Source organism: Silurus meridionalis, chromosome 23 (genome assembly GCF_014805685.1).
Source record: "Silurus meridionalis isolate SWU-2019-XX chromosome 23, ASM1480568v1, whole genome shotgun sequence".
Lineage (NCBI taxonomy): Eukaryota > Metazoa > Chordata > Actinopteri > Siluriformes > Siluridae > Silurus > Silurus meridionalis.
In genome coordinates this window covers 19113930-19166499 of record NC_060906.1, presented here as the reverse complement: position 1 = coordinate 19166499, position 52570 = coordinate 19113930, and the positions used below count along the sequence as shown (strand labels likewise).

The window sequence follows — 52570 nt, the reverse complement described above, 5'->3', positions numbered from 1 at the left end:
TCTCAGAGTATAACGGAGATGGTAAACAACTGTAAGGTGTACAGCACATACCAAAAACAGCAAACCAAAAAGCCATTACAACTACAGTGTTCCTGAAAGCCCCTGGCAGAAGATAGGTGTTGACATTCACTTTTGACCAGCAGGAGTACTTACTTTTAGTGGATTATTATTCCAAGTTCATTGAAGAAGAGTGGCTGAGGTCAGATACAAGAAGTACTAAAGTCATTACCCATTTGAAGTCCCAATTTGCCAGACACGAAATTCCTGAAATTATTAATTTCCGCAGTTCAGCTCTAATGAATTTCAAGCTTTCACAAAAAAAAAAAAAAAAAATATGGGAGTTTAGTCACAAAACTTCAAGCCTACACCACGCACAATCAAATAGCTCATGCTCAAAAAAGCTAAATCTGAAAGATCCATATCTCTGTTCACTGAATTTGAGAAGCACCCCCATAGAGGACGTAGGAACATCACCAGCTCAACTGCTAAAGGGTCGACGAGTGAGAACTAGACTTCCGATTACATCTCAGTTGTTAAAACCTCAAACAGTGACCATTGCAGTACAGCAATTGCTAGGGAAGAGACAAAGGAAACAGAAAGAATACATTAACCAAGGATCCAAAACACTTCCAAAACCCAACATTGGTGATAACTCAACATGATATACTGTATCATGGCTGACCCCGTGCTCTGACCTCAACTTACTAACATCACATTGTACTGTAATGTACACGTGACAAGTAAAACGCACCTTCGTCTTTATTTTGAGGCCGGACTTGGACTGTAATTAAAATGAACAGCCTGCTGTTTGCATTAACAGTTCCACATTTAAGCACCTATCACTGAACAGCACACCTCAAAAATGATTGAGTGTAATGAATAGATATTCAGTGCCACCCAGATGAGGATGAGCTCTCTTTTGAGTCTGGTTCCTCTCAATGTTCCTTCCATCACAGGGAGATTTTTTCCTTACCACAGTCGCCATTTACTTACTCATTATGAATAAATTTAAGGAACAAACTTATAGGCACTTTAACTTATACATTCCAACTTTATAACCTATTTAAATCTGTTATGCTGCTTTGGGACAATGTCAACTGTTAAATTTGCTATATAAATAAAACTAGATTTATGATTTAATTCGAATTTATTATCAGAATAACTGGAAATTGAATGAAGGCATAAAGCATTAACAATGCAATCAAACAAATATAATCTTCCCTTTTGTGTTAAACAAACTGTGCTGCACAACACAGGTTTACTGAAACAGTGGAAGACAAATGTGTGATTACAATAAAACAAATAAATTTTTTATTATGATAAAATAAAATAGAATAGTTTTATTCAAACGAATTACATGTTTACTTATTGTATTGGTGAAGTTACTCCCATAGCATAGCATCTACAGGAAACACGACGTCACGCGAAGGGGGGTACACTTTTGCCAGAGGGGTCGGAATTAGGCACAACACCGGAACTGACGAGAGAGGTGGCTGAGAATGGCTGAAAAACTTACGTTTTTTTCTTTTCTCGCATCACCTATAGGCGTCACTAATTCCCCTCTTCTCAGGTGTAATATATAAAAAATATGAATTACACAAACAATATTTATATAAAAGAAATAACTATTTCACCGTTTGAAAAGTATTTTGGCACCATTCAAAATAAAACTTTTTTCCTTCTGTTACACAGGCACTTGTCCATATTACCATTAGGAAATGGTAACTCAGCACTTAATTCTCTGGGTTATTGATTGGAAGGTCCACCAAGGTCCTTAACCTTTTTCTTCAGGGGCGCTGTATCATGGCTGAACAAACGATTAGCAGTGTTTGATTTAATTACCAGACCTAACAAAAGGCAAAAATGAACACAAATAAGTGAATTGTGAAAAGTATTGCACAGCTTTAGTATTTCAGACCATTCTATTGTAATAAAAACATTTTAAATAGTACATTTATATTTACATTTGTGAATTAGCCTTGGTCCGTTTTACCATTTACTATATTTAAATAGACACAGGAAAGCAATGTAGGAATATATTTATTGACTTTCTGGTTCAAAGGGTTTTGGAGACCCTGTAAGTTTTAAGGTCACACAGGTGATCCTGACATGCATCCTCTTGTACATTGGTGTATATGTAATTGTTAAAAAATAAAATAAAATAAAAATAATAATAATAAAGGTTGTATCAATAGCTGTGATGGTTAACAAGCATGTTTTTTTCTGTACCAGATGAAGAATAAAGCCCTGGTTGCGGTGAAGATCACAGCTGAGCAGCTGCTCTGAGAAGCAAAGGAACAAAAATTTAAGCTACCTGGATCAAGTTTGCAAAAGTCTAAGATCCTGGGAGACTTAGAAAGAGCATGGGGCCTTATTCAAGATCGCCATCAGTCAGCTTTACTTTGAAATACTAACTTGACTAATTTTTGACTCCCTGATCAGAAACCTTGCATGAAGCTCCTGTGCAAGGCCGGTTGATGAGGGAGTGATGTTGCTTACACCTGCAGATAATGGCCATTATGGTGCTTAAAGGAGCACTTAGGAGTTTTAAGATCCCTCGGTTTCAGTGTGTTATGAAGTGCAACCATCTAGTTGTGAAGGTTTTGAGGAAGCTCTTTGCCTTTACCCATCATTAGATGTTTGCATACTTGCCATTTAGAGGCAGCTAAGCCTTTTCCTAATATAACAACTTGTCCTAATCCATCTGATTTTAAATTGCACTGTACTGTGAGGTACAAAGAGGTACAGTAGAACTGAAGTCAGCTGCAACATTGCTTTGGTGTATTGCTTCTCCTGTGTAATTACACTTTATTAAATATAAGTTTTATGGATTGCAAAATGACCATTAAATCAAATCAAATTTTATTTGTCACATACACATACATACATACAGAGTACGACATGCAGTGAAATGCTTTGTATGACTGTCCAGAATTTAAGCATAAAAGGGAATAGAATTTAAGGATAAAAAATAAATTAGATAAATAAAAAGTATAAACTATATAAGATATATGAAAATATATGTATATACATGAATGAGTATGGCAGATATTGGAAGTACAAATTAAAGTGATTTAAAAAATAAAGTGATAAAAGTGTGATATAAAGTGACACTGTGCTGTGCAAGTCCAGAGATAAGGTGTCATATTAGTGCAAAAGATGTGCAGAAATGAGTGACGATGGAGAGAGAGGTCCAATACTAGATCCTGGGTGTTTCCTGGTTTAAACTCCGAATGGCCTGCGGGAAGAAGCTCCTCGTCATTCTCTCTGTGTTTGCTTGCTTATTGTCATTGTATAGTACAGGACATTATATATATATATATACATACAGTTGTGTTCAAAATTATTCAACCTCCACTGAAATTGATTGTTTTGGTCGGTTTGACATTGATTATGATCATTCAGTCATCCTGCTTACAATTAAATCAAAGAGGCACGTGTAGGTCAGACAAATATAACATAACATTTATAATGAAATAACCACAAATGTCTTTTCTGAGCTCACATCATTATCAGTTTTATTCAACCCCCAAGTGACATTCAATCTTAGTACTTAGTACAACATCCTTTTACAGTTATAACAGCTTTTAAACGTGAAGCATAGCTTGACACAAGTGTCTTGCAGCGATCTACGGGTATCTTCGCCCATTCATCATGGGCAAAAGCCTCCAGTTCAGTCACATTCTTAGGCTTGCACTGCAACTGCTTTCTTTAAGTCCCACCAGAGGTTCTCAATCGGATTTAAGTCTGGTGACTGCGATGACCACTTCAAAATGTTCCAGCCTTTAATCTGCAACCATGCTCTAGTGGACTTGGAGGTATGCTTGGGATCATTGTCCTGTTGAAAGGTCCAACGCCTTCCAAGCCTCAGGTTTGTGACGGACTGCATCACATTGTCATCCAATATCTCCTGGTACTGAAGAGAATTCATGGTACCTTGCACACGCTGAAGCTTCCCAGTACCTGCAGAAGCAAAACAGCCCCAAAGCATGATTGACCCCCCGCCATGCTTCACAGTAGGCAAGGTGTTCTTTTCTTCATAGGCCTTGTTCTTCCTCCTCCAAACATAGCGTTGATCCATGGGCCCAAACAGTTCTAATTTTGTTTCATCAGTCCACAGAACACTATCCCAAAACTTCTGTGGTTTGTCCACATGACTTTTGGCATACTGCAGTCGACTCTTCTTATTCTTTGGGGACAGCAAGGGGGTGCGCCTGGGAGTTCTGGCATGGAGGCCTTCATTACGCAGGGTGCGCCGTATTGTCTGAGCAGAAACTTCAGTACCCACATCTGACAAATCTTTTCTCAGTTCCTCAGCAGTCACACGGGGACTTTTCTCCACTCTATGCTTCAGGTAGCGCACAACAGTCGAAGTCAGCATCTTCTTTCTGCCACGACCAGGTAGCGTTTCAACAGTGCCCTTTGCCTTGAATTTGCGAATGATGCTTCCTATGGTGTCTCTTGGTATGTTTAACATCTTTGCAATCTTCTTATAGCCATTGCCCTTCCTGTGAAGAGTAATCACCTGTTCTCTTGTCTTCCTGGACCATTCTCTTGACCTCACCATGTTTGTAACCACACCAGTAAATGTCTAGAAGGAGCTGAGTATCACAGTCATTTTAAAGCTGCCTAATTGGTGCTTATTAGGCTTTATTGCTGCTCCCTGATATCCACAGGTGTTTTCAATACCTGATTGAAAACACTTCATTGAACCTCTGTTCTTCAGAGTGGTAGTCTTTAAGGGGTTGAATAATTATGTCAATGAAGAATTCACAAAAGAAACATTTACTACTGTATTACAAAACTAATTGATGTCATTTTAGTTGCATATGGTTCTTTAAGAAGTCCTTGTAGGATTTCATTCTGAATACAATTACAAATGTACACTAAATTCCCTAAAACCATTTACAGCATTGGGGGTTGAATAATAATATACAGGTACAGACCAAAAGTTTGGACACACCTTCTCATTTAAAGAGTTTTCTTTATTTTCATGACTATGAAAATTGTAGAGTCACACTGAAGGCATCAAGGGCTATTTGACCAAGAAGGAGAGTGATGGGGTGCTGCGCCAGATGACCTGGCCTCCACAGTCACTGGACCTGAACCTAACAGAGATGGTTTAGGGGTGAGCTGGACCGCAGAGTAAAGGCAAAAGGGCCAACAAGTGCCAAGCATCTCTCGGGGAACTCCTTCAAGACTGTTGGAAGACCATTTCAGGTGACTACCTCTTGAAGCTCATCAAGAGAATGCCAAGAGTGTGCAAAGCAGTAATCAAAGCAAAAGGTGGCTACTTTGAAGAACCTAGAATATGACATTTTTCAGTTGTTTCACACTTTTTTGTTATGTATATAATTCCATATATAATTCCACATGTTAATTCATAGTATTGATGCCTTCAGTGTGAATCTACAATTTTCATAGTCATGAAAAAAAAAGAAAACTCTTTGAATGAGGTGTGTCCAAACACACACACACACACACACACACACACACACACACACACACACATTATATACACATATACATTTATAAAAGATCCTTCTGTGTAGATTTGTTAAATTCATACAAATGTATGGTCAAATTTTCATGAGAATTGCTGCATTTGAAGTGTGTTTAATAAAGAAAATTTTTTTTGACGTATTAAATACCCCGTTTTTAAGTAAGAAATTATTTTCCAGTTAGAGCACAAATGCTGAAATGGTGAGTTCCATGGAATCCTACATATGTAGACGGCGACATCTGCTGGCTGTGCTTCACATTACACTAGAATTAGCCTAGATTAAACTTCACTGGAACTAGGAGACACAAACTGTTCCAACATGACAGTGCCCCCATGCACAAAGCCAGCTCCATTTCTTTCTGCAGCTCTCTGTTATGCTAATGATACCCAGCTATATATCTCATCAAAACCAGACGATACAGCTCAATTAGCTCGGATAACTGTGTTAAAGAAATATGAGATTGGATGACCCATAACTTTCTACTACTAAATTCTGATAAGATGGAGATTTTGCTCATCGGCCCAAAAACCAGTATACAGAACACTCCAGCATCTTAACCTGCATTTAGACGGATGTTCTTTAACCACTAGTTCAACGGTAAAAGACCTGGAAGTTATTTTACACAACTGCTTGTCTTTTGATAATCATATCAACCAAGTTACAAAAACAGCCTTCTTTCACTTCTTTAAACAAGTTAAGAAACATGTTATCTATATCTGATGCAGAGAAGCTCGTCCATGCGTTCATGACCTTCAGAATAGACTATTGTAATGCATTACTAGGTGGATGTCCTGCATCATTAATAAACAAGCTTCAGTTAGTTCAGAATGCGGCAGCAAGAGTTCTTACAAGGTCAAGAAAATATGATCATATAACCCCAATCTTATCATCCCTGCACTGGCTTCCTGTTAAGTTTTGGATCGACTACAAACTAACACTTCTCACTTATAAAGCACTAAATGGTTTGGCTCCCTTGTATCTCTCCAGTCTTTTAACACGCTACAATCCGTCACGCTCCCTGAGATCTTAAAACTCTGGGCTTCTAGTAGTTTCTAGAATAGCAAAGTCCACTAAAGGTGGTAGAACATTCTCTCATTTAGCTCCTAAACTTGGAATAGTCTTCCTGACAGTGTTCGGGGTTCAGACACACTCACCCAGTTTAAGTGTAGATTAAAAACATATCTTTTTAGCAAAGCCTACACATAACACACATCACATATCATAAACTTGTGCTCCAGAACATCAGATCACATGCACATTATCAACTTGTGCTGTTAATATCATGAACAGCAGCTACGCTAATTTCTCTCCACTGCTTCTCTTTCTCTCCCCATCCCGAGGCATCCTGAGGTTTGGCCAGCTCCAGCCACGTCCCACCTCATGAAGATTATGGAGAAGTAGATGTCGAACTTGCAAACATCCCCAACCATCTAGAGATGTACCAGTGCCAATTGGATCCCACTACATGTGTGGAGTTTTGACATTGGACCTCCTGGAGTGTTTAAAGGCTCTGGCATGGAGAAGCTGATGCTGGATCTGTGATGATCACAATTGTTGAGCTCAGTAGCTCCTAGTTTTATAACCATAATGACTGTATAAGACTGTAAAAAGAACATTACTTATAATCTAACACTCCAGTACTCATGTTAGTTCTCACTCTCCAGTGTTCTGTATTGTTGAAAGATTTATGATCAAACTCTTGATGTCACCCAAATGAGGATGGGTTCCCCTTTTGAGTCTGGTTCCTCTCAAGGTTTCTTCCTCATTACATCTAAGGGAGTTTCTCCTTGCCAGAGTCCCCATAGCTGCTCATTAGGGATAAATGCACACCATTCACCTTGACTGTTGATTTCTGTAAAGCTGCTTTGAGACAATGTCTGTTGTGAAAAGCGCTATAGAAATAAACTTGACTTGACTTGACTTGACTTGACTTGACTTGACTTGACTTGACTTGACTCTCTGCAGTGCTTTTTTCATCTTTCTCTCCATTCTGTAATAGCGATGAATATTTTCTCCTGGAAAGAAATAAAAAGACCAGTGGATCCATTAGGTCATTCTCATCTGATCTTTCTCACATAACTTCTGTTTTTTTTGCACCTTTTGTGTAAACTCTAGAGACTGTTGTACATGAATATCCCAGGACCTTAGGTATTTCTCAGATACCCAAACAAGACCATTATTTATGTACACATTACCTAACCTGGTGTGAATATTAGTTAACACTTATGGGCTGTATCTACTGGAGTTTCTACACTGTGCTTCTGAATTGGTGTGAATGTGATCCTAGTTAGGTGACCTATAAGTGTATTGTTATTTTGTCTTATGTGCGATATAGTAGAGCTTTAACCTTGATGAAAGGTAATGCTAGTTAAAGATGTAACCATGATTTATTAAAGCAGGCTTATGAGATTGTGTGCAGTATACCATCAGTACCTATGTGATGTGCCTACTCTAAAGTCTGACAGCAGAAATGCTCAAGTATTTTAATAAGGTTAAAATGAAAGCACACTCAAAATAAATCTCAAAATAAAAATAAATATATATAAAATACAACTATATATATATGTGTGTATTTCAAGAGCTGTATTTCATTTATATTTATTTTTATTTTGCTGATCTATGATCATCAAACCACAGATGTAGCAAAATGTGTTGAAAAGTGTTCGCTCAGTGTTTAAGGCTCTGGGTTACTGATTAGAAGGTGAGATATGCAAGGAAAGAATTTTACAGTATTGTAAAGTACATGTGACAAGCAGAAAGCACCTTTCCTTTCTTCAAAATGCTCTGGAGTGTTTTATTCTTATCTGCATCACCCCCTGCTTTCCATCTTCGTCATTCTCGATGCTGCTTGGCTCATCATTTGGCACACCCCAAGCTGCAATTGACATCCTGCTAGAGAAGAGTGGGACCTTTAGCATGTGTCCACTCTCTCGTAGAGGAGCACGTAGGCATTAGTCGACCTCTTCTTTAATAAGTCCATCTTTTCGCTCAGTGAGACGAAGCTATCATTACAGGTCATCCACTGATGGGGATTTTGAGTGGAACAATCAGCCACATAATGTCCTGGGAAAGAGATATGCACAGCAATGGGAACTGCAGATCACAATAAAAAAGTGTTTTCCAAAGTTATAAATTAAAATATAGTCTATTTGTTCATTTTCAGTGTGTTTATCTCACCAGATAAAGGTGATACCCCACAATGGCTCAGGCAGCTGATCAGCCGATAGGATGAGCTACACTAAAAACAGCACACATACCAAAATGCATTTAAAAAAATAAATACAAAACCATAGTGTACACAGTACAGGCAGTTTTAAACCTCCTGCCTAAACTCCTTATTTTACACTCCTTTTCCTATCATTCTCACTTTATCATTTATAGTGTCTACCTGACTATTTCTCCTCTGTTTATTTTTTTCTGTCATGCTGGCCTTAGCATTGTTGTTCTCTATATGAGGGAAGAAGAAAAAAGATTAGCCTGTCTTGATCTTAATCCGGATATGCTTTGTACTTGCTATTAACATGTCTTTCTTGGACTCTTGGATTTTAAGAAACAGACTGTTCACTAGCTTGCAACATACCTATTCTGGGCATGTTTTGCTGAGGAAAACAATTTATTTGCAGCTCAGGATTGATGTACACTTGAGTAGTTATCTTGATGATTTTGTAATGGTTCTCCACTTCAAATCTGTTTAGTTGCAGAAACAGAAACCTGGAAAGAAAATACATTAAAAGTGATGTTCGACCTGATGTCAGCGGACTGATGCCCGACAGACAGATGGAGAAATAAAAAAAAATCCCTCAATCAAAGTTAAATTCTTTTCTTTGTCAGCAAGCATGATTACCGTGACTGCACCAAGAAAGAAAATGCACCAAATGTGACATAAATGTCAAAAAAAAAAAACACACACAATAATATTACTTCTAGTGTTGAACCCAGAAGTGTATGCGTGTCTGTATTTAGCATCCATACCTGGGCAGCCTGAGGATCCTCCACAAGGAGCTGGCAGATTTTCCTCCACATTCCGTACACTTTCTGTTCAACATTGTCACATTCTGCAATATACCCAGTATTAATACACAAGGAGGTCAGATACAATGACATCATAAATATAAAGCAAAAAAGAAAAGTATTCTGAGAAATGTTCACATTAAATATGTGGTTGAGGCACTGAGCCACATTGTCATGTGTCAGGGGGACAGAGATATGGTTAAACATCTCCACTTTGTTCTGCCGGGATCCACAGCTGCAAAACATACAACATGCATCAGACATCTAAGATTCATCTGCATCATGAATAAACTAAAATCTCTTTTTGTTATGCATCATACCTAGAGCATGTTATGACATTCCTCATCTTGAACTTGAAATTGGACTTCACTGGGCATTTAGGTCCCACAAACTTCTGGCAACCCAGTTTTTTCACGGATTGCTCTAGTTGGGTAAGACAGTAACAGAGGAATTCATGGGCATCCTACACATACACACACACACACACACACACACACACACACACACACACACACACACACACACACACACACACACACACACAGAGCAGAAATCATGAAATCATACCAAGACACTGTTTCCTTTTAGCATGTTTTAATGTGTGTGTCTGTATTTTGTAAGCTTACGTTCTGTTGGCCGATGGCGAATTCTTGGTTGACCTTTGCAGCTGATGCAATCAGGGTCATGAGGAGAGAATTTGTGTCAATGTCATGTTGAACTTCAGAGCTGCATCTCATCTTTGACAACTCCAAAAAACATCTGCAAAGGAGCAAGAAAAATGTAAGATATTTGTAGTTCTATTCCCTATTATCAAAGTTAATTCTTATACTGTACCTACTATATATTCAATATACATTTTCTTAATTAATTATTGCAATTACAATCCATTGCCTCTGGTACTTGACCAAGTTTGAAAACACTATTATATTCTTTCCTACTGCTTTTTTCATAATTTTTATCAGAAACTTAGACATTATAATTGGTACGTTTACATCTTTAAAAAAATGCAGTATAAACATATTGTACTATTTAAATAAAAAGAACATATAGTTCTGTAAAGTCTCAGTACCTTAGAAATGTGTCCCCTAAGTTGGGGCTAGAATTTTCCAGCAGACTGGCGAGATCTCTACAGAAAGTCCCGGCTGTAAACAGACACTGTAGACTCGCATTTACGTAGCAGTTGTTTTGAAAATTAGGCAACCTGCAACAGATTCACCTGTTACACTAGTGGCAAATAAACCATACAAATACTGTAGTGCAGAACTACTGTTAATGTTCCCTGTTTCTGTATCAATATATAGGGTCATTTATATTCTAAAGCATTCCACTCAAATGATCAGTAAGCAGAACTAATTATTGAACTAAAAATTTTTTTAGTTAAAAAAAAGCAAAACAAATTAAAGTATCATACCCGCACTGGAGCATTTGCTGGTTTGTGACCCATGAGAAAATTGGATGCTTTTGGGTTTCCTCAGATTCCTCAGATGGAACTGAATTCAAAAGTTTTTTAGTTTCCTCTGATAGAATTGAAGTCAAACTCGGTTTCATCTCCTTAAATGGAAATGGAGTCAAACTCTGTTTTGATTCCTCATATGGGATTGGATTCAAACATTTTTTAGTTTCCTCAGATGGAACTGTAGTCAAACACTGCTCCGATTTCTCAGATGGAACTGAAGCCAAAAGTTTTTTAGTTTCCTCCGATAGAATTGAGGCCAAACTCGGTTCCATTTCCTTATATGGAAATGGAGTCAAACTCTGTTTTGATTCCTCAGATGGGATTGGATTCAAACATATTTTAGTTTCCTCAGATGGAATTGAAATCAAATCGGATTTTGTTTCCTTAAAAGGAATTGGAGTCAAACTCTGTTTTGATTCCTGAGATGGAACTGAAGTTAAACTCTGTTTTATTTTCTCAGATGGAACTGGAGTCAAACTATTTTTCATTTCCTTAAATGTGATTGGAGTCAAACTCTGTTTTATTTTTCCAGATGTAAATGGTGTCAAACTCCTTTTAGCTTTCCCATCTTGAGTTGGAGCCAGACTCTGCTTTGTTTTCCCAAATGGAACAGGAGTCCAACTCCTTTTGTCTTTCCCAGATTGAGTTAGAGCCAAACTTAGTTTCATTTTCTCAGATGGAACTGGAGTCAAACTCTCTTTCATTTCCTTAAATGGAATTGGAGTCAAACTCTGTTTCATTTTTCCAGATGTAATTGGTGTCAAACTGCTTTTAGCTTTCCCAGCTTGAGTTGGAGCCAGACTCTGCCTCGTTTTGTTAAATGGAACTGAAGTCAAACTCCTTTTGTCTTTTCCAGAATGATTTGGTGCCAAACTCAGTTTAATTTCCTTAAATAGAACTGGAGTCAAACTCTGTTTCATTTTTCCAGATGTAATTGGAGTCAAATTCCTTTTAGCTTTCCCAGATTGAGTTGGAGATAAACTCTGCATCGTTTTCTCAAATGGAGTTAAAACCAAACTCTTTTGGGATTTTTTAGATGAAGTCAGATCCGGTGATACAATAATCACCTTCTTCTGGTGGTTGCTCAGCTTGACATTTTGGTTCACCAGGCCAGTTGAGGTCATTACCTTCCTTTCTTGGCCATGCAGAATCACCTCCTTCTTTTCTTCCCATTCCTTGATTATTGGGGTTTGCCGTGCTGACCATAGTAAATATGTTCTATTGTGAGTCTTTTTGACCTCGCCCTGTTTTGTGCTTGTGAGTGCTGAGGTCGGCTTTATGTAAACCTGACCTACTTCTTTTTTCATAAAACCTCTATTTGCAGTCATCCTTTCCCTAGATGCAGGCTTCTTTTCTTTCCCATGTGTTGTATTGGTCACTGTTAATTGTTCAAAATCATTTGTTTTCTCATTTTTAATGGTACTACAATTTGTCTGTGGGGGATTTGGCCATGGCTTCACACTGTCCTGTTCCCTATGCTTTTGCATGATGCTAGTTGAGGCCTTCTCCAAGATTTGCACAATATACCTTTAAAGGGACTCTTTGCCGACTTTCATTTAAATTCCAGCTGCATAGGGAATAAACAGTTTGTTGGTAATCTTTACAAAAGCCTTCATTTAAATTCTATAGTATTTTTCTTTGTTGGTCTTCACGATCACTGTCAAATTTTAGTGTTGAATTATTATATATTATATTATATTATTATAAGAATTTGTCATACGCTATAATCCCAAAAGTTTTGGGTCACCTGACCTTTCTGCTATATGTGGTTCTTTTCCAAACTGTTACCAAAACCCTGGAGGCACTCAATTGAACAAAAGTGTAGCCTGCTATAGAGCTCTGATCTCATCCCTACATACCCATAAACACCTTTGGGATGAATTGAAACTCTGACTGCACCCCAGGTCTCCTCACCTACTTCAGTACTAACGTAATAGCCTTGTGGCTGATGAACACAAATATTCATAAGCACACTCCAGAATCTAGTGGAACAGCTTTCCAGAAGTGTGGAGGGAATTATAAAAGCAATTTGGGACCAAATGTGGAAGGCAATGCTCAAAAATCACATACCATACGTATGGCCAGGTGACTCAATACTTTTGACAATATAATGTACATTTTAGGACCTACACAATCTCTGTTTGAACTTACTGCCCATTACACCTAAGGTTTTGTTCGAGTATGATGTCAATTTTTCAACATGCTCATGTCTGTTATAGGCATGGGCGTAAATTTCATTTAACAGTACGGGGGGACAATAAATATAAAATTTCTCATGAACAATTTTTTGAAGGGGACACAAATAATACATTAAAATTGTACTTATATAAAGACACAGTGTCCCCACAGTGAAAAACTTTGCTTTTATCATTATTAGTGTAGCATGGAGACTACGTCATTATGGTTATTTTTAAAGTTTTTCTCAGGTTTAGTGACAAAGCAAAACAAGGAATTTAAAAAAAGTTTTAATTTTTATTTACAAATTAATTAAGACACTTAAGAACACAATAGAAATTGATTATACAAAAAAATACAGTGGGGTCAGTTGGGACGTAGCACAGTGCTCATTTAGTAAATGCACAGATAAACAATATGCTCATTGTGTGTTAATGTTAAATTAACATTATACCAAGTCGTCCCAAATAAAACACTGCATGGGAAACGGCTTTGGTGTGTTAGTGTCAGTGCACTATGCTACAAGCTATTGTAAACAAGCTAAAGTTAACTAGATAAGTCATATTTTAATCACTAATAGAGCAGATTCATGGAAAATTACATCGGTAATCAGCATTTTTGACGCAATTCATTTATGAATGAGTCTGCATCAACTACATTAAAGAGAATCGCTTTATTTAAAGTGAATAAAATACCCTAGTTAATGGAGTTGAACATTAATTGTCCCCTCCGTCCCCCCCGGGATTTACGCCCATGGTTATAGAGCTGTTTAGAATAATATATTTTCCTCCGTGCACGAGTCGAATAATGTAAAATAAGCAATAAAAATGTTTTATCCGGCATTTTAAATTGTGTTATTGCATCTATATGACTTTATTTGTTCGTTTGTGGAAAATGGAAGCTTGGACATCTTTAGTATTATACTGCCCAAATAATGCCTCCTAAATACTAAAGCTGTTCAAGTTAATAGAAAAAAATGTGGATCTGGACATACAGTATTACTTGTTTATGTGTATCAGACCCATTTTTTAGGTTAAAAAACAATTAATAACATTTCTAAGTTTATACTGTCATCTACAGGAACATGCATAAGTTTTCGTTCAATTTAACATTTGTCTAAACTTTTCGTGTTTTAACTGCCATCTACTGGAAACACGATGCTATTGACGGCGCTCGCGAGGAGCGGGTAGTCTCCAGCCGGGGGTGCGGAATTCGGCACAACACCGGTTCGCGAGTGGAGACGTAACCTCCGCTTTTTAAAAATAGAAAGCAAGTTCTTACCTTCGACATCTGCAATTTTAATTCTTACGCAATGTCTCCTCCTGGGACACGCAACATGTGAACTCAAGACTGACTTGTTGATTATGCTGTTGTTTGGGTATGTGCGGTACAATAAATGTTTTGGGGCCCATTGTGACGTCACCAAAATATTTAATTACGTAACATTAATATCATAACATTAATCAAAGGGGCGCTATGTATACACGTAGGGGGCGCTATGTATGCAGGGGCGCTTTGTATACGTGTGTGTGTGTGTGTGTGTGTGTGTGTGTGTGTGAGAATATATGTATGTGTGTGTGTGTGTGTGTGTGTGTGTGTATATTGGGGAAAAGGGGCGCTAGAGGTGCTACATTTACATGTGGATCAATTACGCTGATTACAAGGAGCTTGTCACTTCTGATAAAAATCTCAGCATCTTCAGCTCTGCTTCCTCCATCTCCACCTCCTGTCTTTTACTCAATGCCACTGTCTCGAAACCAAACAACATTGCAGGTCTCACCACAGTCCTATAAACTTTCACTCTTGCAGATACTCTTCTATAACAAATCACTCCTGCTATCACTCTTCTCCACCCACTCCACCCTGCCTGCACTCTTTTCTTCACTCTTCTATCACACTCTTCATTACTTACCTAAACTCATCCACCTTCATCATCTCTTCTCCCTGCAACTGCACCACTCCACTGCCCTTCCTCTCATTCACACACATGTACTCTGTCTTACTCCTACTGACTTTGATATCAGTTGTTCAAGTCATGCTGATCAAAATATATTATACTGGTTTCACCTGCATAGTCTTTACCCCCAAAACAGTTAAGCATCAGCTCATTGCAGAAGTCATTGAATGCAAAATGGTTAAAGTTGTCAGAATCCGTCATGCTTGAATTTTTATTACACTTTTGTTTGTAAATGTGTCTTGAACTGATCAATTGTGCAGATGAATTTTAAATGTCATTAATGAAGGGGAGTAAATGGCATTCGATCAACCAATAATCACCTAGTTCTCTAAAGTATGTCAAAGGTGAATCTCGTGAACCTTCAGTTGGCGACAGAGCAAAACACAGAATAACAATTTCTGAAACCAGGAAACAAACACTAGTACAGTACAGTAAAAGTGTGAATCCTGTCCGGTCTTTTTACAGTTTTTCTCAGCTGCTTTGGAGCATTTCTCGAATCATCCTTAATATTTATTAAGGTTTTGTAATATTAAAGTGCATTTCTCAAAACTATTTATACAAACAGCACAACACATTGGATTTCTTGCAAAAGCCTTTACTTTTCTCAAAATCCTCAGTTCATCTCTTAAAAGTAAGTATTTATGTCATCTCATTCCCATCAGAATGAAAAGTCCCTTTGTCATTGTTCACAAACAGAATAATCAAAATGTTTAGTCATGTCAGTATGATGGCACACAGTTTCAGGATTTCTTGATATAAACTACAGTTTGGATTACAATGATTGAAAATGCATAAAATCTGACTTCCCTCTGTTTGGCATCTATGAATTTCAAAAGCACAAATGTATATATTTTATTGCATATTTGATTTATATTGATTTGGACTATTTGGCAAAAGGACATTCTGATTGGAATGATATGTTAATTGACATAAATACCTACTTATGAGAGATGAACTTGATGAATTTTAAAAAAGTACAGGCTTTTGCAAAAAATCCAAATCCAAAGTTTGTTGTGCTGTTTGTACAAAGTGTTTTAGGAAATGCACGGGTTTGCAAATATAAAGGATTATTTCCGAAATGCTCCAAAGCAACTTTTTCTGCATATTGAGGGAGTGAATGAATAAAGGATGATAGGAATGAAGACATTTGTTAAAGTATGCTAAAATATGTAGAACAGTTTAGTAGAACATATCTAAAAAAAAAAAATTATATTAAATGTAAAACACACACACACTATTAACCATCTGTAATACTCAAATTGGGTCTAACAAATGTCCACGCTTTACTTGAATTTTTCCATTTATTAAATTTTATTTTATAAATTATTTTGTGCCAATTAAATGATTAATTAATTTAATCAATTTTAATAAAAATGCATCAATTTTATTTATTCTATTTACATTTTATAAAATATGTTTTGCATTTCTTCTTAATTGTACCGAAATTGAACCAGACTCCTACTTAAAAACCGAGGTACATACCAATCTGTAAATTTTAAGTATCGTTACACAACTAATATACACACATTCATCAACATACTGACCTGATGTCTCTTTTCCTTTTATTTACAAAAATCTGGACCCTTTATCCGAACACACAAATTATTTAAACTATTTGAATACGTTCTTTATCCGAATACAATGAATAAAACAATTATTTGTTTTGTTTAGTCCATTTAACTATACATGGAGCACTTTGTTTCCCCACGACCATTATTACTGATGCATCACCCACTAAACTCTGAAGCGCACTGAACCCAGAAGACACTGCAGAATGAAAAATGAAAAAACGGGGAGAAAACAGTGAGGGTTGAGGAGAAGATTCAGGCAAAAATAAACCACAGAAAGCTTCCAAAGTTTGGAATCATTTCAAACTAAAACATAAAGATACCAATGTACACTGCATTTTAATTTAACTTTAAATGATGGAATCATTGGCAGAATACTCGATTATTAAAATCTCAAATCAAATATTTTTAATATTTTAATAGAAAGGGAGAAATAGGACTAATTAAATCTTGAAAAAAATCAAATCTTGTGGACGTCCCATGTAACACTGATAGATGTCTTAATACTTTCTGTCCCAATACCATGGTTATTAACTGGAAATTTACTTAGACTTATAATAACAAATATTGTGTCACTAATAAAGTTAGTGAAATATGCTTTAAAATTATACACAGTATTTATCCAACAAACCAGTTCCTAAAGAGATATAAAACTGATCTCCCTGAATTCTGTGTTTTGTGTGGAATGTTATACATTACATTATACAGCTTTTTTTATAATGTATGTGTGTTAAATTTTTTTTGGGTTGATGTTGAATGTTTATTTACTATGTTGAGGGAAAAATATATTATTTTTACTTACATAAAACAAATACGAATGTCACATTTTTATGCAAAATTTGTTAATATTATTAGGTGAGTTCTATATACACAAATTTAAATGGTCAGAAAGGATTCCCAAAATTTCTAAAAATACATTTTATTATTTCTTGTTGTTTTTATTTATTTATTTATTTATTTATTAGATTTACGATATTTCATTGAATGTACACTTTTGTGTCTTTCAATAAAGGAAAAAAAATACCATGATTATTATTAAACTTCATAATGTTGTGACGCGAAAGGTTACCGCGCATGCGTAAGGTTCGACGTTAGTCTATTGGTTTTTTTTTTCGTTTTTTCCCACCCGGATTCATATCTTTTTGGTCACGTGTTCTTCCATTTCCACCCGTGATTGGCTAAGTCTTCATTCAGAGCGATTTCTATTGGACAGTGTTTTGTGAGAAGCCAATCATAGCGAAGGCGGAAGTAGAGGACCGAGAGAAAAGTTGTGGCGGAAAAATTAGCTTCGATTAAAAAAAATAGCGTATTTTGTGTGTATTTCTTTTGTTAAATTGACCGTTTTCTACGAATTTCTGGTTGGAAGATCATATTCGGGAATCATGGCGTCCACCGCGGCGGGGAAACAGAGAATACCGAAAGTGGCGAAGGTAAGATGGACTGGCGCGTGCATGGGAACTGAACGTGTGTAGCTAGCTAGGTGCTAGGTGGGCTAGGCAGGCTAGCTATTTTATTTAGAATTACAATAATAAAACATTCAAAAGTACTGTTGAACCATGTTTTAACTTCTGTTTAAATCGTATGTAATTATATATAGTTACACCCGGTCTTATTATTTATACATTTCTAATCGTGCCCCGAGAGAAATGCTTTACCCAAGCTACATTCTATTAGCTTGTTTGTTTGTTTGTTGATTATAGGGTTTACAAAAGATATAAATGTACATTAAAGTGCCAGAGGGGGAAGTTAATATCTAAATAGTTCTACATCAGAGGGGCCCAAACACATTTGTATGAAAAATCAAACTTGATTGCGGTTAAAAATACATTTAGCATTATACCAATTATTATATTAGTTATTTAATAATATCCCAAAGTAAATAAATACATAAAACATGTCTGTAATCTTCATAAACTAATTCTTTTTTGTTTTTTACTTTCTTCATACCTTAGTTCACAAAAGTGAGTACACCCCTCACATTTCAGCAGCCACTTTATTATGTTTTCAAAGGACAATAGCATAGAAAGAAACCTTGGATATATTTTAGTCAATGTGCAGCTTGTACAGCAGTACAGATTTACTGTCCTTTAAAAATAACTCGTCATACAGCCATTATTAAAATAGCTAACAACAAATGTGAGTACACCCTAAGTGATAACAGCTGTATTTAACCATGCAAAGTCATGTGTCTCATTTGTCATGTTTTTGTCTGCTTGACAGGACCATACAAATTTGTGTATCTTGTATAAGAGCAGTTAAAATTTCATGCTTTGAGTACAATTCTCTCACACTGACCACAGGATGTTCAACATGGCACCTCATGGCAAAGACCTCTGAGGATTTGAGAATTAGAATTGTTGCTATTTACAAATATTGCATTGGCTATAAGATAATCAGTGAAACCCTAACATTGAGTTACATCCAGAGTCATACAGCGGTTTTCCAAGACGGTTCTTCTTCCTTGTTCTGTGCATCAGGTGCAGAAGCTGGCTTTAATAAAACAGATGCCAGCATTGATTTAAAGGTTGCAGAAGCGGAAGGTCCGCTGTCAGTGCTCAGACTGTACGCCACACACTGCAAAAAAATTTGGTTTGCATGCATGCATCCCAGAAGCAAGGCGCTTCTTAAGCTGGCTCACAAGAAAGCCTGCAAAAAGTTTGTTTTTGAAGACAACCTGTCCAAGAGCATGAATTACTGGAACCATGTCCTGTGCTCTGATGAGACGAAGATAAACGTGTTTGTCTCAGATGGTGTCCAGCATGTATGGTGACTCCCTGATGAGGAATACCAATTTTGTGCCTTGCCTATAGTCAAGCATGGTGGTGGTAGCATCATGGTCTGGGGCTGCATATGAGTGCTCCTGGTGCTGGGGAGCTGCTGTTCATTAAGGGCAACATGGATTCCAACTGTGATTGAGTGGCCAAGAATGTTTTTAGACCTGAGCCCTATTGAGCACCTGTGGGGGATCCTCAAGCAGAAGTGAAGCACCATGTGTCTAACATCCAGCAGTTTTGTGATGTCATTATGGAGTGAAAGAGGATCCCAGCAATGGCAGCTCTGGTGAATTTCATACCCAGTAGGATTAAGGCAGTGCTACATAACAATGGTGCTCACAAAAAATTGACACTTTCAAAACAGTCGTGACATATTCACTTAGGGTGTACTCACTTTTGTTGTTATTTTGACAATAATGGCTGTATGTTGTTATTTTTAGAGGACAGTAAAACTGTACTGCTATACAAACTGCACATTAACTACTTAAAAAAAAATATTCAGGGTTTGTTTCTATGCTATTGTCCTTTAAAAACATAATTTCAGAGTGTATATGACAGTTGGCCAAATTAATAATCACTGTGTACCAACTTTGGTTTGGCGGCATCTCTGATCTAAGCAAAGGCCGATCACACCTTCAATACTTTTGGAGCACCCTTGCTGTTAACAAAAAAGTTGGGCAGAAACAGTACATTTATTTTTAATTTACTTTTGAGAATGAAGAAACCAGCTTTGGGACATTTTTGTGGCATTTAGCAGACACCCTTATCCAGAGTGACAATTATTTTATTAGAACATCTGAGTAGTTATGGGTTTAGGGCCTTGTTTAAGAGCCCAGCGGTGGCAGCTTAGTGTTGTGGGAACTCACAACATTCTGATCAAAAGTCCAACAACCATTGAACTGTCTCTTAAACACTGAGCTATCCCTCTTCCAAAAAGAAAAGCAGGTAAATAATGTAAAAATGTTGACTTTCAAAAGGGTTTTGGAGACACTGAAATTTTAAGATCCTTCAGCTGATCCTGACATGATTCTTTTCACACATTGATTTATATGTAATTATTAGAATGAAAAGTTGTATTAAAAGCTGTGTTAGTTAACAAGAACACTGCCATGTCTTCCTGTACCAGGTAAAGAATAAAGCCCCGGCTGAGGTGCAGATCACAGCTGAGCAGCTGCTACGTGAAGCCAAGGAACGAGAACTTGAGCTTCTTCCCCCTCCACCGAAACAGAAGATCACTGATGAGGAGGAGTTAAATGATTACAAATTACGAAAACGCAAGGTAAGATGACAAAAGCCTGGTCTTTACTTTATGGGGTTCCTGGTTTACTTCATCATCTTCCTGTTTCACCACCAATGATCTGATCTACAGGGATTTGAAGACAATATCAGGAAGAACCGGACTGTCATCAGCAACTGGATCAAGTACGCACAATGGGAGGAGAGTCTGAAGGAAGTACAGAGGTATGACACTTTCGGATATCTATTATTAATAATGCTGAGTTGAATGAATTATGGTTCAACTTTCTTTAATGTTTCTGATGTTTTGGTTAAAGAGCTCGGTCTATCTACGAGCGAGCGTTAGACGTGGATCATCGGAATGTCACGCTGTGGCTAAAATATGCCGAGATGGAAATGAAGAACCGTCAGGTCAATCACGCTCGAAACATCTGGGACAGAGCCATAACCATCCTGCCCCGAGTCAACCAGTTCTGGTAATCGTTACACTTCATTTCCTATAGTTTCATTATTGGATCCTTTCTGTTTGAGGGTACTGACCTGATGTTGGTCTGGATATGTTCACAGGTACAAATACACTTACATGGAGGAGATGCTGGGGAATGTAGCAGGCTGCAGGCTGGTGTTTGAGCGCTGGATGGAGTGGATGCCAGAGGAGCAGGCCTGGCACTCGTACATTAACTTTGAGCTGCGCTATAAGGAGGTGGAGAAAGCCCGCTGCATTTATGAAAAATATATCCTTACCAGAGTGCTTGTGTTTGGGATGTGGAAAATGTTTAATTTCCCCCTTCCTTTCAAAAGAAACACTACAGAGACCTTCAGGATCTCGAGAGCTTTATACATGATTCTAGATCCTGGGATGTAAGAACTAGGAGTTGCATCACTGTTCAGGTAGAGTAATTAACAGTCGGCTGATCAGCATTTAGAGCGTAAAATTAAAAGATTCAGGTCAGTGATACCAAGCAGGAGGTGATCATATAAAATGCAAGGAAAAAATTAACCAAGTTTACTGTTAGATATTACTCATGAAAGTGTGACCGAATCATTGTTCTTGGTTTTTACCAAATTTGCATTGAAATGGTGGCATTAGGTCCAGTAAAAAAAAGAAAATTTATGAAGTGAATCATTTTGTGCATAACAAAATTTGTGGCAAAGCATTGCACGCCATCTTCATCCCATCAACAGTTTTGTGGTTCTTAATAAACCATATACTACTGTGTTATATGTTACTACTTTTGGTATTGAACTTATATCTAGTTATGGTCCTCAACTCCTCTGCACTTGTGACAGTCCACCCTGAAGTGAAGAACTGGATCAAATACGCTCGCTTCGAGGATAAACATGGTTATATTGCTCATGCGAGAAAAGTGTACGAGAGAGCCATCGAATTCTTTGGTGAGGAGCAGGTCGATGAAAACCTGTACGTTGCTTTTGCTAAATTCGAGGAGAAACAAAAAGAGGTAATTTCCTGCTCAAATCTCCTCAAGTCATAACAAACATAATACAGTGAAGTCTTGTATTTATCTTGCCATTTGTAGTTGAAATCGGTAAGATATCAAAATGCCTTTCACTATGATAATCCATTTTCCATCATGACGAGTGTATGCTTGTGTGTTTTCAGTTCGAGCGTGTACGGGTGATTTATAAGTACGCACTGGATCAAATCCCCAAACAGCAGGCCCAGGAGCTTTTCAAGAACTACACAGTGTTTGAGAAGAAGTTTGGAGACCGGAGAGGAATCGAGGACGTCATCGTCAGCAAAAGGAGATTTCAGTACGAGGAGGAGGTTAAGGTAAGAGATCACACAATGTTCTATTAAATCTTTAAGCAAATGATATGGTATTTTATCAAACACATTGCACATTTGGTTATGTGTAAATTATGGTTATGTAGAAATTAATATTATTTGAAGTGGTTACATCCCTGGTTTAGAAATTTTCTGAAACACACATTACACACCTACTTATATATAACTACAGTATTGTATAGTATTTAAAATGAATTAGCAAATTAGCAAAGTCTTTTGTCTTTGTCTTATTTCAGGCAAATCCGCACAATTACGACGCCTGGTTTGATTACCTGCGTCTGTTAGAGAGCGACGCCGACGCGGACACGGTCCGAGATGTGTACGAACGAGCCATCGCCAACGTTCCCCCCATTACTGAAAAGAGACACTGGAGGCGTTACATTTACTTGTGGATCAATTACGCTCTCTATGAGGAGCTGGAAGTCAAGGTGAGACCTGATACATGGCACTGAACTACAATGAGGTTTAGTAGACCTTGAATGTAAAATGTGCACTAGAAGTTTGTCATGCTGGTTTTGTTTACTGACAGGACCCTGAAAGAACAAGGCAGGTGTATCAGGCATGTCTGGATCTCATTCCACACAAAAAGGTACATCACACAGTGCTGAATAAATTACTGTTTTTATGAAGACTATAAACAATATTATACCACACAATATGTGCCCCTTCTATCAGTTATTTATTAGCAAATGACAGTCACAGTTTCTATCCCTTTATGGAAATTTCTGTTTTAAAATGTCCATTTTTGTGTTATTGTGTAAATTTGTTGTAAATCAGATGGTATTAACATAATCTAAGTATTGCCGTTTATTTGTTGTGTATTGATTTGTGTTGTTTTAATCTTGTTTATAGTTCACCTTCGCTAAAATCTGGCTGTTGTACGGCAAGTTTGAAATTCGCCAGAAGAACCTGCAGAACGCCAGACGAGGCCTGGTAAATGTCACCATCCTTTATTATTAAAGGGTTCAGCTTATTAAAACTGCACTCTGATTCCTTGCACACTTTGTAATCACAGGGCACAGGCATTGGGAAATGTCCAAAAAACAAGTTGTTCAAGGGATACATCGAGCTGGAGCTGCAGCTCAGAGAGTTTGACCGCTGCAGGAAGCTGTATGAGAAGTACCTGAGTACGCCCAGAGAACTGCACCACCTGGATCAAGTTTGCAGAGCTCGAGACAATCCTTGAGACGAGAAAGGGCGCTGGCCATATATGAGCTGGCCATCAGTCAGCCTCGTCTCGACATGCCAGAGGTATCGCCAACATGTTGCTTGCTCTTTTAAACACTGCTTTAAATTTCACCTACACGTTCCTGTGTTTCTAACGCATTGTTTCTATGGAACTTCTGCAGGTGCTCTGGAAGTCATATATTGATTTTGAAATCGAGCAGGAGGAGTATGAGAACACGCGTGGTCTTTATAAGAGGCTCTTACAGCGCACACAGCATGTCAAGGTAGGATAATTCTTCTAACATAAGAGCTCTAAACACATCCCAGGGGCACCATTGTTTATCTCCATAATGACACAGAGCTTCATCCACATCATTTTTTCAGTAAATATTTTCTGCCTCTGTACTGTTTGAGCTCTGAGTTCATTACGATTGGTGAAGTGTGAATTCTGTGAATCCTTTCCTAATTAGAACACAAAATACCTGCAGTACAGAGAACTTATTTTTATATTAAATTAATTGAGCATTTACAGAATTATGCAGAGATCAAATAAGTTCTGACGTTGTAATGATATGAACTATTTCAGTCCAAGTTCAAGTCGTGAAAATCTATACAAAATAGCAAATGATCTTCTCGTTGGTGTGCAGGTTAAGACCATCTGTTTTTGTCTGTCGTGTGCAGGTATGGAAAAGTTATGCACAGTTTGAGCTGTCGATGGAAGGTGAGGAGCGACTGCAGCGGTGCAGGCAGGTATATGAGGAAGCAAACCGAGGCCTGCGAACGTGTGAGGAAAAGGAGGAGAGACTCATGTTGCTTGAAGCCTGGATGAATTTTGAGCAGGAGTTCGGCACCTCGGCCGACAAGGACAGAGTGAAGAAGCTCATGCCCAAGCAGGTGAAGAAGAGGAGGAAGCTTACGGCAGAGGACGGGGTGAGTGGGATGAAATGCAGTTTGTGGTGTTTTATTTCATAGCCCAGATTATAAAGTTTTTACATCACAGATTTTATATCACATTGAATAAATGGTTCCTTTTGTAACAGTAAAAGCTTTTCAGATTGGATAAAAAAAAAATTTAATCCAAAATGGTGCATGTTGAAGGCACATAATGTGAACTTTGATCTGATCTCTGACTGTGTAATAATTTGTTCTCCAGACGGACGCTGGATGGGAAGAATATTACGACTACATCTTCCCGGAGGACGCTGCCAATCAACCAAACCTCAAGCTGCTGTCCATGGCCAAAATGTGGAAGAAGCAGCAACAGCAGGAACAGGAGAAACAAGAGGCAGAAGAGGATGAACCTACTGAACCCACACAGCCAAGAGACGAGCAGGAGGAAAGCAGAGAAACACAGGAGCCTATAGAGAGTGTGCCTGATGATCAGGACGACAGTGACAGCAGCAGTGAGAGTGAAAGTGAAACTAAAAACTAAAACTTTTCTTGACTTCCCATGGTGGAATATTTACTTCTGGATATCTTTTTAGTTTTGAAGAAACATCTAATAAAATTCTTCAACACTTTACTGATTATACAGTTCTCTCTCCCCTTCTCTTTTAAATTAAAAGTTTTAAACTGTCTGTTAATAAGCTTAGATGTTGACACAAGTTCCTGTTGAATTTACTAGTGTACAGAAACATTATCCACACAAAGAGCTGCATCTTTCTGAGATCTCCTCCAGCTTGTCCATGAGCTTGGCAGCTATCTAAACTCAGGAGCCACTGAAAAGCCGTGACACTCTTCCTGTGCCACAGAGCCGTCTGCCTTCCCTGTGACTGCAGAGACACGAAGAAAAGGAAGTGAAATGAGCCTGTCATTTAAAAAGCATTCATTCTCAGGGTCTGGTGTGATTATTAATTTGTTACAGTGAACAAAATCATAGATGTTACTAAAGCTGTTATGGTGCCTTGTAAAAGTTTGGAAACACTTAGTCTTTTATCGTTTTTTGGGACACTCGCATGTTCCATTCTTTTATATTCAACAACTAGGACACAATGATTGGAAGAAAGTCCAAATTTGAAATGTATAGCTCCAACAGAAGAACTTATATAAGACAGAGAACTGCCTCACCACCACGCTTAATGGGTTGGAGTTTTGGAGCAGGGAAGGGAAAGCATATCTAGATAGGCTATTTATTTTATGTAGAATTATCTCTAAATTTAATGGACAAGAGTTCAATGCCTTATACTGTCAGGGAGCTTGGGTGACTGGTGAGTGCAGAGTGACTGGGTGGGAGGAGGACCCAAATGCAGGATGCACACAGAGGTATGGAGAAAACAGGCTTTAATAAAAGGGTGCAGACAAAAGCAAAGTCCAATTAACAGTCCAGTGTCGAAAACACAGGCAAACATGGCAAATCAGGAGACAAAACCAAAACATAAAAAAAAAACATTCCAAAATAACAAAAGCCGGCAAACAGAAGTAAGAGGGGCAGAGCAGAAACAAAAACAGCCCAGAGTTCAAACCAGGTAACTAGGAAGGCAGAGCGGGAGCAGGAGCAGGCAGGGTGGCAAGAGTTATCTAAGGCGCTAAGGGGCCGGTAAGATAATCTGGCCCCGAGCTAAACTCTTGGCTGTCCTTAAATACCGGTGTTGTGCCTAATTCAGACCCCCGGTCTGAAATCAACCCCCCATTCGCGTGCACGCGGACAGTACCGTCGTATTTCCTGTAGATGGCACTAAAAACACGGAAAGTTGGGTCAAATGTTTTCCTGGTCGTAACGCGAAAAGATTCAATTCAATTTATTTTTATTTGTATAGCGCTTTTAACAATGAACATTGTCTCAAAGCAGCTTTACACAGATAATGTGGTGATTAAAAGTAAATATGTTCTTTGTAAGTAAGTTTGTCCCTGATGAGCAACTGTGGCAAGGAAAAACTCCCCGAGATGGCATAAGGAAGAAACCTTGAGAGGAACCAGACTCAAGAGGGAACCCATCCTCATCTGGGTTGCACCGAATGTCCATTTGAAGCAGATATACAATGTTGCGGGGTACAGTGATGATGATCAGAGGCGAACTGTATCCTGAGTCAGTGTAGCAGACTGTTGACATTAACTACAGTCCAGTCCATCCTCAAAGCGCCCGTTCTTACTCCGGAATTTCATGGAACCACCCAAGGCGTTGATGAGAAACCGTCCCAAGCTGCACAGAGTGGCCTCCAGTCGAAGAGAACTCTATCCAGAGGCAGGCCTGGATGAAGTGGGAAGATCCGCAGAGGGGAGAAGGGCTGGAACAGTGGTCACTGGAGCCTCAGGAGCATGTTTAACTCGACCGAGAGAGAGAGAGAGAGAGAGAGAGAGAGAAGAGGGTGACAGGAAGAGAAGGATATGGATTATTAAGTGTCCTTATTTTTGTATGAAAGTAATGTCACTGTGCAGTTTGGACTCCGGCAAGACTCGCTATGGCAGCATAACTAAAAGGGAGAACCAGAAGGTAATACAGACATGAGGGATCTCTGGGATAAGAGACGACCCACCACACCACCGTCAACAAACCTGAGTGAACGTGTGAATGTGAGGGGACGACAGCATACAAATATCCCAGTTCACCAAACACTTTATATCCATGTTCCCTCCAGATCCTTTACCTAAGAAAAAAATCTACTGATAAAAGGCTTGACTAAATAAATACGTTTTCAACCTCGACTTGAACACTGAGACTGTGTCTGAGTACCGAACACTGGTTGGAAGGCTGTTCCATAACTGTGGAGCTTTATAAGAGAAAGATCTGCCCCCTGCTGTAGTCTTCATTATTTGAGGAACCAACAGATAGCCAGCACCTTTTGATCTAAGTAGGCGTGGAGGATCATACTGATACAGAAGTTCACTCAGATACTGTGGTGCGAGACCGTTAAGTGCTTTATACGTCAGTAGTAATATTTTATAATCAATGCGAGATTTAATTGGGAGCCAGTGTAGACTAAAACAGGGGTGATGTGGTCGTATTTCCTAGATCTAGTGAGGACCCTTGCTGCTGCATTCTGAACTAACTGAAGCTTATTTATGCACTTACTCGCACACCCAGACAGTAAAGCATTACAGTAGTCTAATCTAGAAGTAACAAAAGCATGAACTAGTTTTTCTGCATCCTGTAACGACATCATATTTCTAATTTTAGCAATATTTCTAAGGTGAAAGAAAGCAATCCTGGTGATATTATTCACGTGAGACTCAAAGGAAAGACTCGGGTCAGTAATCACACCAAGGTCTTTGACAGCCATACATGCTGAAACAGAAACACCATCCAGAGATGCTACATAATTGGAAAGTTTACTTCTAGCTGCATGTGGTCCTAGTAAAAGTACTTCCGTCTTATCTGAGTTGAGCAGAAGAAAGTTATCAAGCATCCACTGTCTAATGTCCTTTACACACTTCTCAACATTGTTAAGCTGATCTCTCTCATCTGGCTTTGCTGAAATATACAGCTGTGTGTCATCAGCATAGCAATGGAAGCGAATCCCAAAAGATCAATTTGAAGAAAACGTATACAGCTTCCTATAAATGGCAAAATAAACTCAGGAATGTAATCATTTGCTTTTAAAACCACCTGCGTGAATTCTAACTGCGTACTTATTTTGCGTTAATACCTAGACTCACTAAAATTACTCGGAAACACAAGTAAAAAAAAAAATTCATTTTTTTATATAAAATAAAAATTCATTTTATTAACACAATGTATGTGTAAAATACTACATTTAATCTAACAACATGGACAGCTGTATTATTTAGGGGGGTATTATTTAGGCAAGCTGAATGTAAACCCCTTGCCTGAATTCTACCCCTCCTCTATTTCACACAAGCCTTTACAATTCATTCTAATATTCTGATTTATTATCAATGGTGGAAACAGTTGTGTTGATTATTTATGTATATATATATATATATATATATATATATATATATATATATATATATATATATATATATATATATAAAATTGTATTTTTTATTTTTTAAAGAAAATACACTACAAGTTTGGGTCAGTGTTGAATTTTTCTTTTTTTGTTTTGAAAATATAGCCTACTTTTTTTCAGCAAGGATGTGTTAAATAAAAAGTGATTGTAAAGGCTTATAATTTAAAAAAAGATTTCCATTTTAGATAAATGCTGTTTTTTTTTACATTCTTAAATGAATCCTGAAAAAAATCATAGCAGCCTCTAAAAAAGGAGCATAACTGTTCATGATCACCATTCAGCAGTAAGAATGCCTGCCTCTTCTACACTCTACATTTCCTCCCTAGTCATTAACTGCACATCCTTCTTAATCACCACACCTATCTGCCATCATCCTCGCCAACTCATTTGACTACCTGCTTGTTTAGCTGTACGTTTGGTTGAAATAGGATATATTTTATGTAATGTACATTCACTGACTGTACATTCAATGCAAATCATATAATCTTCTCACTTGAATTGGTTATTTTAGATGACCTGAGCCAGCTGTGCCATGTCTGTGGGGAGAAAAGTGGTGATAATAACTGGGTATTCACTGTTTTCCATGGGCAAGATTATTCACTATCTATCACAATTTAATAATTGGTTACAGTGTCTGTCTAGTGCCTTGAAGAAAATATGTCTTCTCTACATTTCAGATTGCCTGTGACTGCTGCAATCGGTGGTACCACCAATCATGTATCCAGGAGGCATTACAAGTGCACTTTTTGTGTCATGCCTGTCAAAATGAAATAAAGGAGTAACACTTTTTATACACCTCTTCTATTAGTGGATTTTTATTTTGTATGGTATTGTAAGTTTTACATGCATGAGCTCGAGATTTTGGACATTTTGAAAAATAGAGCTGTCTGTATTAATTGAACAAAACTTAGTGCATTAAATATTATTACTTGTGTAGGTGTATCACAGCGTATTTGGTAACTCTTCATATGGAGGTAAAATAAATGGGGGGGGAGAATTCAGGCAGGGGGTTTACATTCAGCTTGCCTAAAAAAAATACCCCCCTAAATAATACAGCTTTCCATGTTGTTAGAATAAATGTAATATTTTAATGTAATATTATTACTTGTGTAGGTGAGTCTAGGTAGTAACGCATAATAAATACGCGGTTAGCATTCACGCAGGTGGTTTTAAAAGCAAATTATTACTTTCCTGAGTTTATTCTGCCATTTACAGGAAGCTGTATTCGTTTTCTTCAAATTGATCTTTTGGCGTTAGGACCAGGAAAACATTTGACCCAACCTTCCGTGTTTTTAGTGCCATCTACAGGAAATACGACGGTACTGTCTGCGTGCACGCGAAAGGGGGGTTGGTTTCAGACCGGGGGTCTGAATTAGGCACAACCCAGGAGGCGCGGGAAAAACGGCAAGATGGCCGCCGACCCGGAAGTGCTCACCGCGAAATGCGCGCAGTGTGCCCGGGAGATCCTGATAAATACTATTTATACAGCTCTTCGGTGACCTCTAATGAGAGACAGGAAGTTTTTCTTTATTTTTCAAAAGTTTTTACAAATGTCAAAGTGGCGTCTTTTGTTCTTGGACGTTTCCAGTCAGCTAATGCGCACATTCCAAATATTGGCTGGAGACGACTTATACGAACTGATGTTGTGAAAGTTTATTTATTCTTGCATGAAAATGTCAAAATTATAGCAACTCTATAGAGATGATCTACTTTTATCCAAAACTGATAACATCATGAATTAGAAATTAATACAAATTAGATTTAGACAAAAAAGTTAGCCAGCATTGTATTACGTGAACCCTCTTGTTTATTCGGGACACACAAAGGGCTCAGATATCAGACAGAGCATTCAAACTAGAGATGAGAGAACCGAATCCGCTTACGGATTAAAATCCTTCTGAATCACTTAGAGAACGGATCCGAGTCTCACGAGTCTCCCAGCATTCTGCCTGCTTTTGCAAAGAAAAGCCACTAGAGGGCACTCACCGAATCCTTAGAATTCACCGAATATTAAAGCCTATTTTTTTTTACATATGCAATCACAGGAACTGCAGATCATACAAACATGCACACCACAACTTCACCACTGTTATGTTGCCTGGTAATTTTATTTAATGCGGTCACCACGTAACAATTAACGTAGCAAATATTCTCCATTCTCCATCACGAACATGCAGTTACTGAAACAGACTCGCAAGGAGTCAAGTGCATTAATGTTATTTAATATTCAACGTGACACAACATAACAGTCCATCACGTGTCAAATATTTTCGGTGTAATGTCACATAAAGCAGATCATAGAGCACTACATCTATTCTGTAAAAAAAAGTGAAACAGCTGCAGTTTGTGTCACAGTGATAGGGATTCTGACTGCTTTTGCCATAGTCATTGGGACAGAAAGTATTGGGACCCTTATCACTGTTGAATGGGACATTAATATTTCGCAATATTTAATTAGTCATATTTCCACCTTCCTATTCATCTTAGCTGTAGAAATGATAGAGAGAGAGAGAGAGCGCCATTTGAAACTGACCTGTCCTTTTCACTCATAAATCCACATCCACACTGCTGTGATAATGTTGATGGCAGTGTGTGTGTGTGTGTGTGTGTGTGTGTGTGTGTGTGTGTGTGTGCGTGCGTGCGTGTGTATATATACTTTTACCTTTATGTTTCACTGTGGGGGTGAGGTAAATCTCTCTTATCAAAATATATGTTATAATCTTAGCCAAAAATATCATATTTAGACTATCTTCCAATCATTCACTGTCTAATTCTTGTGTGTTTTTACCTAGTGTGTTGCATATAATTGAATAGAACATGCATTTGTCCCAGTTAGATTTTTATCATGGCCAAACAAAACTTAATTCTTGGAGAGGTTTTCCATGTGATCTCGTGGTGCCTTTTCTAAATAGAGAAGAATCACACAGCACACAGAATGGTGCAAATGTTCTTCTTCAGTTTAATGCAGATATCAGACAAGTATATATACACACCCTGGAAAAAACGAAACTAAAACTATTCCTGATTGGGTAAGAAGACATAATAACCAGAGATGTGTGAGCAGATAAAGTCTTCCTGTATACCTTACATACTCACATCGTAAAGATCCAATAGACACTGAACAAACAACATCGGAATGTGTTTAGAGAACCAGTGTGAGGCTCATCCTAACTCTATCTATCTGTGACAATTTTATCTGTGATAAAATATTTTTACTAGCCACTAGTCTTCTTTCTTCCTCTTATTTTATGTTCAGGGATTTTATTATTTGCTCAAATCTATTTACATCTATTTACCTAATAACTTGACATCTATTTCCCCAAAGTGGCAAAAATGAAGAATATTGCTCCGATATACTATGATTACCACTGTACGACACTTTCACTCACATGACACCGAAGGAGGCATCTTTTTCCCATAACTCGCGAAGGAGGAGTTAAAGAAAGTGAAGGATTTTCTATTTTTTAGGAAAATAAAACCCCACAAGGCTCGGCACGTGGTCCCCTCCTTTTCTCCCTCTATTCCCACTCCATTGGTGAAGTCATATCCTCACATGGGTTTTTTTACCACTGCTATGCAGATGACAATCAACTAATCTTTTTTTTCCCTCAGTCAGATACCACAGCTTCCGCTCGGATCTCGGTATGCTTGACAGACATATCCTCATGGATGAGTGCTCATCAACTAAAACTCAACCCCAGCAAAACAGAACTGCTGGTCATCGCAGGTGATTTATCTCCAGGTCAAGATCTCTAAATAACTCTTCATGACTCTCTGCTCTCCCCTTCAGCCACTGCTTGTAACCTTGGGGTAACTATGGACAATGAACTGTCCTTCCCACATGTCGCTAATGTGGCTCGTTCCTGACGATTTTTTCTCTACAACATCCGAAGGATTCGACCATTTCTGTCCACACTTGTTCAGTCTCTTGTAATTTTAAGACTCGACTACTGCAACTCTCTACTGGCAGGTCTTCCCCTGAACGCTATTCGTTTGCTGCAAATGATCCAAAATGCAGCTGCACGACTTGTGTTCAATCAGCCCAAGTTCTCCCACACCACCCCACTGCAGCGCTCCCTTCACTGGCTTCCAGTAGCTGCACGTATCAGATTCAAAACACTGATGCCTGCCTACAAGGTCAAAAATGGACCAGCACCATCTTACCTCAGTGACCTTATCACATCTCGCACTGCACCACGCTGTCTGAGATCCTCCAGCATTGCTCGACTGGTACCTCCTTCTCTATCTATTTTCTATCTATTTATCTGCCTATCTGTCTGTCTGTTAAATTTCTAACATGTCTAAACAAAACTTAATTCTTGGAGAGGTTTCCCATGTGATCTATGATGCCCGTGATGCCTTTTCTGAACAAAGAAGAATCACACAGCACACAGAATGGCGCAAATGTTCTTCTTCAGTTTAATGCAGATAACAGGCAAGTATATACACTGGAAAAAACCTAAGCTTAAACTGTTTTGATTGGGTTAGAAGACATAATAACCAGAGATGTGTGAGTCCAGACAAAGATATTCCGTGTACCTCAAATACTCACATCGTAAAGATCCTATAGACACTGAACAGACAACATAGTAATGTGTTTAGAGAACCAGTGTGAGGCCCATCTTAACTCTAACAATGGCCACTTTAAATCATTTATGATTTAGCGCCTCACACCATAACATAGGATGTTCTTTATGGAAACAGGATCGGTGATATAAACCTCAAATGAAAAGATAAAGACAAAACATAAAAACCAACAGATTTCATCACATTTCATCATGTCCTGTTGTATAATTGTCATCAAATATTGCAACATACAAAGCAAAATTTCATCAATTCAACATAGAAGAATCAATCAATCCTAAAACAAAGTAGTGTTCAACACTCGTAAATAAATTATTAATCTTCTCAAAAAAACTTTGCTCAGCAGTTATTTCACATTCTCCAAGACATCATGAGGCTAATGTTTCTCAGTGTTTGTTCATTATGTCTATAAGCAGTATTATCAGGTATACGTAACAGTTTCCCCTCTCTGAACAAGGTGTTCAAAGAGAATAAGGAACATTTGTAGTGTAATTACAACTATGCAGAAATAGTAGAATTTAGACCTAGAGCAGGTATAAGGGTAAGGGTAAATAAATAAATAAATAAAAACATGGGCAGCATTTACATTTACCAGTAACAATAACAGCTTCAGAAACATCTATGATGTTGTCCATTGGAACAAATTTATAATCACACCAGACCCTGAGAATTCCCGAAGATTGGAAGTTACATGCTAAAGTTCCTGTAGACCAGAGCTGGTAGCAGCAGTAAACAGGGGTGGACTTAGCCCTCCCAAATTTGGGTCTTGCCCACCCAGTCAAAGTTTTATTAGTTTAGGTTGCACTTGCTTATAAAGTAATAAAGAGCTGGGAAGCAAAAGATTTGCATTTTTTACAAATAGTGGCAAAAGAGAAAAGTTGATATATAATGTTCTGATACTGTCTTTGGTTAAGTAAAGAATTGAGAAAAAAAATATATATATAAATATAAAAGTTATAGAAAAGATAAAAAATAAACTTTTTTTATAATGTTCTGATTTTGTACTGAAGTTTGAAAATAGGTTTGATAAGTTGATTTAGGTTGAAATTTTATTTAAGAACTAATATGATCCAATAAAACCAAGATTTCTGGAGTTTAAAATTAAAATACAGGTTTTAAGTTTTGAAGTTGTTTCATTATCACTGTTCAGTTTTAGTTTATATATTTATATACTTTTTTCTGATTTTGTGAATATTAGTTATGAGGAAAAAGTTTTGGGGCCACTACCACTGATTGCCCACATATTATTTGTACCAGCCCACCCTAATATAATTGTCTAGAAACAGGCCTGCTGTAGACTAGTAATGAATTCAACAATTTGTGTCACCATACCTTATCAAAGCTTAACAATAGGCGAGTTAAAATGTGTTATTTAATTTAAAAGAGAAGGAGAGAGAAAACTGTATAATCAGTGAAGTGTTAAAGATAAAACATTTTTATTAAATGTTTCTTCAAAACTAAAGACCCATCCATGAAAAAGCCATGAAAAGTCTCAGGGAGAGTTTTAGTCTCTCGTTTCACTTTCACTCTCACTACTGCTGTCACTGTCGTCCTGATCATCATACACACTCTCTTAAGTCTCCCGTGTTTCTCTGATTTCCTCCTGCACGTTTCGGTTGTGTGGGTTCAGTAGACTCATTCTTTTCTGCCTCTTGTTTCTCCTGATCCTGGTCCTGCTGTTGCTGCTTCTTCCACATCTTGGCCATGGACAGCAGCTTGAGCTAATTAGCAGCGTCCTCCGGGAAGATGTAGTAGTAATAGTCTTCCCATCCAGCATCCGTCTGGAGAACAATTTGATACACAGAGTTAGAAATCAAAGTTCACATTATTTGCCTTCAACGTTGAAAAGGGCCACATATAAATGAAATGGTCAACATGCACCATTTTGTATTAATTTTTAAAATTCAATCTAAAAAGCTTTTACTGTTACAAAATGAACTGTTTATTCACTGTGATATAAAATCTGTGATGTTAAAACTCCATAATCTGGACTATGAAATGACACAACACAAACTGTGTTTGGCCTCTGCCGTAAGCTTCCTCCTCTTCTTCACCTGCTTGGGCATGAGTTTCTTCACTCTGTCATTGTCAGCCGAGGTGCTGAACTCCTGCTCAAAATTCATCCAGTCTTCAAGCAGCATAAGCCTCTTCTTCTTTTTCTCGCCTGTGCGCTCAGACTGTGCGTAACTTTTCCATACCTGCACACGACAGACAAAAACAGATGGTCTTAACCTGCACACTAACGAGAAGATCGCTTGATATTTTGTGGAGATTTGGATGACTTGGTCTCAGACTGGCACTTATCATTGTGAGCACAACGTCAGAACTGATGTGATCTCTGCATAATTCTATATACGCTTAATTAATATAATATATAATAAGCTCTCTGTAGTGCAGGTCTCATATCTTTTCACTCAATTGTACATCAACACAGCTTACCATCTGTCCTCATCACTTTTAAAAGCGCTGTGTGTACAGGTAGTTTGGGCGCATCTCTACATACCCAACCCCCACCCCACACTGGTAGAAGTTTTCTGTATAGACACACTTGGGTTAGAGGCGAGTGCTACCAGCTGTATTTTTGGACAGGTTACAATGTACATAAGCAGGGAAGTTTTTTTGTTTGTTGTTTGTTTTGGCACCGTCACTGAGTCCAACTCTGTGATTCACCACTGCAATAAATGTATTAATTTATTTCTCCCTGTCACTGGGTGATGTTACACAATTGTTTACCCAGAATGGACAACTAAGTTTCACTTCACATGGACTGTCCTAGAACAATAATTGGAACATTTGAGCAGACATGTGGTTGGGCAATATCAATAGTTAAATTAATTTTAGCTTTGATTTGTTTGTCTGAAGAACAAAAAAAGATTGCAGCTTGATGTTTTGTTTTCCATTCAGTCACATTTTTATGAGTCATATTTAAAAGTAAACTTTGTTCAGTTTTTCTCTGCATTTGATCTGATCACCTTCTGCTTGGTATCACTGACCTGAATCTTTAAATTTTACACTCTAATTACTGATCAGCCGACTGTTAATTACTCTACCTGAACAGTGATGCAAGTCCTAGTTCTTACAGCTCAGGATCTAGAATCATGTATAAAGCTCTCAAGGTCTCTATAAGGTCTGTGAAGTGTTTCTTTACAAAAAATAAATAAATGCATATAGAATAAATAATTAATTCCAAAAACCGCCATTTAATTGTTTCACATCCCAAACACGAGCACTCTGGTAAGGATATATTTTTCATAAATGCAGCGGGCTTTCTCCACCTCCTTATAGCGCAGCTAAAAACTTTTGAAAGATAAAGAACAACTTCATGTCTCTCATTAGAGGTCACTGAATAGCTGTAGTATAGTTTTAGGCATTGAACTCTTGTCTATTAAATGTATAGATAATTTTAAATAAAATAAATATCCTGCTTAGCCTCCTATCTAGATACACTTTCCCTTCCCTGCTCCAAAACAACCCCAAACCATTAAGCTTCCACCTTCATGTTTCACTGTGGTGGTGAGGCAGTTCTCTGTCTTACATAAGATCTTCTGTTGGAGCTATAAATGTCAAATTTGGACTTTCTTCCAATCATTCAATGCCCTAGTTGGTTGCATATAAATGAATGGAACGTGTGTGTTCCAAAAAACGATAAAAGACTAAGTGTTTCCAAACTTTTACAAGGCACCATAACAGCTTTAGTAACATCTATGATTTTGTTCACTGTAACAAATGAATAATCACACCAGACCCTGAGAATGAATGCTTTTAAATGACAGGCTCATGTGTGCGATTTCATTTTCTTTTTCTTCGTGTCTCTGCAGTCTTGGGGAAGGCAGACAACTCTGTGGCGCAGAAAGAGTGTCATGGCCACGTCACGGCTTTTTCAGTGGCTCCTGAGTTTAGATGGCTGGGTTTAGCTGCCAAGCTCATGGACAATCTCAAAAAAATGCAGCTCTTTGTGTGGATAATGTTTCTGTACACTACTAAATTCAACAAGAACTTGTGTCAACATCTAAGCTTATTAATAGACAGTTTAAAATGTATTTAAAAGAGAAGGGGAGAGAGAACTGTATAATCAGTGAAGTGTTGAAGAATTTTATTAGATGGTCCTTCGAAACTAAAGACACATCCGGGAGTAAATATTCCACCATGGGAATCCATGAAAAGTCTCAATGACAGTTTTAGTTTTTAGTTTCACTTTCACTCACTGCTGCTGTCACTGTCGTCCTGATCATCAGGCACACTCTCTAGAGGCTCCTGTGTTTCTCTGCTTTCCTCCTGCTCATCTCTTGGCTGTGTGGGTTCAGTAGATTCATCCTTTTCTGCCTTTTGTTTCTCCTGTTCCTGCTGATGCTGCTTATTCCACATCTGGGCCATGGACAGCAGCTTGAGGTTTGGTTGATTGGCAGCGTCCTCCGGGAAGATGTAGTCGTAATATTCTTCCCATCCAGCGTCCGTCTGGAGAACAAATTAATACACAGTCAGAGTTTAAATCAAAGTTCACATTATGTGCCTTCAACGTTGAAAAGGGCCACATGTAAATGAAATGGTCAACATGCAATATTTTTTTTTCTTTTTTTTAATTCAATTATAAAGCTTTTACTGTTTCAAAATGAACCGTTTATTCATTGTGATATAAAATCTGTGATGTTAAAACTCCATAATCTGGACTATGAGATGATACACCACAAACTGTGTTTTCTCCTACACACCTCGTCCTTTGCCGTAAGCTTCCTCCTCTTCTTCACCTGCTTGGGCATGAGCTTCTTCACTCTGTCCTTGTCGGCCGAGGTGCCGAACTCCTGCTCAAAATTCTTCCAGGCTTTGAGCAGCATGAACCTCTGCTCCTTTTCCTCACACGTGCACAGGCTGCAGTTTGCTTCCTCATATACCTGCCTGCACCGCTGCAGTCGCTCCTCACTTTCCATCGACAGCTCAAACTGTGCGTAACTTTTCCATACCTGCACACGACAGACAAAAACAGATGGTCTTAACCTGCACACTAACGAGAAGATCGCTTGCTATTTTGTGGAGCTTTGCATGACATGAACTTGGACTGAAATAGTTCATATCATTACGTCAGAACTGATTTGATCTCTGCATAATTCTATAAATGCTCAATTAATTTAATATAAAAATAAGCTCTCTGTAGTGCAGGTATTTTGTGTTCTAATTAAGAAAGGATTCACAGAATTCACACTTCACCAATTGTAATAAACTCAGAGCTCAAACAGTACAGAGGCAGAAAATATTTTCCAAAAAAATGTTTAAATGATGAGGATGAAGCTCTGTGTCATTATGTAGATAAACTGGTGCCCCTGGGATGTGTTTAGAGCTCTTATGTTAGAAGAATCATCCTACCTTGACATGCTGTGTGCGCTGTAAGAGCCTCTTATAAAGACCACGCGCGTTCTCATACTCCTCCTGCTCGATTTCAAAATCCATATATGACTTCCAGAGCACCTGCAGAAGTTCCATAGAAACAATACGTTAGAAACACAGGAACGTGTAGGTGAAATATAAAGCAGTGTTTAAAAGAGCAAGCAACATGTTGGCGATACCTCTGGCATGTCGAGACGAGGCTGACTGATGGCCAGCTCATATATGGCCCGCGCCCTTTCTACGTCTCCAAGGATTGTCTCGAGCTCTGCAAACTTGATCCAGGTGGTGCAGTTCTCTGGGCCGTACTCCAGGTACTTCTCATACAGCTTCCTGCAGCGGTCAAACTCTCTGAGCTGCAGCTCCAGCTCGATGTATCCCTTGAACAACTTGTTTTTTGGACATTTCCCAATGCCTGTGCCCTGTGATTACAAAGTGTGCAAGGAATCAGAGTGCAGTTTTAATAAGCTGAACTATTTAATACTAAAGGATGGTGACATTTACCAGGCCTCGTCTGGCGTTCTGCAGGTTCTTCTGGCGAATTTCAAACTTGCCGTACAACAGCCAGATTTTAGCGAAGGTGAACTATAAACAAGATTAAAACAACACAAATCAATACGTCTATAAACTACAGATAAATTGTAATTTTTGGATTATGTTAATTACAGCTGGTTTAATACAAATAACACAAAAATAGACATTTTAACACAGAAATGTCCATTTAAAGGATAGAAACTGACTGTCGAATGCTATTAAATCAAAAACTGATAGAAAGGGCACATATTGTGTGGTATAATGCTGTCTTTAATTACTTTAAAACGTACTACTGCTATTTGTGCATTATGAAAAATTATTATTTATAGTCTTCATAAAAACAGTAATTTATTCAGCACTGTGTGATGTACCTTTTTGTGTGGAATGAGATCCAGACATGCCTGATACACCTGCCTTGTTCTTTCAGGGTCCTGTCAGAAAACAAAACCAGCACGTGCACATTTTACATTCAAATTCTACTAAACCTCAGTGTAGTTCAGTGCCAGGTATCAGGACTCACCTTGACTTCCAGCTCCTCGTAGAGAGCGTAATTAACCCACAGGTAAATGTAGCGCCTCCAGTGTTTTTTTTCAATAATGGGGGGAACGTTGGCGATGGCTCGTTCGTACCCTTCTCGAACTGTGTCCGCATCGGCTTTGCCCTCTAACAGACGCAGGTAATTAAACCAGGTGTCATAATTGTGTGGATTTGCCTAAAATAAGACACAGAGACAAAAGACAAATGGGTATCTGTACACTTAGTATTTAAAACAGGTTTATTTAGAACAGGGTTAGAAATAGCCGAATTCGTTTTAAATACCATACAATTCTGTAGTCGTGTATATGTATGTGTGTAACGTGTTTATATGTGTTAAATAACGTGTGTTATTATAACGTGTTTATAACGTGTTAAACTACCACAAAAATAGAAGCTCTTGCTGACATCTAACGGATGCGGGGAAAAACCTGACAAGTAAATTTCTAAGGAATATAAATACTTTAAACAATCTTATTAGAGCCATATGAAGTAAAATGTTAGCATTGGTACATAACCATAATTTACACATAACCAAATCTGCAATGTGTATAAGTATTTGATAAACTCCCTTATCATATGTTTAAATATTTAATAGAATATTGTGTGATCTCTTACCTTAACCTCCTCCTCGTAGTGAAATCTCCTTTTGCTGACGATGACGTCCTCGATTCCTCTCCGGTCTCCAAAATTCCTCTCAAACACTATGTAGTTGTTGATAAGCTGATGGGCCTGCTGTTTGGGGATTCGGTCCAGTGCGTACTTATAGATCACCCGAACACGATCATACTGAAAACACACAAGCATATACTCTCGCCATGTTGAAAAATCGATTTAACAAATTAAAATGCATTTAAATATTTTACTGATTTTAACTAAAAAAGCCAAGATAAATACAAGACTTTACTGTATTATGCTTGTTCAACATAAGAACATCATCAGAGCTGAAACACATTTTCTGAATGACTTTGTGCATTGAGGAGATTTGAGCAGGAATTTACCTCTTTTTGTTTCTCCTCGAATTTAGCGAAAGCCAAATAGAGGTTTACATCGATCTGCTCCTCACCAAAGAATTCGGTGGCTCTCTCGTACACTTTTCTCGCATTAACAATGAAACCGTGTTTATCTTCGAAGCGAGCGTATTTGGTCCAGTTCTTCACTTCAGGGTGGACTGTCACAAGTGCAGAGAAGTTGAGGACCTCAACTAGATATGAGTTCAATACCAGAAGTAGTAACATATAACACAGTAGTATATGGTTTATTGAGATCCACAAAACTGTTGATGGGATTGAAATCACATGCAATTTTTTCCCGCTAGTTTTGTAAGGAACACAATTATTCACTCATAAATTTCCATTGTTTTACTGGACCCAAGGCCACAATTTCAATGCAAATTTTGTAAAGACCAGGAACAATAATTTGTGAGTTTCATGGGTCATATTTCAAAGTAAACTTTGTTCTAAGGCTGGGCGATATGGCCTAAAAAAAAATCCCCGATTTTTTCACAAAAAATCCGATTTGCGATTTAAATCGATTTTTTCCACCTGCTTAAAATCAACCTACATATGTTCAAAAAAAAGTTTTTACTTTATTAAATGGGTTAAAGTGCAATCAGAAACAACAAGCCATTGTAAATTGTGAAAATAGAACGTAACATAAAATAAAATGAGCAAACCTACAAAGAAAAATGTTTTATGAGTGTTTAAATGTGGAACATGATTGAAAATGCACCTGAGGTTTTGAGTGATTTTGCCTTTACTTTTCTCCAAAACTCCACAGTAAAATAAGTTGAAATTTAACAATAAATTTCAAGTAATAGACAGGGACACTGTAAATTAGAAGTATTTGAAAGATTGAGCAAACCTATAAAGAAAAATATTTTATGAGTGTTTGAATGTGGAACATGGTTAATAATGCAGTGATGTTTGGAGTGATTTTGCCTTTACTTAAAACTCCACATTAAAATAAGTTGAAATTTGAAATAAGAATATAAAAGACAGGGAGATTCTAATTCTAAGAATTATTTGAAAGATTGAGCAAACCTCAAAAAAATGTTTTATGAGCGTTTGATTGTGGTGATTCAAATGCTCTGATTGTTCGGTTTCCTAACGGAAACGCCGTTCTGAAGCGTCTTTACAGGTATTTTGACCGCTCCCACCACCCGTACCGGAAGTGTACGATTAGACGCGCAACACTAAACAAAGTGCGGCTGCTTAACCGTGTATTTTCAGGATGCGGCTGCTTAAGCGCAGTCTTGTGCTGCCGCTGTCTTGTTCACTTCGTAGGGCCCTACATCTCTCCCACTCGACAGCATGCCTGTTTGAGATGCTGCAGTAAATTGATGCTACTGCTACCTTTGCTTGTTCGCTGCCATGTTATTTGTGTATCTCTATGGCAAACGCGCGGGGGAGTTCGCTTGAAACCATGGGAGCCCAGAGTGGAGCGTCGGCGGACATTAAAGAGAAAACCGATTTTTATTAAAACATATCGATGTAAACTACACATTCGAGTTAATCGATATAATCGATTTATCGCCCAGCTCTACTTGTTCTGATTTTTCCTGCATTTGATCTGATCACCTCCTGCTTGGTATCACTGACCTGAATCTTTTTGTTTTACGCTCTAATTACTGATCAGCAGACTGTTCAATTCCTCTTCTTGAACAGTGATGCAACTCCTAGTTCTTACATCCCAGGAACCAGAATCATGTATAAAGTTCTCGAAATCCTGATAAGAACTCTGTAGTGTTTCATAAAAAAAAAAGCTCACATTCATTCCAAAAACAGGCACATAATTGTTTCACATCCCAAACACAAGCACTCTGGTAAGGATATATTTTTCATAAATGCAGCGGGCTTTCTCCACCTCCTTATAGCGCAGCTCAAAGTTAATGTACAAGTGCCAGGCCTGCTCCTCTGGCATCCACTCCATCCAGCGCTCAAACACCTGCCTGCAGCCTGCTACATTCCCCAGCATCTCCTCCATGTAAGTGTATTTGTACCTGTGAACATATCCAGACCAACATCAGGTCAGTACCATCAAACAGAAAGGATCCAATAATTAAACTATAGGAAATGAAGTGTAACGATTACCAGAACTGGTTGACTCGGGGTAGGATGGTTATGGCTCTGTCCCAGATGTTGCGAGCGTGATTGACCTGACGGTTCTTCATTTCCATCTCGGCATATTTCAGCCACAGCGTGACATTCCGATGATCCACGTCTAACGCTCGCTCGTAGATAGACCGAGCTCTTTAACCAAAACATCAGAAACATTAAAGAAAGTTGAACCATAATTCATTCAACTCAGCATTATTAATAATAGATATCCAAAAGTGTCATACCTCTGTACTTCCTTCAGACTTTCCTCCCATTGTGCGTACTTGATCCAGTTGCTGATGACAGTCCGGTTCTTCCTGATATTTTCATCAAATCCCTGTAGATCAGATCATTGGTGGTGAAACAGGAAGATAAAGTAAACCAGGAACCCCATAAAGTAAAGACCCAGGCTTTTGTCATCTTACCTTGCGTTTTCGTAATTTGTAATCATTTAACTCCTCCTCATCAGTGATCTTCTGTTTCGGTGGAGGGGGAAGAAGCTCAAGTTCACGTTCCTTGGCTTCACGTAGCAGCTGCTCAGCTGTGATCTGCACCTCAGCCGGGGCTTTATTCTTCACCTGGTACAGGAAGACATGGCAGTGTTCTTGTTAACTAACACAGCTTTTAATACAACTTTTCATTCAAATAATTACATATAAATCAATGTGTGAAAAGAAATCATGTCAGGATCAGCTGAAGGATCTTAAAATGTCAGTGTCTCCAAAACCCTTTTGAAAGTCAACATTTGTAATTAATGTAATTAGTTCAGTGGTTAAGAGACAGTTTAGTGGTTAAGAGACAGTTTAGTGGTTAAGAGACAGTTCAGTTCAGTGGTTAAGAGAGAGTTTAGTTGTTAAGAGACAGTTTAGTGGTTAAGAGACAGTTCAGTTCAGTGGTTAAGAGACAGTTTAGTGGTTAAGAGACAGTTCAGTAGTTAAGAGACAGTTTAGTGGTTAAGAGACAGTTTAGTGGTTAAGAGACAGTTCAGTGGTTAAGAGACAGTTTAGTGGTTAAGAGACAGTTTAGTGGTTAAGAGATAGTTTAGAGGTTAAGAGATGGTTCAGTGGTTAAGAGATCAGAACGTTGAGCACTGCCACTGCTGGGCTCTTTATCAAGGCCCTGAACCCTAAACTACTCAGATGTATAAATGAGCTCATTGTAAATGGCTCTGGATAAGACTGTCTGATAAATTCTGTAAAGGTTTTTGAATAAAGTAAATATACTAATTGTAATTTCTTCATTCCCAAATGTAAATGGAAAATAAATGTAATGTTTGTGTCCAGTTTGATTGAGAATTAATGTTGTTAACAGCAAGGGTGCTCCAAAAGTACTGAAGATGTGATCTGCCTATGCTTAGATCAGAGATGACCCCTCACCAAAGCTGGTCTATGGTGACCATTGATTTTACCTGCTGTCATATAAAGTATAGAAAGTGTGATTTGAAATGGCATTTGGATAAAAAAAAAAAAATTTGATCACTGAATATCTGTATTATTGTATTAGGAACTGAACTGTAGTCTAAACATATTGCATTAGTTAAGCAGATTAGGGTCATGTCTGCTATATATTTATTTTTAGATATTAATAAATCATCAAGGTAATGTCTATTTCATTTTAATTTGTCAATAATTTATCTTTAGACCACAGACCGCAATCAAGTTTGATTTTTTATATAAAATGTTTGGGCACCTCGGATTTAGCATTTCTATGGTACAGTTACAAATTCATAAATAATTTGCCAGGGTGTAACTATATATACCTACATACAAATTAAACCCAAATAAAATCATATATTACTTCATAGTACCTTTAAATTTATAGTTATTTTAATAATAAATAAAAATAGCTAGACTGTTTAGCCACCCTAGTCAGCTACACACGCTTAGCTCTCGTGCACGCGCCTGTCCATCTTACCTTCTTCTCTAACGGTTTCTCTGTTTCCTGTCGAGGTGGACGCCATGACTCCAGAAATGACTAGAAAACGACCAATTTAACAAAATAAATTTGCTCACAAAACACTCAATGCTTTTCTTTATTTCTTTTCTTTGGCTTTTTCCACTCAATACTTTTCTATGTAATTTTCCCGCCTTAACTTTTCCCTCATAGAAATCTCCCGATATGACGGATTAGCCAATCAGAGAGAGGAGCGGCAGAACACGTGACCAGAAGTATATGAATAATGGATGGAAAAGAAAATCAAGCAAAATAATAATTTTATAATAATTATAACTTTTTAATTTTTTTTGTTATTTTGTAGAGGACAGTAAATCTACACTGCTATAAAGCTGCACACAGACTACTCTAAAATATATATAAGTTTAATTTTTGTTGTATTGTCCCTTGAGAAGATTATAATAAAATGGTTGCTGAGGGTGTACATAATTTTGAGATACTCTATATATATATATATATATATATATATATATATATATATATATATATATATATATATATATATATAGTATCTCAAAATTATGTACACCCTCAGCAACCATTTTATGTTTAATGTTTTATGTTCAAATTCACGAAAACGTATGTATTTACCTGTAGATGGCAGTATAAACTTGTCATTTTTTTTTATTTTATCTGACTTAATTTTACCCCCATTTTTGTCTGAATACCCAAACAGTCAATGAAATGGTTCTGACACACCTACACAAATAATACTGGATGTCCACGTCAACATATTATTATATCATCTTTATTATATTATGTTACATTATTATACAACATGGACACCTTCAGTATTTAGCCAGTTATTATTTGGGCAGGCTCATTTTTACCCACTTGCATGTAATGCCCAGATCCACATTTTGTTTTATTATCATTTAGGAGACATTATTAGGGCAGTATAATACTAAATACTAAAGCTGTCCAAGTCTACTTTTCCATTTTCCACAAACAAACAAAAAAAGTCAAATAGATGCAATAACAATTTTTAATCATGGATTTTTTTTTTTATCAGTTATTTTACATTTTTCAACTCATTCACAGGAGGAAAAAGTGATTCAGAGAGGTCATATTCCAATATCAGCCTCATATATTCATGCATAGTGTACAACCTAACTGGGTTATTGACACTGTAGTGCACAATATACTCTATAAAACATGGTTTCCTCCTACTCATCTCTTGGCTGTGTGGGTTCAGTAGACTGATTCCTTTCTGCATCTTGTTTCTCCTGATCCTGGTCCTGCTGTTGCTGCTTCTTCCACATCTTGGCCATGGAGAGCAGTTTGAGGTTTGGCTGATTAGCAGCATCCTCCAGGAAGATGTAGTCGTAATATTCTTCCCATCCAGTGTCCACCTGGAGAACAAATCGATAAATAGATTTAGAGATCAAAGTTCACATTATGTGCCTTCAACGTTGAAATTGGACATATATAAATGAAATGGTCAACATGCACCATTTTTTATTTTGTTTAATTCAATCCAAAAAGCTTTTACTGTTACAAAATGAACGTTTTTTATTCATTGTGATATTAAAATCTGTGATGTCAAAACTGGACATAATTTGGACTATGAGATGAAAGACCACAAAATGTGTTTTCTCCTACACACCCCGTCCTTTGCTGTAAGCTTTCTCTTTTTCTTTACCTGCTTGGGCATGAGCTTCTTCACTCTGTCCTTGTCGGCCGAGGTGCCGAATTTTTGCTCGAAATTCATCCAGGCTTTGAGCAGCATGAGCCTCTGCCCCTTTTCCTCACACGGTCTAAGGCCTCGGTTTGCTTCCTCATATACCTGCCTGCACCGCTGCAGTCGCTCCTCACTTTCCATCGACAGCTTAAACTGTGCGTAACTTTTCCATACCTGCACATGACAGACAAAAACAGATGGTCTTAACCTGCACACTAACGAGATGATCAGTCGCTATTTGAGGAGATTTGCATGACATGAACTGGTACTTGGACTGAAATGGTTCATATCATTACAACGTCAGAACTGATGTTATCTCTGCATATAAAAATAAGCTCTCTGTAGTGCAGGTATTTTGTGTTCTAATTAGAAAAGGATTCACAGAATTCACACTTCACCAATCGTAATAGACTCAGAGCTCAAACAGTACAGAGGCAGAAAATATTTTCCGAAAAAATGTTTTAAATGATGTGGATGAAGCTCTGTGTCATTATGGAGATAAACTGGTGCCCCGGGGATGTGTTTAGAGCTCTTATGTTAGAAGAATAATCCTATCTTGACATGCTATGTGCGCTGTAAGAGCCTGTAATAAAGTCCACGCGTGTTCTCATAGTCCTTCTTCTCGATTTCAAAGTCAATATATGACTTCCAGAGCACCTGCAGAATTTTAAACTTGCAGTACAACAGCCAGATTTTAGTGAAGGTGAGCTATAACACGACCCGATTAACATGACCATGCTGGGTCTTATCAGCAAGAACAATGAGTCAGCATACAGAGAGGAGGTGCAACAGTTAACAGCCTGGTGTGGAGCTAGCAACCTGTCTCTGAACGTTGACAAAACGAAAGAGATGGTTGTTGACTTCAGGAGAGCACAGAGTGACCATTCTCCACTGAGCATAAAACTATAACTGTCATTTTCTAATAAATCAAAAACTGTAAACAGCACATTTTGTGTAAACAGTCTTTAATTACTTTATAATATACTACTGCTATTTGTGCATTATAAAATTGTATTTTTAATATAATTAAATATATATAAATATATAATTTAATATAATATAAATATAAAAATAATTTTATTATATACATATGAAGTAAAATGTTAACATTCAGTCAGAAAATGCACATAACCATAATTTACAATAACTAAATGTGCAATGTGTTTATGTATACAATAATTTCATAAAATATTGTGTGATCTCTTACCTTAAACTCGTATTGAAATATCCTTTTTATGACGATGACGTCCTCGACTCCTATCCGGTCTTCAAACTTCTTCTTAAGCACTGTGTAGTTCATGAAAAGCTGCTGGGCCTGCTGTTTGGGGATTCAGTCAAGTGCATACTTTCAGATCACCTGAACATGTACGAACTGTAAACACACAAGCATACACACATGTCATGATGGAAAATCGATTTTGACAATTTTACAGGCATTTTGATATCTTACCGATTTCAACAGAATCATTGTGTTGATGTAATTTAAGTATTATTATGTAGTTAAATAAATTGGTTTTTAAGTTAAGTTAAGTAATTTATTGTCCCTTGTCCAGTAAAAAGTCTGGCAAAGGGGTTTTGTAAGTTGTACCAGGGGCCTTGAGCAGTTTCAGGCTGTTTATATGATGTTTATCTAATATCAACACATTTACATATAGTTGTTTAACAAGAAAATAAATGTTAATAAGGATGTCTGGTAAAGGTATTGGGGACTTTATGATATTTTATTATTATTATTATTATTAATATTATTATTATTAACAATAACAATAACAATAGGTGATAGTATAATAATGCAATTAGTTGTGATTTTCTCAGCCCATCCCCATATTAATAAGCATCCTGGAAGGCCTCCATCCAGGTGAGATGGTTCTTATCCAAGGCTCAGTTCTAGATGATGCAGACAGGTGAGTTATACAATGTGTTGATCTAACTTCTATATTACAGATATCCAAACTAGGGCCTGTGGGCCAAAGTTGGCTTGTACTGACCATTGTCATATTGACATGTCATATATGAGAAGAGAAGTAGGAAGGACATTTGGAAAATAATTGGAAAAATAAAGAGCAGCTTTGTTGATCTCATAAGAGGGCATTGTATAGCTGTATTGGGGATTGAACTCTATTGTCAAATCAAGTCAAGTAGACATTCCAACTATATAAAGAGAGTAGAGTACACAGTGAAACGAAACACTGTTCAACAGGACCAAAGTGCTACATAAGACTATGTAACTGGACAAAGTAACACAAAACTACAACCACAATTCCAAAAAAAATTTGGATCACTTTACAAATGTAAATAAAACAAGAATACGATGATTTGCAAAACCATTGCATTCTTGTTCACAACAGAACATAGAAAACATATCAAATGTTTAAACTGTACTATTTTAATAAAAAAAAAACCCCAAAAAACAAAGTTGGAATGGACCAAAAGTCTGGAAAAAAGTAAGTTATTAATTTTAAATAGTTGGATAAACATTTTGCAATGAATAAGGTTAAATGACAGTAGAAATTGTTTATCTTAGCGAGGCACAGTCTCTAGACCTTTCACCATTTAAAAACATTTGACACATCATAAAATAAAAAACACAACAAAGGACACTCAGAACTGATGAGCAGCTAGAACATTCCTTTTCCAAAACTTGGTCTCCTCGGGTCCCAAATGTATACAGGCAGAAGATGTGATGCTACACAGTGGTAAACATGGACCTGTCCCAACTTTTTGAGAGATGTTGCAGCCATCATATTTAAATGACCTTGTTCCTTCCTTTTAATTGTAAATATCCTCAGTTTACACATTTGATATGGTTTTTGTTTGTTTGTTTGTTTGTTTGTTTTATTGTGAATAGAAAATGGATTTATGAAATTTGCAAATAATTGCACAGGGTATTATTTACATTTTGCCCAGTGTCACAAATTGGAGTTATACACAAACTAACTAGGACACTACAAAAAAAGTGCACATGTGCGACATTTAATAAAAAACAAAACAAAAAAAAACATAAGACAGTAGACACAGGGACACATCAGTACCAAGAAGATTTGTGATAGTGCCAATTAATTGTCTGTATAATAATAGATACTGTAGATGTAAACCCTAAATTGAATTGCTTTAGCAGCAAAAAGATCAAAACAGTATTTGTGTCTAATTAATGAGTTTGTTGAATTGTGTGTGTATGTGCGTTAGTCCAGTCCCAATAAATTGTTCAATAGATTCTTACTGCAATCCATTTTACAATTGTACGTTTGGAACAACTTATCGCATAATAAATTGGATCGTTTTTCATTGTATTTACTTGTTAGCTTCACTGAAGTAGAACTTTGAAAATAAACCTGCATTAGTTAAGCAGATTACACAGTCATTGTTTACTGTTCTTTACATATAAAATCATAAACCACAGCAAATTTTTATATAATCTTCGGGTACAATGCAACTTTTATTTTTGTCTCACAGCCCTCAATCAAGTCGGATCGTAGAAAAAAAAGGTCGGGCATCTCTTTTTTGAGAAAATGACCAGTAACCTTATCGTGCTGTTGATATTCAGCATCAGCACGGTTTAAACTCAGGGTGTTGTAGGTTGGCTCGGCACTAATATGTGATGTGATGTAATGTGATGACACACCTTTGTGTATTGAAATGATATGAAAGGAATAGATTGGTCAGTAAATAAATGTTAAAAACTTACTATGAGAAATTACCAGGAGTAAGTCATAGAGGTGATCTTTGAGTGATATTTGAAAGAACAATCATAATTCCTTTATGGAGAAAACAAACGCTGGACCGTCCAGCGTTTGTTTTCTCCATGAACTGTTGAACAGTCTCCAACCCAGTTCCAGGAATAATGTGTCATTAACTTTACCAGTGCCGAAGTCTGGTACACATTATTTGGAACAATGCGGAAAAAGAAAGCATAGCGAAATTTGCAGTGGCATTTGGTACCTGGGCCAATTGGTACCTGGGCCTACAGTGGGGACTTACCCACCCTAATCCACCTCTTAATACACCACTATTACGTTGCAATTATAGAAACCATCGTTACAATACAAAACAGCAATATAACAACGCATGGCATTACACAGAGAGAGGCATTTTACATATATATTAATATTTGTCTAATAACATGACAAAAACATTAAAGTTTTAACAAAATAAAACCTACTCACCAGAGATGCATAGTCATAAAGTGTATCACTTTTCAGAGGCTGTAATCCAGTGGTACTGCTTGTAATCACTGGTCTTGAAGTGGCGAACAAAACCTTGTCCGGGCTGAGTCATGCTAGCTAGCTTCGTGTTGGCCGACCTCTTCTCAAGTATGTCCGAGACCAAATCAATTTCTCTTCCACCACAGGAATAAAAAAGTCCAACTCAGATGTATTAATGTGTGCAGAGCGCTACAGATGTGTTTGCCAGTCGAACTTGGCTCTAACCAACCAATCAGAGGACAGAAAAATCTTAACTAAAAAAAATCAAACATCCACATACACGTACTGGAAGCAGTGCAGCCAAGAGAAACGCTATGAAATGAAGAGAATAAACTGTTGGGAATACATTAATACAATTTCATAGAACAACTATTAGAATTTAGGTTGTAAATGTAGGTCTGTGCTTCTGATAGTGTTTAGGCCAGCAGAGAAGGCTTTGCTGACCCTGACAGCTCACCAATGATGTTTACTGTAAAAGCTCCATGGTCCCATTCAAGTTTCAGTTTTTTATGTATTCTATTAGGCACCCAGGTTAAAAACTCTTTTTTTATCTGTCATTTTAGACAGTGATTCATGTGAAAACCCACTTTAAACATGATTGTTTTTTAAACATTATATTGACACCAAGATCTTATTTTAGTTTGAATAATCAAAACTAAGTGATAACAGTTTCTGCAACAAATATACAATCAATGGCAATCAAAATGAAGAATTCATTGCAGAACCATTTTATTATTAATATATATATTGCAAAGCCTGATTCAGAAAACATGTTTGGGACTGTCAGGGATCCACCAGCCACACCTTCACTTTAGCCACACATTCCTCCTAGCAGCTCCCCGTCCTACTAATCATGCACACCTGACTCTCATCAGCTCACACTATATAAGCATATACTGCAAAACAATCCACCTCTGTTCTATTGATTAGTCTGGAGAACTACACTGGACTGCTCTTTTCATTGGACTGTTTCGTTGTGGATATATCATTTGAACTGCTCTTTGCCTGTGCATTCTGTCATCCCGTGCTTTATGCTGGTTTGGTTTATCCTCATCCCTTTTTTATTAAACACATCTTTGTTCTGTTGAACTTCGGCATCTGCTCGTTCTTCCAGCCTGACAGGGACATAATTCTGAAATCAATTTATACTATGAAATATATAGATATACAGAAATACAAAACTATGTAAGCATATATACTGGTAGTTACTCAAATATGTTTTTGACCACTTCTCACCAACACGTCCATGAGGGGATGGCTGCACCAGATGTGGTAGCATGAGAGAATTAGCATGCTTCTGTTTAAAATGTCGGAATGATTGTTACAATATTTTTTTCCCCCATGATTACTGCCTAAATGTACTAAAATGGTTTCAACTATTCACAAATGTAAGACAAAAAGAGTAGTAAACTTTATTCATGTTTAAATGAGCAGAAAAACAAACATCTCCAAGTTACCGATGTTACCATGATTCCCTGAGGGAACAAAACGCTTTGGGATCTGTATCATATGGTATCCGCTAGCTGTTCTGCACCTACCCTGAGCACTCTGCCAGGAATGTTGTCTGGTCCAGCAGACGTCTGTGGGTTAACTCTGCATAGAGTTTTCCTCACTTCAGCTGTGGTTAGACAGAGCACCTGGTCACTCCCTCTAATAGCTCATCAAATGAGACTGGGTGAGGTTTCTCTGATGACTTGCAGAGCTCTATCCCCCTCCTCAGAGGAAGAAAGTCAGAGCTGAGGACTCTCAAAGCAAGGGGATGGAATGCTGGACCCGGTTGTGAGCCCCAGGTCCTCAAAAGACACTTTGCCTCAGCGAAAGTGGGACCAGAACCAAGAGGAGCGGGAGCACTCTCCTCACAGAGTGCTCTCTGGAAGCGGAGAGCATAAACATTTGAGAGCAATCTGCGCAGCTGACATGCTCTGCTCCTAGACAAGGGACATGGAAATTGGGCTCCCCCCCCACCCCAAAAAAAAGCAGGGCAGGGAGGAACTCGTGACAGAGGGAATGCTTTGATTTTTATTTTTTTCAGACATTTACCAC

The 52570-nt window shown here is 37.7% G+C and overlaps 5 protein-coding genes across 7 annotated transcripts; 1 reads left to right on the top strand and 4 right to left on the bottom strand.

Moving 5' to 3' along the window:
• Window positions 1–7401: 7401 nt before the first annotated feature.
• LOC124377293 (ubiquitin carboxyl-terminal hydrolase 29-like) lies at window positions 7402–11194 on the bottom strand. 3 transcript variants are annotated; one of them, XR_006924088.1, is made up of 11 exons: window positions 10927–11194; window positions 10585–10716; window positions 10142–10274; window positions 9836–9978; window positions 9654–9750; window positions 9477–9559; window positions 9085–9215; window positions 8893–8951; window positions 8682–8742; window positions 8268–8597; window positions 7402–7519 (listed from the first exon to the last, which is right to left on the bottom strand). XR_006924088.1 is itself a non-coding variant. In XM_046836708.1 (10 exons), exons 1-10 carry the CDS (start codon window positions 11061–11063, stop codon window positions 8416–8418), a joined length of 1158 nt encoding a protein of 385 aa, XP_046692664.1. In that variant the 5' UTR covers window positions 11064–11194; the 3' UTR covers window positions 8169–8415. The 3 variants fall into 3 exon arrangements, 2 of the variants coding, with proteins under 2 accessions (XP_046692664.1, XP_046692665.1); XM_046836708.1 differs by lacking the exon at window positions 7402–7519 and having other exon boundaries at window positions 8169–8597; XM_046836709.1 differs by lacking the exon at window positions 7402–7519 and having other exon boundaries at window positions 8169–8567.
• On the bottom strand, window positions 11140–14505 carry LOC124376702 (myosin light chain kinase, smooth muscle-like). The gene is made up of 3 exons (XM_046835917.1): window positions 14428–14505; window positions 11270–12538; window positions 11140–11162 (listed from the first exon to the last, which is right to left on the bottom strand). The coding sequence occupies exons 2-3, from the start codon at window positions 12456–12458 to the stop codon at window positions 11140–11142; spliced, it is 1212 nt and encodes a 403-aa protein (XP_046691873.1). The 5' UTR covers window positions 12459–12538; window positions 14428–14505.
• Window positions 14506–17897: 3392 nt separating this feature from the next.
• On the top strand, window positions 17898–25184 carry LOC124377475 (crooked neck-like protein 1). Its single transcript, XM_046836978.1, is given in 16 exon segments — window positions 17898–18101; window positions 20572–20724; window positions 20815–20906; window positions 20999–21157; window positions 21249–21415; window positions 21963–22141; window positions 22303–22473; window positions 22725–22916; window positions 23018–23077; window positions 23341–23421; window positions 23504–23616; window positions 23618–23677; window positions 23679–23739; window positions 23838–23939; window positions 24337–24585; window positions 24809–25184. Coding segments are annotated over 16 exon segments (2166 nt in total). The 5' UTR covers window positions 17898–18053; the 3' UTR covers window positions 25088–25184.
• A 12034-nt stretch (window positions 25185–37218) lies between these two features.
• Window positions 37219–43266, bottom strand: LOC124377018 (crooked neck-like protein 1). Its single transcript, XM_046836281.1, has 13 exons — window positions 43117–43266; window positions 42937–43028; window positions 42686–42844; window positions 42428–42594; window positions 40595–40773; window positions 40212–40382; window positions 39580–39771; window positions 39431–39490; window positions 39030–39110; window positions 38708–38947; window positions 38508–38609; window positions 37859–38107; window positions 37219–37604 (listed from the first exon to the last, which is right to left on the bottom strand). The coding sequence occupies exons 3-13, from the start codon at window positions 42769–42771 to the stop codon at window positions 37347–37349; spliced, it is 1785 nt and encodes a 594-aa protein (XP_046692237.1). The 5' UTR covers window positions 42772–42844; window positions 42937–43028; window positions 43117–43266; the 3' UTR covers window positions 37219–37346.
• Window positions 43267–45810: 2544 nt separating this feature from the next.
• Window positions 45811–50557, bottom strand: LOC124376701 (crooked neck-like protein 1). The gene is made up of 4 exons (XM_046835916.1): window positions 50489–50557; window positions 47533–47697; window positions 46287–46499; window positions 45811–45996 (listed from the first exon to the last, which is right to left on the bottom strand). The coding sequence occupies exons 2-4, from the start codon at window positions 47623–47625 to the stop codon at window positions 45811–45813; spliced, it is 492 nt and encodes a 163-aa protein (XP_046691872.1). The 5' UTR covers window positions 47626–47697; window positions 50489–50557.
• Between the last annotated feature and the right edge of the window lie 2013 nt (window positions 50558–52570).

Excerpts from the sequence above, each read along its gene's own strand:
- LOC124377293 (XM_046836708.1), bottom strand. The coding sequence starts at position 11,063 with ATGAAACCGAGTTTGACTTCAATTCTATCAGAGGAAACTAAAAAACTT. Across the intron at positions 10,717-10,926 it reads CAGCAAATGCTCCAGTGCGG|GTTGCCTAATTTTCAAAACA; the intron begins GTATGATACTTT and ends AATCTGTTGCAG. Across the intron at positions 10,275-10,584 it reads TTAGGGGACACATTTCTAAG|ATGTTTTTTGGAGTTGTCAA; the intron begins GTACTGAGACTT and ends GCTCCTTTGCAG.
- LOC124377018 (XM_046836281.1), bottom strand. The coding sequence starts at position 42,771 with ATGGAAATGAAGAACCGTCAGGTCAATCACGCTCGCAACATCTGGGAC. Across the intron at positions 42,595-42,685 it reads CCCCGAGTCAACCAGTTCTG|GTACAAATACACTTACATGG; the intron begins GTAATCGTTACA and ends ATATGTTCACAG. Across the intron at positions 38,948-39,029 it reads AGAACGCCAGACGAGGCCTG|GGCACAGGCATTGGGAAATG; the intron begins GTAAATGTCACC and ends TTGTAATCACAG.
- LOC124376702 (XM_046835917.1), bottom strand. The coding sequence starts at position 12,458 with ATGCAAAAGCATAGGGAACAGGACAGTGTGAAGCCATGGCCAAATCCC. Across the intron at positions 11,163-11,269 it reads ATCTGAGGAATCAAAACAGA|TGTTTGACTACAGTTCCATC; the intron begins GTTTGACTCCAT and ends AAATCGGAGCAG.
- LOC124376701 (XM_046835916.1), bottom strand. The coding sequence starts at position 47,625 with ATGAACTACACAGTGCTTAAGAAGAAGTTTGAAGACCGGATAGGAGTC. Across the intron at positions 46,500-47,532 it reads TATTTCAATACGAGTTTAAG|GTATGGAAAAGTTACGCACA; the intron begins GTAAGAGATCAC and ends TGTCATGTGCAG. Across the intron at positions 45,997-46,286 it reads AGAAGCTCATGCCCAAGCAG|GTGGACACTGGATGGGAAGA; the intron begins GTAAAGAAAAAG and ends TTTGTTCTCCAG.